The sequence below is a fragment of the Nicotiana attenuata genome, chromosome 5, assembly GCF_001879085.1.
Source record: "Nicotiana attenuata strain UT chromosome 5, NIATTr2, whole genome shotgun sequence".
Lineage (NCBI taxonomy): Eukaryota > Viridiplantae > Streptophyta > Magnoliopsida > Solanales > Solanaceae > Nicotiana > Nicotiana attenuata.
In genome coordinates this window covers 33560046-33632134 of record NC_031993.1, presented here as the reverse complement: position 1 = coordinate 33632134, position 72089 = coordinate 33560046, and the positions used below count along the sequence as shown (strand labels likewise).

General features: G+C 41.0%; 1 protein-coding gene across 1 annotated transcript; it reads right to left on the bottom strand.

The window, feature by feature from the left end:
- Positions 44869 to 51543, bottom strand: LOC109225619 (potassium channel AKT1-like). The gene is made up of 11 exons (XM_019390351.1): positions 51311 to 51543; positions 47743 to 48105; positions 47597 to 47654; positions 47208 to 47525; positions 46876 to 47121; positions 46701 to 46799; positions 46587 to 46619; positions 46325 to 46510; positions 46059 to 46253; positions 45900 to 45975; positions 44869 to 45814 (listed from the first exon to the last, which is right to left on the bottom strand). The coding sequence occupies exons 1-11, from the start codon at positions 51514 to 51516 to the stop codon at positions 44922 to 44924; spliced, it is 2673 nt and encodes an 890-aa protein (XP_019245896.1). The 5' UTR covers positions 51517 to 51543; the 3' UTR covers positions 44869 to 44921.

Genomic DNA, 72089 nt, shown 5'->3' with positions numbered 1-72089 from the left:
AAGACAAGACCAATCTAAGTCAAACAGGGCCAGTGCGGCCGTACACCATTCTGTGCGGTTCGCAAAGATGAAGTTCAGACACTATGCTTTTCAGGCCATCAGGCAATGCGGCCGCAAAGGGTTTTGTGCAGTCTGCATTGGGTTCATTGCGGCCGCACTCGATTTCGTGCGGTCCGCAGAGCCAAAGTTCAGAGAGATGACAATTGGAGGACTATGCCCAATGCGGTCCGCGGTCCATTTTGTGTGGACCGCAGTAGAAGCCACCGCGGCCGCGGTGCATTTTGTGCGGTCCGCGGTGGCCAACTTCAGAGAGCAGAAAAGTCGAGCCAAGAACCTTGATGCGGCCGCACTAGCCCCGCAGGGGTAATTTTTGTCCAGAATTTTTGGCCTAGTATAAATAGTTTCTTTTCCCATTTTTAGGTCATCAGATAGTTTTGGACGTAGAGCTCCGCTCGTGAACTCATTTCTTACCGTTTTTGAGTAATTTTAGCTTAATTTCAACATTGAATCTTCAAGTTTTGTTTAGCAATTAATTATTATGGGTTTTTCTTCATCTATTTCTTTGTTTTCATCTATAATTATGAGTAGCTAGACCCATTAGCTAGGGTTGTGGCTCAACCCTAGTCTGGGTAATTGATGAGTTGTTTTGATGCTTGATTGTCTATGGGTGTTTGATATTTGGGCTAATTTAGGGTTTTAATGTTGAATTAGTGGTTGCAAACACTAGTTTATACCTAGTAGACTTTGGCTCTTCTTGAGAAAGAGAGCCTAAGTCCATGAAATTGGCCAAACAAGGAATTGGGGCGTACTCAAGAGATTGATAGCCCCAATTAAAGGGTTAAACTTAGAGATAGTAATACCCGACTTGAACCTTGATTGCTTGCACAAATTTGCATACCCAATTGGTCTTGAGAAAGTCAATTCGGGCACAATCACTCGAGCTACCGAGAGGTATAGAGTGAGTAGAATCGTGCAATGGTTATATCATACTCCCCAAATGTGACAATCTAGCTTTAGACTGAAGAATCCGTCAATTAGCCACCTAGGAGAAAGTCACTACCGTAGTGCCTTTTATCCATTTGAACAACTTGCAGTAGTTTAACCGTAGCTTTACTTGGTCCAATTTAGCATTGTAGTATTATAAAATTAGAATTAAATTTAAAACCAAAAATATTTAGAAGTGCAATTAGGAAAAAATACACAACTCCACTTTAGATAGAAACTCAACTCCAATATCTAGCTCCCTGTGGAAATCGATCCCGACCTCATCGGGTAAAAGCTGCTTCGACCTCTCTTGCTACTCAATAGTAGTACAGGGTTGACCTTGATCATTTTCTGGCGCCGTTGCCAGGGAGCTAACGGTTTTGGCTATCTATCTAAATAGTTTTGTGTATTGTTCTTCTTTCCTTCTGCGTTACTAATTTGTGAGTGTCACAACTTCAGGTACAAAAATGGCAGCAAACAACAATGGCCCTCTTGGAAATGTGATTGCGGGGGAGGAGGTAGATTATAATGGAGGGGATGAGGTGCCTCTTGTACCTCAAGGACAACGGAGAGGCCGCCAGGCCAATGCTAATGGAAATATTCCAAACCCTCCTCCGCCACCTCCAAGAGTGGCTCCTCGAGTACTCCCAAACCAAGGCTATGCAAGTGCAATTGTCCCACCCCGGATCCGGGCGGGCAACTTCCAAATTACTAATGTGATGCTGACATTGCTGGAGCAGCGTGGGTATTTCACGGGCACCGCCAATCAAAATGCTTACAAACATCTCAAGGGGTTCGTGGATACCTGTTGGGGGAGCAAGCAAACAAATGTGTCCGAGGATGCACTTCGGTTGAGACTCTTCCCATTCTCACTTAGAGGGAAGGCATTGGATTGGCTTGAGCGACTCCCCAACCATTCCATCACTACTTGGGATGAGTAGGCGGACAATTTCATTGCAAAGTTCTTCTCACCGGGGCATATGGAAGCATTGCAGGATGAGATCTTAGCTTTCAAGCAGGAGCCCACCGAACCATTGCATGAGATTTGGGAGAGATATAGAACCGTGGTGAAGGAATGCCCCAACAATGATATGACGGAGAATATGTTGCAACAGACTTTCTACCGAGGCATCAACACAACAAATCAATGCATAGCGAACCAACTCGCTGGGGGTAATTTCATGAAGCTGACTTATGATGAAGCTTATTCCATTCTTGACGAGATGGCTGACACGTCCTCCGCTTGGCAAAGTAGAGCCAATGTGCCTCAGGGTGACCCCACAGTCACTTATTTGCACAAAGAATTACATGATCATGGGCAGGCTATAGCTGAGTTGACAACAACCATGAACCAACTAGCAAAGGCACAGTTGCAACAAGTTCAAAATCCTCGTCAAGTAAATGCCATGGAGGGTGTGAACATGCTAGTGAACAACAGAAGACAAATAGGTCAACAGAACCAAGGGAGTTCAGATCAATTTGACAATGATTGTGGTGGATTCCAAGATGATGGTTATGATGGGCAGAATGAAGAGGTACAATATGTGAACAATTATCAAGGCCAAAGGGGAAATTCTTCCAACCAACAACAATGGAGACCTAAAGGCAATTGGGGAAATCAACAACAACAAGGCAATGGTAATTGGAGGAACAACAACCAAAATTCCAATTGAGGCAATCAAAACAATAATCAAAGCAATCAGGGTAACTGGAATGGAAATAACAACAACTGGGGTGGTAAAAATTATCAAGGAGGATGGAACAATGGAAATCAAGGAAATCGGGGGCAAGGCTTTCAAAGGCCCCCGATGTACCAACAACCGAACAATCCACCCCCATTTCCATCCCAGGGGCCTAGTTCATCCAACAATGACATGGGGAGAATTGAAATGATGTTCGAACAGATGATGGAAAAGAGTGCGGATTCCGATGCTCAGTTGTCTTCCCACAATACTTCCATTAGAAATTTGGAGGTTCAATTAGGCCAAATCTCACAATCCTTGAATACTCGCCCTAAGAGGGCTCTATCAAGTGATACGGTAGTCAACCCGAAGGGTGGGAACAATCATGTTATGGCGGTAACTACAAGGAGTGGACGAGGCGGTGATGTGAATGCCTCCAAACAAAAGCAAATTTTGAGTGATGAAGTTGAGTTGCAAGAAGACGAAAGTCCTTTGGTGGTTGAAAATGTGATTGATGAGAATGTGAAAAATGAAGTGAGGATTGATATTCAAGATGCCGAGGTGGAAACTCAGAACGACGTTAACCCGTCTAGGGAACACGTAATAGACATGCCGGAGCCGGTTGTGCCTAAAGCCAAGGCTCCCTTGCCAAGGCCACCTCCACCTTATCCTCAAAGGCTGGCAAAGCAGAAAAATGAGAATCAGTTTAAAAAGTTCATTGACATGATGAAGATCTTATCCATTAATGTGCCTTTGGTGGAGGCTCTAGAACAAGTGCCGAGCTTGCTAAATTCATGAAGGACTTAGTGACAAAGAAGCGATCCATGTATTGTGAAACGATAAAGATGACCCACCAAGTTAGTGCAATTGTGCACTCAATGGCCCCGAAGCTAGAAGATCCCGGTGCTTTCACCATTCCTTGCACCATTGGGAGTGCAGACTTTGCTAAGGCTCTATGTGATTTAGGGGCAAGTATCAACTTGATGCCCTACTCAGTTTTTAAGACTTCGGGTATTGGGCAACCGAGGCCGACATCCATGAGATTGCAAATGGCGGATAGAACCATGAAGAGACCATTGGGTATTATTGATGATCTTCTTGTCCGGGTGGACAAATTTATCTTGCCAGCTGATTTTGTGATCTTGGATTGTGAGGTAGATTATGAAGTTCCGATCATATTGGGGAGACCTTTCCTTGCTACGAGGAAGGCTTAGTTGATGTGGAAGCAGGGGAACTCACCTTCCGGGTGGGTGATGAGAAAGTGTCTTTCATGTGTGCAAGTCAATGAAGCAGCCCAAAAGTTCTGAGGTGTGCTCTTTTCTGGATCTTTTCACGACAGTGATAGTTGATGATACTAGTGCAGTGATCAATGTGGAGGACCCGCTAGAGGCCGTATTGTTGAATCTTGATGTCAATGATGATGAGGGCCGAGTGGAGTGCGTGAATGATTTACATGGGATGGGCTCTTACTCTTATGAGCCTAGGAAACTATCTTTGGACCTTGAGAATAGGAAGACTCCACCAACAAAACCTTCAATTGAGGAGCCTCCGATGTTGGAGTTGAAGCCGTTGCCTCCACACCTCAGGTATGAATTCTTAGGCCCTAATTCAACTTTGCCAGTTATTCTTTCCTCTTGTCTTACTAACATGCAGGTTGATGCCACATTGGCGGTGCTTCAAAAGCGGAAGAAGGCAATTGGATGGACTTTAGCTGATATTCGAGAGATAAGCCCCACATTTGTATGCACAAGATTATTATGGAAGATGATGCAAAACCCTCCTTGGAACATCAAAGGAGGTTGAATGAAGCAATGCAAGAAGTTGCGAAAAAGGAGGTGATCAAGTGGTTGGATGCCGGGGTTGTGTACCCCATCTCTGATAGCTCTTGGACTTCACCGGTGCAATGTGCACCGAAGAAGGGTGGCATGACCGTGGTTGCAAATTCGCAAAATGAGTTGATTCCTACCAGAACAGTCACTGGTTGGAGGGTATGCATGGACTACCGCAAGTTGAACAAAGTGATCCGCAAGGATCACTTTCCATTGCCTTTCTTTGATCAAATGTTAAACCGACTTGCTGGGCGTGCCTTCTACTATTTCTTGGATGGATATTCTGGATACAACCAAATCTTAATTGCTCCGGAAGATCAGGAGAAGACCACATTCATTTGTCCATATGGCACCTTTGCCTTTTCTAGGATGCCTTTTGGGTTGTGTAATGCACCGGCTACATTTCAACGGTGTATGATGGACCTTTTCACTGATATGGTGGAAGATATTTTGGAGGTGTTCATGGACGACTTTAGTGTTGTGGGTGATTCATTTGATGCATGTTTGAAAAATCTGGATAGAGTGTTGGCCCGTTGTGAAGAAACCAATCTTGTTCTTAGTTGGGAGAAATGCCACTTCATGGTGGAAGAGGGCATAGTTCTTGGGCATAAAATTTCAAATCATGGTATTGAGGTAGACAAAGCAAAAATTGATGTGATTTCAAGGCTTCCTCCCCCTACCTCTATCAAGGGAGTTAGAAGTTTTCTTGGGCATGCGGGGTTCTACCGGCGATTTATCAAAGACTTTTCGAAGGTAGTGAACCCCTTATGCAAGTTATTGGAAAAAGATGCCAATTTTCTGTTCGATGAGAGATGTATGCAAGCCTTTGAACTTCTCAAGCATAAGTTGACCTCCTATCATTACCGCACCTAATTGGAGCTTGCCCTTTGAGCTCATGTGTGATGCGAGCGACGTTGCAGTTATGGCGGTTTTGGGTCAAAGAGTGAATAAAATGTTTCATCCGGTGTACTATGCGAGCAAGACAATGAATGATGCTCAAGTGAACTACACGGTGACTGAGAAAGAACTTTTGGCTATAGTGTTTGCAATGGAAAAATTCCGGCCGTATCTTATGGGTGCCAAGGTCATAGTCCATACCGATCATGCCGCACTCCAGTACTTGATGACGAAGAAGGATTCCAAAGCTAGACTAATGCGATGGGTCTTGTTACTTCAAGAGTTTGATTTGGAGATTTCGGACCGGAAGGGTAGTGAAGACCAAGTGGCGGACCACTTGTCCCGCTTGGAGGAGGAGGGGAGGCCTCGTGATGGCCTAGAGATCAATGAATCATTTCCCGACGAACAACTCCTTTCGGTGTCGGTGAATGGTATGCCATGGTTTGCGGATGTTGCTAATTTCCTCATGACTGGTATAATCCCGTGTGAGCTCTCTTCTAACCAAAGGAAGAAGCTCAAACGGGATAGTTTGGATTTCTATTGGGATGAGCCGTACTTGTTCAAGATTTGCACAGATGGTGTGATCCGAAGGTGTGTCCCGGAGGAAGAGCAATTGAGTATCTTGGAGTCTTGTCATTCCTCTCCCTATGGTGGCCATCATGGCGGGGCGAGGACGGCTTCCAAAGTTCTTAGTTGTGGGTTTTATTGGCCAACTTTGTATAAAGATGCAAGTGAACTTGTGAAGAGGTGTGACGAATGTCAAAGAGCGGGTGGAATTTCGAAGAAAGATGAGATGCCTCTCAATACCATTCTTGAGGTTGATATTTTTTATATATGGGGCATTGATTTTATGGGCCCGTTTGTTAGCTCGTGTGGGAACACATACATTCTTGTGGCGGTTGACTATGTTTCAAAGTGGGTTGAAGCCGTGGCTTTTCCCAACAATGAGGCCTAGAGTGTTGTTGCATTTCTCAAGAAGAGCATTTTTACAAGGTTTGGCACTCCTTGTGCAATCATAAGTGATGGGGGGTCTCATTTTTGTAATAGATCTTTTGACACTTTGCTTGCAAAGTATGGTGTCAACCACAAATTTTCTACTCCTTATCTTCCTAAAGCGAGTGGCCAAGTTGAAGTCTCCAACAGGGAAATCAAGAGTATATTGTCAAAGACGGTCAACGCAAATAGGACCGATTGGTCAAAGAAGTTGGATGATGCTCCATAGGCTTATAGGACTGCTTACAAGACCCCGATTGGTATGTCTCCATATTGGTTGGTGTTTGGGAAAGCTTGCCATCTACCGGTTAAGTTAGAGCACAAGGCCATGCGGGCTTTGAGGAAGCGAAATTTTGAATGGGATGTGGCAGCCAATCTTCGTGTGGAGCAGCTTAATGAACTTGATGAATTTTGAGTCCATGCCTATTCCAGTTTGTCCTTGTACAAGGACAAGATGAAGTACCTCCATGATAAATATGCTCGTGCCAAGGAGTTCAATGTGGGTGATTTGGTTCTCTTGTCAACTCTCGGTTACGTCTGTTTCCGGGAAAGCTTAAGTCAAAATGGAGTGGATCTTTTGAAGTGGTGTTTGTGACCCCGTTTGGTGCACTTGATTTGAAGAACAAAAATGGGGAAGTTTTCAGAGTGAATGGGCACAGGGTCAAGCACTACTTGAGAAAAATTTATGACAGTCACGTGGTGGCACTCCTCCATCTAAAATGATTTGATGGTAACCTCCGTCGTGCCGCGACGTTAAATCAGGCGCTTCTTGGGAGGCAACCCATGTGTTTTTCTTCTTGTTTTTCTTTGATTTTCATTGTAGTGTAGGATTTATTTTTGGACTGACTGGTTGTGAGATGCTGTAGGATTGTGTTGATGCAGTGCAGGAAAAAGTTGGAAAATGACCACTCTCTGAAGTTGTCAATGCGGACCGCACTCATTTTGTGCGGCCGCAAAGACCTTTGTGTGGGGGCAAGAAATCAATGCGGACTGTACTGGTGATTTGACAAAAGTTGGGGTTCTCTGAAGTTTACCACCGCAACCGCATTGCATTTTGTGCGGTCCGCGGAGGTCCACTGCGACCGCATTGCATTTTGTGTGGTCTGCAGTGGTCAATTAGTCAGTGCCCTTTGGTTTCGAGCACCGCGGACCGCGGTGCCATTTTGTGCGGTCCGCGGTGGGTAGGTAAGCTGGGCCCCATGACCTTTTTCTATAAATAGGGCCTGAGGCCCTCCTTTTGAACTTTTCGAACTCTTTACTCTCAGAACACAAAAATTCACTATTCATCTCTCTAATCTGCACGCTTCAAGTTCATTACTCAGCATTTCATCCATTTCTGGTAACATTAACTTCTTCTTAGTGGTTTAATTTATTTATTTTCTTTGATTTTTTATTTTTCTTAGTTCTTCTTCTTTCCCTGTCCGTTTTTCTTTCAATCTTTTAGCATATGTTCGTTAATTCCTCGTTTTAAGTAGGTTTAGGTAGTTAAATCACTGAACAAAACACTTAGGGACTCATCAATAGGCATAAAATTGGACTAAAATTGAACAAATCATGAACCCTTAGGTTGGTGTTACTGTTGGGCATTCAGTGCGGACCGCGGTGCATTTTTGTGCGGTCCGTGATGCCCCTGTGCGGTCCGCAATGGTATTTTGTGCGGACCGCAATGACAAAGTGTTGGAACCTGAACATTGAGGACCGCGGCCGCATTGCATTTTGTGCGGTCCGCGGTGCCTCAATGCGGACCGCATTGGCGGACCGCATTGGCATTTTGTGCGGTCTGCGGTGCATAGATTCAGAGAGTGGGTAGTCTGAACCCCACCTCTGTGCGGACCGCAATGGTATTTTGTGCGGTCCGCATTGGCCTCTGTGCGGCCGTACTCTGCAATAACTGAACTGTCTGCAACATATTTCTTTTACTGCAACTTTGAATTTCATTGTGTATATTGAGACTAACAAAGCATGACTGAATTTGTTTGCAGACAATGGTAAAATCAAGAGGCAACGGTGCTAAACAACCAGGAAGAGGAGAGTCCTCTCGGGGTGGGAAACAAAAGATGATAAGGTTGACCCCACAAGCCCGACAAAATATTAAGAACACAAGGAAACTCATTAAAGCTGCAGACAGAGCACTTGATCAGTCGGGGAGTGAGTACGAGCCCTCCCGAGAGGCATCTTTAGATTCTGTACCAGAATACTATCCTAACTGGCCGGAGAGGAACCAGTTGAGAGATACACCTCCAGCATCCCCCACTGCCCAAGCCTCAGTTCATGTATCTTCTGAGTCGTCTGAGGGCTCAGCTGAAGGCAGTGGGGATGAGTACTCCACCTCTCCCACAACTTCATTATCCGGAGAGGGTGTAGTAGGAGAAGAAGGGGAAGAAGTAGAAGGTGGTGAGCCCCAAGTAGGTAAGGTAGATAGAACTAGTAACCCGGAGGCATGACAGAACCGATTCGTGAGTGAGATTGCCTACCACAAATTCAGAGAGTGGTGGCCCGAGAGGAAACTAATACCCGAGCGAAAATTCATTATTCATGACCTCGAGCCTCACAACCCCAATGTGTTGAGGCAGTTCAGAGTGAGAGCGGGATGGGACTATTTCATAGGCCAGGTGAGAGATGCTAATGAGAACTTGGTGAAGGAGTTCTACAAAAATGTGGCCCACATCAAAAAGGGCACCACAGTCACCAAAGTGCGAAACTTGACGGTCAAATTTGACGGCAAAACGATAAATGACTATTTGGGTTTTCTGGAGGAGGATGAGTCCCTATACTTGGAGAAGATGAACTTGGGTGAAGAAGCCCATCCGTGGTTGGCGGAGTACTTGGCAATCCCAGGTACCACCCCCGAGTGGTTGACTGCGGGGTTGAAGATATTGAGGAGGACATTGAACTTTGAGGCCAAGGGGTGGGAGACATTCGTCTGCAGCAGACTAGACCCTACCACCCACGACAACTTACTCCCTCTTAACCGGGCAATATTGGTGGCATCGATTATGGCAGGGTACCCGATTAACGTCGGGAATGTGATGTCCCGGGTCATTACACGGGTGGTGAATGAAGGTGACAAAAACTATCCTTTCCCCAGCTTCCTGACCATGTACCTGGAGGACTTAGAGGTGGACAAGCGAAGGTTTGACGTGAAGATGAGGCCAAAGGCACCCTTCTCATGGTATAGCCTACAGGGTGATGACAACCCTAAGGGCAAACACTTCAAGGGAAAATCCACTACTTCAGCTAGCCAGTCTGTAGAGCCAGTAGTGGTAGTGACTACTCTACAGCCTCCTTCTACTTCAGCTGACATGGCCCCAGGTCCATCCACCTCCACAGCTCCACACATACCCTCCACATTGACTGCCCACCGTCTGAACCAGGCCCTCACCAGCATCAACAATTGGATGTAGATAGCTACTTCTAAGCTGTCTGTATTATCTACTACCATGGCAGCTTAGTCAGCACCTCTGCCTCCGCAGGTCCCACAGTCCATTGAGGACGCTCTCAAGGATCTTCTGGACAATCAGAAGAAGATCCTAGAGAACCAGAAAGTGCTTACGGACGCTGTTGCTTCACATGGGAGGGCACTAAAGGTACTTGCAAAGGAGTCAAAGAAGTTGAGAAAGACTCGGGCTTCCAAAAAGTCCGTGAAGGAGTTACGGGTCAAAGTTAATAGGCTGAAAGCGGATCACCTGCCTTTGGATTTGCTATTCCAGGACCCAGCACCAGCAGCCCAGCCAGTGCTAGTGCCAGTGCCAGAGCCCGAGAGGCCTCCCAAGAGGAGGAGGGTGATTTCCCGGTCTGACGATGCAGTCATTCAGTTGGCGGACCCACCGGAGGATTCATCCAGCCAGCCCCAGGATGCAGCCCAGGATCCAGTCCAGGTTCAGGCCCAGGTCTCAGCAGCAGAGCCACAGATCACAGGGAGCCAGTCTCAGGTTCCCGAGCATATAGAGGATCCAGGGACCCAAACTCAGGACACCGTGCAGACGGAGGACCCATAGAGAGTTTCTTTTTCCTCTTTTCCTCTATTTTTGGTGCTTATTTTGCTTAGTTGGCATTGAGGACAATGCCAACTTTCATTTGAGGGGGTATGCCCTACTTTGATTTGGATGACTGTATATATATGACAAATTTTATGATTTCTTTCTTTCTTTTTATCTTTGGTATGTATATAATTTCAGCATTTCATTACATTTTTCGTACTTTTTACCTTGGGTCTGTATATAAAAGTTATGTTACATTGTATATATTCATCTCCCTTATTGTATATACGGTTAAACCCCCTCTTGTATATATTCATTTTACTTCCCACAGTTTTTCTTTCCTAGCTTCTTATTGATGTTCGTAGCTTCTTGTTTGAATTTTTGCAATAAGCCTTTGGTTTTCTTAATACCACGGTTCTTTCCAAAGGTGGAATTTGTGTGAACCGAGTGGCTCTTCCCGATGATGGATGGCATGAAAATCTTCTTAAGGGTTTGAGTCTGTTTTTCTTTTCTTTTTTGCTTTTTAGTAGTTAGTGGTAAGGGTGCCTCAAGCAAAGCTTCACTTGGGCCTAGCACATTTGCCTTTGATCTTATGGTCAAAAATAAATCGTTGTGTATAGGATGGTGAAAGTTGTGACCTTGAGACTCTTGTGTTGGCCGATAATCATCAAGTGGTTTTTCGGGACCATTGTGTGCTCAAATCTTATCTAAGGTTGTTGTGGGCACCCGACTCTGTGTCTTAGCGATCCCATAGCTTGTGTGGTGAGAAATTGCATTGTAAGTCCATGTTCTGAGCCATTGGTCTAGAACTTGCCCTGAATGTTTGTCTAGGCGAAATCCTAAGTGGAATTTGACTTGAGACGTGATTATAGGCTCTCCTTGATCCAAATGATAGCTTGAACACTTCCATAGCCTACCAATGATAAAATCCCTAGTCAACCCTTTTGAGCCTTAAACCTTTTTCCTTCAAGAACCACGATACAAGCCTTTACCCATTCTAAAGATACCCTCTCTTGGCACCCGATCTTTCCTTAGCACATGGAAAAAGTATAAGTTTGGGGGGAGAGACGAGGATTGCAACAAAGTGGTAAAAGGGCACAAAATGAAGAAAAGGAAAGGCAATGAAAAAGAAAGAAAAGCAAAAAGACAAAAAGAATGTTTAATGCAGAAATGAATAAAGGGATTCAAGAAAAGCAAAAGAATGAAAGGTGTGGAAAGTTGAGAAAGGAGAAAAGATTTGAAATGAACAAGAAAGAGTGACAGTGTGTCTCTCTAACCCCTTGGAAAGAAGTGAAATGACTTAAAAAGTCAAGTGAATGAGTGCCAAAATGAAGCAAAAGAAGTGCTAAAAGGAAGATGGAACCTACTTAGACCAAACATTTCCTACCCTGAACCAAAAGCCTTCACTATGTCTTCACAAAAGCCCTATATGATCTCTGGTTGAATGAAGCTTACATTAGTGGTGACTCACATAAGGGGCAAGCATATGGTACTTAGAGCCGGACTTGTGACTTTTTCTTGAGAGAGATGAGTGTATTTCCATGAACCTCGTTCTGAGTGGTAATATCTTAAAGGTGAGGTTCGCTTAGGGAGAGTCGAGGATGTGTGAGTTTGGGTTCCCTAATGACCAAAGTAATAGAATGAGTTTCCTTGATGTGTTGAGTCAACTCTTGATGCTCCTGTGTCGCACTAATTCCATGGTGTTTAAAAGAGTGAATGTTGTTAATGATTCATTTGAATTGAGGGCAATTGTTAGTCCCAATTGAGGCTAGATGAGGTCACTTTAGGTCGGCTGAATTTTTCTTGGATTAACTCTTAAAGGGTGGGTCTTATTTTGTTTGCTTCTCTCCACTCCGAAGTTGGACCGCGACAACGTCATACTCCGGCTCGGAAGCCACCATCTCTACGGCTCAAGGATCGGCAAGGTTTATCCCTCCCTTGGGTGTTGTCGAGAAGCTATTTTCCCCCTCACCTTTAACTCGAGGATTTCCCGTTGTTTTCGGATTAAGGCTGCCAGGTCGGCCTTAATTTCTTCCGCCTTAATCTTTATGGATTCCGAAGGTCCGTTAGACGGATCCCTTTGTCTTTTCTTCCCTTCATCGGGTACCAAAGCACCCTCCCCACCAGGCAATTCTCCCTTCATCAAGGGGACTTCCCCTAGACCTACACAAATGCAAAAGGTAAGCACAGGGAACGAGAGCGCTGCCAGTAGCGATTTAGGTCGAAAAGTGTGACTATAGCAGGGATAGAGGCTCACCATGATCCTTAGCTTCCACCGGGCTTGGGACAAATCACGCCACACTCGCTCAGCATACAAGCAAATCGAGTCCAGACGGTCGACCCAACTCGGGAGGTCCGTTACCGCGCTAGGATAAATTGCTGCAGCTGCATTAGCAAGAGAAATTAAGTGCCTGGAAGAACATAGTCAAAGAGAAGCGAGGGAATGACTAGATAACATGTCTACTTACGTTCCATATTCCACCTCTCGGGGAACGACATTCTTTCCGTCGGGATCAGGTCAGAAGTCCATACTCGGACAAAGCAGCATATCCATCCCCTATTCCCAAGCTCCTCGGTACAGGCAAAGAGGGCCCTCGGGGCTCGGCAGCGGAGCTTGATTAGACCCCCGCGAAAGAGATATGGGTTATACATCCTGATCAGATGATCGAGGGTGAAGGTCATCTCCTCAATCAGGTTCACATAGTACCTGATCATATAAACAACACGCTAGAACAAAGGATGAATTTGACCGAGGGTCACTTGATAACGTTGGTAGAAGTCGAGAATCAGGGGATCAATCGGGGGCGAGGATGGCCCCACCGGCCTTAGGGTAAACGGGTAACTATACACACTGAGAAAATCGGCTTTGTATGTCGTTATATCCTCCTCCCAAGTAGGGATCTCCACAAGCATCGTGTCTCCCTGGCGACAGTCAGTTCTCACTCTTCCAACGTATGTTATTGAGCTAATATACTGAGACACGGGCTCACGACGCCCCGGCTTCGAAGAAGGCCTCTCGACCTTGAAATCATAAGCCATCGCGAAAAATCCTAGAACGCATTCCTCTGCACGAGGAGGCATTGCCGCTTCACCTTGAGATAGAAGCGAAGAGGATGAGGCCACATTCTTCTGAGAAGTAGAGGCGGAAGTTTTCGCCATTCCTAAAAAATTCCGGAAGAGAAAGAGAAGTTGCATTCCTAAGAAAGATCAAAAGTAAAGGCAGAAGGAACCTATTTTAGGGTTTGGAAATGCAGTGAGTTGTAAATAACGAGAAGGCGAGTATTTATAAAAGTCCCGCGTGCGCGTTGGAGGAGGCCAAGGGATAGCTAGCTGCCATAATCAATGCGAAGGCCATCAAGGGCTGCGTGTGCGTCGTCTTTTGGCACCTTATGACTGCCGTCGTTACAAAAGTATCAGAGGGGGTAAAAATTCAAGGTCGTTTCTTATCACTTTCACTCTAAGAAACACGGAGACTATCTGTGCACGGTACAATTGGAGGGTCCAATTTACCATCATTATGATGCCCCGTAAACATACTTCACAAGGGGATCCTTGTCACTTTGTAATTAATGTATTTCGTACTATGTTGGGATTTCCCCCATATATAAAGGGGATCCTTGTCACTTTGTAAATATCTGTTGCTCCATACTAAATACACAAGAACGTTCTCTGCTCTCTAACACATTCTCTTGATATTATTGCTTCCATTTATTATCTTCATTATTGTTCATCATTTATTGCTTATCATTGGCCATAAAGAGCCTTCTTTGATTTTATTATAATTGTTAGTCTCTCTTCAACAACCTTCGATAGCTCCCAACCGAACATCGGAATCAACCTCGAAGCCCCCCAATCGACAAGCTCGAGGCCCCGATTGTTAACCTATTGGTTTGGTTATCACATTATAACTAACTCTTATCTCGTTTAGAAGTATTACACATAGCATCAACCGCTCAGCAACTAGCATAAAATAGATCATGTATTATTAGAGTCCCATAATCAAATTTAATTGTTATTACCATTTTCATGGTAAACAAATCATCACTGTCCTCTGAGCCATCTCCGGGACCTTCATTAAAAGCGACTAAGAGCGCCAATTCTTCCTTCGACTCTCGGGCCTCCTCGATCTCAGCTGAGAGATCGGCACCTTTAGCACTGGCCTCCTCTAAGTCTTGCCTCCTCGCCTTGGCACTAGCGTGAGCGACAGTCTGAATCAGCTTTTGTTCGGCCTCCACGATTTATCTCGGCCTATTTGATTCGCAGTGGCAGCGTCTCTCGGATAAGTAGCGGTCTTTTCTTCGGCTTCATACTTGGCCACAGATAGCGTAGCAATCTCTTCTCGAGCACTTTGGAGAAGACCCTGAGTCGATGCTAATTCCGAAGCCACGGCCATGTTTCGCCTCCTCAGTTCGAGGATCTCTACATCCTTTTGCCCGACTTGCAAGAGAAAAGACAAGTCAGTAAGCTTCGAATTATGAGAACGACGAGCGGATTTACGAATGACAAGATACGTGCTCAGCAAGGCCAGCCTTTTCTCGGAGCACTCCCTCCAAATCCGTCCGAAGCTTACTTAACTCCTCCTCCTTCCGGGCAGAAAGGGCCTCCGATTCCTGCAGTCCCGAGGCAAGCTTCTTGAGCTACTTTCCATGGCATGAAAGCTCGTTTTGGAGCCTAGAGAAGGCGTGATCATACATCCTCTTAGCCTACAATGAAACAGAAAGGTTAGAAAAATCAGAAAAATAAGGAGAGGTACTTGAGACTAGAAAGGCGTACACAAAGAGCTATCACCTTCTGCTGGAACCTCTCAGCTTCCTTGATAGCGTTGGGTGCGTCGAGATCGACACCCTCACTAACATCATCAACGTTATCAAAGATGTTGTCAAGCTCATCTCCCCCTTTGAGAGGACCCTCCATGTTGGCAGCCTTTGGGTCCTGAGCGTCCCTGAGTTCCCCGTCCGAGAATCGCAGGCGTAAATCTAGGCTGCCCAGAACGTCGATATCGCTAGGGGGGAAATCTTGCCCCCGAAAAGCTCTTGGCCCAAGCCCTTCGAAACCTACAGCAACAGTCTCCTAGGCGGGGGTTGTGCCCGCGCCCTCTTTAAGGCCCTCCGAAGCATGGGCTCGAGCCGATTCAGCCACCCCCGACTCAGCGCCCTTCGGCACAGACACTTGGGGGGCATCTATGTCCGACCTTCTCTTTTGTACCAAAGGGACACCATCACTATCATCATCCTCGTCCTCGTCATCGGAGCCCACTCCAGAAGCTGAAGACGAGACCTTGGCCTCAGCTCGAGATCTGCGAGACCTGGTTTTCTTCGCCACAGAGGACTCAGTTGCTGCCCTCTTCTTCCTCTTCTTGCCCTTGTCAGGCTTAAGAGCCTCCTCCTCACCATCAGGAGGCGGTCTCATCTGTACCACATCGCCAAGGCCTACGCAAACATAGTGGCCAAAATTTTTCAGCACAAAGGGTATGGGGAAGAAATTTAAAAATATGGTGAAAGAGGCACGAGGAATTTTACCATGATTCTTGGCCACCCACTGCGTTTTGGCCAGGTCAGGCCAAGACCGCCCAAGATACGGGAACGAAGCATCCAATCGCCCGATCCATCCAGGCAGATCCTGAACCTCTTCAGGATACCAAGCGGTAGCTGCAAAAACCAAGGGGAGATCATTTTTCGAAAGAAAAGTAAGAAGACCACAAAGCATGTTAGAAGGATATACTTACGCTGTGTGTTCCATTTCTCCGAGAAGGCATCCTTTCGGTCGGGATGATGTCTGAGGTCCCCATTCGGACAAACCTGCTCATCCACCCTGGATCCTTGTCCTCATCAATGCTCGAGAAAAATGACTATTTGGACCGAGGGTGAAGACTAATCTAACCTCGATAAAATTGAGGGCTATACAATCTTACCAAATGATCGAGGGTAAAAGTCGCACCCTCGACCTCATTGGAGAAGAGGCGGAGCATGTAGACTATCCTCTAGAAAGATGGATAGATCTGACCAAGCGTCACTTGGTACTTGTCGCAGAAATCGAGAATAACCGGATCTATCTCCGGGGAAGAAGGGTTCGAAGAATCGACCGGACCCAAAGTGAACGGGTAAGTATATACATAAAGGAAACCAGTTTTGTGATCCATTATGCTCTCGCTAGAGCGGGGGATCTCAACCAGCACTGCCTTCCCCCATCGGTAGTCCTTCTCCGATTCCCTATATCGCTCAACACGCTAATGTACTGGGACACGTGTTCGCATCGGCCCGGTGTAGATGAAGGTCTGTCGACGGAAAAATCCTTCATCGTGTCGAACCCGATAGGAGTACACCGTTCAACGGTAGGTATCACTTTGGGTTTTCCTTTGGATGTTCGGGATGAAGAGGCAGCCTTGTCTTTCCGAGGAACTGTCTTGGAAGTTCTAGCCATGGTGGTGGTAAAGCTTTTCTGAGAAAGTAGGCAAAGGATCGAGAACGAAAGAAGAAAGAATGCGAAAGGGGATGGATCTGGCCTTGAAAGTTTGAAGATGTTGTGAAAGTATGAATTATCAGACGACTGATGCATTTATAGGTGCCATGTGGGCAGCGGAAAGGACAAACCAATAGCGGTTCGTGGGCTTCTCGATATTCGTGTTTGACGGCAACCTTTGCGCGGCTTTTTTAGTATGGCATTTAATGCTCTGATGGGCTGACATCATGACGATGATGCTTATGGAGTAGGAGTTCAAAATCGTTTCGTATCACTTTGTTCTAGGAAACGCGGGGACTATCTGTATACGGTAGAAATCGACGGTTCGATTTCACGAGCATCAAGGCATCTCGAGGGTTTCTATTGATCGACTCCAAGAATTCTCAGCAATTGACTTCAGATAGTATAAGTAATGATCGGCCTCGAGGCAATGTGAATTAGTGGTCACGGCGGATCAAGGTGAGGTTCTCAAGGCGCGTACATATAGCTGCTCAAGTCTAGTGGACTAGTAAAAAGGCGAATCAAGGCATTAAATAGTTGTACCAGCTCCATATCTTTGTAATTAATGCATTTGTACTATGCTGGGATTCCCCCTCATATATAATGGGGATCCTTGTCATTTTTGTAAACATTTGTTCCTCAATACTAAGAAACACACGAACATTCTCTCTGCTCTCTAACATATTCTCTTGAGTTCATTACTTCATTTATTGCTTATATTTATTGTGTTCTATTTATTGTTCTTCATTTATTGCCTATCATTGATCATAAAAGAGTCATCATCATAGCTCCCGTAACTGTTATTTCCCCCTCGACTACCCCGAATCGTCCATCCAACTCGACCCCGAGGTCCTGTAATCAACAGCTCGAGGCCTCCGATCTGCAACCGTTTGGTTCGATTATCTTGCCATCTCTAAGCCATAATCCTTATTTCTAACCTTTTACTTAGCATCCATTGCTTAACAACTAGCATAAAAATAGATCACTTATTTTTAGGATCTTGTAATCAAATTTAAATATTATTACCATTTTCACGGTAAACAAATGCCAAAGTAGGATTTGCATGATTTACGTTCAAAAGACTTAAGCTAAGAATCTGGTTAAATGTTCTAATGACGTGACACTTTGCCATCTCTTTTATGAGTCATATGGTGGCTTTTATTACCAATTTAAGGGTTGCCACGTTTTGTAGTTCAAGCCTTATCCAAAATCAACCTTAGTTAACCACTAATCTTATGATTAATTTGATAATCTCCCATTATCTAATAATTAACCAATTACCCGCATAATTAAAAATTATCTCAAATTACTTAAAATATCACTCATTTTTAACACACTTTATACACCTTACTATCATGGTCATGTAGTACCTTGCATGGCACTAGTCCATAAATACTGGATATTATAGCTCGGACCGTATTTTTATCCCAAAATGTCAAACTTCACCGAAATTCATTTCTTCGATTTTCTTACCCTCTCACCTTCACAAATTTACTCATTACCTGTTTGAAATAGAATAATATTTGTAACCTCAAAATAATCTCATTCCGGAGCTTGCGTCGATAAACTTACGACGAAACTTTATCATCCGAAAATGCGGGATGTAACATCTCATTTCAGAGCTTTCATCAATTTATTTCTGGCTACTTCCACGTACGAAAACATGGGGTGTAAAAAGGTACTTGAAACTACCTCTCTTGGGGATGACCTGTGATCTAAGCCTCACGTCCCTGCCTACTTCACTCGACTCAGCGCTGAACTTGCACTCCAGGTACTCTGTCTTAGACCTTCTCAACTTAAAACCCTTAGACTCGAGGGTCTGTCTCCAAAACTCCAACCTCTTGTTAACACGTCTCGCATCTCTTCAATTAGAACTATGTCATCAGCAAATAACATATTGTAATTTTTTTCTTTCTTTGTTTTTCTTTTGTGACTTGTCTATATGCAGAAATGCAACATCTCTCTAATTTTGTTTAAGCTATCTATTTATATGTTGTTAAAATTTGTATATTTTTGCTTTTGTCAAAGTATTTATCATTTTAAATTGCATACAACCTCAAAATGATATTTTTCATGGGTATATGGGAATAAAAAAATTTGATTATCCTTATTGTTGACTAGCATCAATGTTCCAGTGCTTGCTTTCTTAGAATAAAGTTCTGGGTCCGCCATTGATCATATCCTCCTATGACATCCGTCTGTTGTTTACGGTAGTTAAACAATCAAAAGATTCATATAAGTCCAATAACTTTTTTTGAAATCTATAAATCTTAAGAGTTACAGAACATTTACTGAAACCATGTCCTCTACAACATCCAAGTTGTGAATATGATTATGCCGTGAGTTTTCGGAGCAAAGGTTTGTAACTAGTGACAAAAGGAGAAAAGTACAAGCATACAAGTAGTAATGGACTGACCCCACGGAACTCTTGACATATCAGTATCAAGTACAGATGAGAAATAAAATCTAACTGCAAGTTGAAAGTACAGGGGAGGGGGGTGAATTATAACTCTTACTTTTCTTTTGCGAGGTAGTTGAATAATTTTCTTTCTAGTCGATTGGATTGTTGATAAGAGATAGATATAAACTAAGTACAAAAAATAAATAGCGGAAAGTAAATGAAACCCGATGTTTTATACTGGTTCGGATTCAATGTGAATCCTACTTCCAGTCCCCGTGGGTTGCAAGAGAGTTCTCTTTCAAGTATTTGAAATCTTTGATACAGGTATGCACACCAAAAACTTTTTCACGATATTACTTCTTTTTTTGCTTCTGATACAATACCTCACCAGTGATTCTTTTCTCTCTTTCTTCTCTCTCTAGTTACATAACAAATATAGAATAGACTACAATCGTTGTTTGGAGTAGAACAAAAGGATTGATAGTGATTCGGTCAAAGTATATTCTTCCATTGCGCCTCTTGTTGTATATATGTGATTTGAATGCCAGTCTTCTAAGTGTGACAGATGCATAGATGGTGGGCAACCCAAGAGACTTGATCCGTAGAATCAATTAAGATTGATTTTTTCCAAGAATAAGAGTAACTTTCTATACTTGGTTCGTTGCTTCCTTGATGGACATAATTGATTATCCTCCGCAAGTCATTACTTCCTTGATAGATTTGATTGATTATCCTCTACAAATCTTCCATGTAGATTAATTTCTATGCCTTCCTTAAATAAATGGAATCAAATATTTGTTCTCCTTGATGCTAGTAATCATGGAATGATTTAATCCTTGCTTCAGGATCTTTAGTAGAATCTTGATTTTTTCTTTATCCGTACTCTTATACTTTGCTTTCTGACTTCCTACTTGGAGTTGTTTTCCAGAAATAGAAGTAAGTTATTTTCCATCGTTAAAACATATATCTAACAATCTCTCCCTTTTTTATGATGACAAAATAACCTAATTCATTTTACTTCCCTATTTATTTTATCTTCAGTCGATCCCTCTCAACTTGCTGTCAAGTCTTTTGAGTCGGCTCCCCCTCAACCTGTTGCCTTTTCATGTGAGTTGATTGGTCAACTCCTATTCAGTTAGTCGGCTTATCGGCCCTTCCCAGCTAGTTGAATCAGATTTACATGTAAGTTAGTTGATTATTTCTCCCCATTTGGCATCACTCAAAAAGAGGGTTAAGCAAGTTTAACTACTAGCATATAAGTTTAATTACAAGCAGATAATAAGTTTAATTATAGTCATCCAGATAATCCAAAAACATGCAAGAATAAAAAAATATCAAGAGCATCCAAAAAAAACATTATCTTGACACAACCAACATTAATTAGGGGCGAAGAAAGTAGGTAAGGGTATTATAGATGGCTTCCATGAGACTGTCAAAGCTTGAGTTCGTTGTGACTGAGATTCCATCAACACGATCATGAACTTCCTTGAAGGCTTTTACTGCCTTTTTTGCAATTTTCTGAACCATGACTCTCAGCTTAGACATATCAGAACCTGTTTCCTTGGCAACTTCGTGTATATCACCAACTGAAGATTGAGTTGCTAGGAGCAGATCTTTGATGGCAGTCAGCTTGTCATCAAGTGCAGCAATATTTGCAAGCAATTTTGGGTTTTTGACAACATCCTGAGAAGTATCAACCTTTGCCTTAGAGCTAGAGGGAATCACTTTGGCTTCAATTTTTTGCTTTTTTATCCAAGCACCATCCACCACGACATAACTCGTGCTAACAAACGCTTTATTGTTATAACACTTAGAGACAAACACATAGCGGTAGTTTGAGAGAAGGATATTGAAGGCTTCGAGGAGGTGAGTGATAACCATCCCATAAGGAAGACTCGATGGTTCTTCAGCACATTGTATCATAAAATTGATTACCCGGGAGGACAACTTCACCTTGTGCTTGGTGAGAAGGCAGTAGACAAAAAAAGTGTCTTTTTGAAATAAAGTGGTGTAGGATCCTGTCCTGAGAAGTATGGTGGTGGAAACAATGTGGGCAAGAATACGGGTTTCAAAGTTGATGTCACTAGGTTCTAGTTGATTTGTCAAGTGATCAGATAGGGAATCAGCAAGACATTGTTTAGATTGTTCAAATGACACTTCAAAATCTTCAGGCCATGAGTTCTTAAACATTTAGAGTAACCAAAACTTTTACACTTAAACAGAGATCAAAGGTAGAACAGTCTAGAATGATACACTAACCTTGCACCAGTGAATCATTTTTATCAGATTTGGGGGAATGAATATTTGCATAGAACATGCGAACAAGATCTTCATAGACTTTTGGAGCGGTTAGAACAAAGAAATTTTCCAATCTCGGAAAACTAAAGAAGTCTTTTACCTTGCAATTTAGGGAATCCATCTCTTCTAGATTCATTATTCTTCTATGAGAAATTGATATTCCCTTGAAAGTGACAAACTTGTGTCTATTGGGTGAATCCCAATAGTTCAATTCTGACCCTGGTAAACTGTCTAAGTCTATATTCACTTTCTTTTGGGTGTAGGCTTCAACTCCTTCTTCCATGGGACGCTTCCCTAGGGCTTTTTCTGTTCGAGCATCATCATAAAGGTCTCCTCTAGAAGATGGGAAGCCATCAGAGTTATCAAATCAAATGGTGACTGGTTCTGACGGTTGAGAAGGGGTTTTCCCTTTGGACCGGGTGCTTTTGCAAGTGGAGGCAGAAGGTTTTTTTGAAGAATTAGCAATTTGAGAGATAGGGTGAAGATTAAAAATTGATGGCTTAAGGAGGAGGAAATTTGATAGGAATAGGAACATGAAAAGGCAAGATTGGATCGACGTGACTGATGGGTGCAGAGAAAGGGAACATGCACGATTTATTGATTCAGTTTCCATCTCGGTTTACTAAAAAGGTGGAAAGAAAGACTAAAAACGGAGGCGACTCATTAATGCTACTGGCAGTAATGATGAGATACGATGGTACAAAAAGATTTCCTACTAAAATACACAATCTTTGAAAAGTACAGAATTTCAAATGCCTAATTAGAGAAAGTAATAATGCCACGTAGGTCCCTAAGGTTTTGAAATCTGTTTTCTAAAAGAGGCTTAGTGAAAATATCAGCTAATTGATTTTCAGTACTAACAAACGATAATTCAATGCCACCCTTATGAACATGATCTCTAATAAAATGATGCTTGATATCTATATGCTTTTGTCCTAGAATGATGCACCGGATTTTTTGATAAGCAAATAGCACTAGAATTGTCACAGAAAGTTTTAACAAGCTTAAAGGAAAGATCATAGTCACTTAGTTGGTGAGTCATCCAGAGTAGTTGAGCATAACATTGTCCGATAGTAATGTATTCAGCTCAGTTGTAGATAGTGCAACAGATCCCTGTTTCTTACTGTTCTAGGAGATGAGTGATTTTCTAAGTAATTGACATGTTCTATTTGTGCTTTTCCTATCATCTTTATCTCCTGCAAGATTTGCATCTGAAAAATCTTCAAGCTTAAAATTGTTAAGACGTTGATACCATAAACCATGTGATGTAGACACAATGAGATATAATAATTCGTTTCACTGCAGTTAAGTGAGATTCATTAGGAGCTGATTGGAACTTGGCACATCTACACACACTATACATTATGTCAGGTCGACTGGCAGTTAAGCAAAGTAGACATCCAATCATTCCACGACATTTTTATTCGTTCACTAGTTTTCATTCCTCATCTTTTTCAAGAGATATGGCTGGACTTATCGGAGTTCCAAGCGCATTTGCGTTGCTCATTTCAAATTTTTATATCAGTTCCTTCGTGTACTTCGTCTGATTGATGAAATTGAATTCCAAGGAAAAAAATTCAGTTCTCCCATCATGCTAATTTCGACTCGTTTTTGCATGATATGTGAGAATTCCTTGCATAGAACAGGGTTGGCACATCCAAATATAATGCCGCATGAGATGTGAGAATTCCTTGCATAGGACAGGGTTGGCACATCCAAATATAATTTCATCAACATAGATTTGAATAATGAGATTGCTTCATGATGACCTTTTGATAAAGAGGGTAGTGTAGCCGATTAGGCAATGTAAGAGAATTATCGCTTATTATGCTAAGCCAAACACTTAAAAGGATTTTAAGAAAATATTATAACTAATTGAGGAAATGTAACCTAACCTAGAAAGCAAGTAAAATGATGCTTTAAGCATGGATACAAGGAGAATTACACTCAAGTAATAATTCAATATATTTCATGATTTTACAAATATGAGCGATCTTATGTTAATTAGCCTCAGATATTAATTCTATATTATCTCTCTTCGAAGACAAACAAGAGTTACTAATTGAATTATCCTTAAAATAATTAAGAGATTAAGCGCACCCGATGTAGCTACAAGTTGTTCAATCTTATCCCTCAGTAGAATCTAGAAAGTGAGAGTTAACACCTCAAGTTCTTGTTAGTTAATCTTTTCCAACCCCAAATTACCCTTTCCAAGATTAATTCGAAGTTAAAGGGCGAGTCCTAGGGCTAGCTAATCCATTTGAAAATATTAAACTCACTTCATAATTAATTAAAATTATTCAGTACATAAGCACAACAAGATATTAAATCCACACTTTAAATATGAATATTCTCATAAACAAGATTCAAGTGTTGCAGAAAATACTACACACTTGGATATTCAATACAAACCAAGAAAATGAAGAAATGAAGAAATGAGTAAAAATGGGCAAGAAATTCTCAACTGAAAGTTTCATGATATTATTCAAAGGCATAATGGTCTTATGACACTCCAAGAGATTTTATTGAAGTACCTCTCATGCATTGCATTCATGTACATTGACCCATGACCAGATGGCATTATATACGCACCACCACCTGATCAGTTGGTATATGTTAATGATTTTGCCCACAGTGGCCGAGATGATATGATGGGATGTCCTCAGAGGATTTATGATGTTATGAACATATGTACCTATGCACGACATGACATTCATATGTATATGCATGACACGAAAAGTATTTCATGATTTACAGAGTTATCCAGACTTACATGTTGAGTCATTTACTCTATATTTCTTCCATGTCTTTTACGTACTTATTTATGTGCCTTAAATACTCGGTACATTATTCGTACTTACGTCCCTTTTGCCTGGGGACGCTGCGTTCATGCCTGCAGGTCTCGATAGACAGGTCGAGAGTCCTCCAAGTAGGCGATCAGCTCAGCGGAAGATGTTGGTGCACTCCATTTGCTCCGGAGTTGCTTGTTTGGTCATTATGATTTAGATGTGTATTGTTTGGTATGGAGGGGCTCTATCCCGACCTTTATGACAATTATTGTCCTTAGAGGCTTGTAGATAGATGTCATATACGTAAAAGATTATATGGCCTTGTCGGCCTATGTTCAGTATATGAGTGGTTGTTTTGGTCTTAGAGGTCCATATATCTTATGTATGAGTTGGTATTACATGTTGTATTCTACCTATTTCACGGCAGCCTCTCCAGCTCAGTTATCTATGATATTATGATAAAAACAGATACATTATGTTGGTACTCGGTTGATTAAGGTACCGGGTGCCCGTCGTAGCCCATCAGTTTGGGTCGTGACAAAGGTGGTATCAGAGCAGGTTTGTCCTAGGGAGTCTACAAGACGTGTCTAGTAGAGTCTTATTTATGGGTGTGTTGTGTGCCACACTTATAAGAAGGAGGCTACAGGGCATACTGTCACTCTTTCTTCTTACTCTAGGTCGTGTGGTAGAGCTCACTTATAAGAATTCAAATTCCGAACTTTTATTTTATTCGTGATAAGACGATTCCAACATTCAGAAAGACGATCGATAAGAGATATAGCTGTGGAAGTGTTGAGATAAAGGAACTCAATTTTGCATCTTGCTTATAATGAGTAAACATGAGGTCTTCAGCAGATCATGCGTGTACTAAAAGGTGTACGGTTTTTGATAAGGAGCTTTTAGGAAAGAATACTTATCCACTCTCACGGTAAAAAGGGAATAACGGAACCGGAAGTTAGACACAAGTTGCAGCAAGTAAAAGAAGCAAGTCGAAGAAGGGTACGAGGTACCCAGTTAATAAAGATTATCATTATTTACCATTCAGGAAGGGAGATATAAGCATTTTGAATTACCTTCAACAGTAACAGAGGTATGTATAACTGGCCACACCGATCTTAGTTATGCCCTATGGGAGCTAACATATATAGTTTAAGAGAAGGACGGGTTATCAGGACCCGACTGGGGTTAGAGTAACCCAAAATAATGGATGGATTGGTAGAGTTAGTTGACATTTCCGAAGGATAGTGCAAACGTGGAAATGGATCTCCTTGTGAGGCACCTAGATGGTACACTTTAAAATAGTACTGCTAGATATGAGTGCTACAAAGATAGGCACTGGAAGCCTAGAATGGATAAATTTTACCTTAGTATGGCTCCTGTCCTTAGTAGAGAAAGAATGTTAGGCAACCCGAAGAGCAACTCGATGGAGCAAAGGGGAGTTAAAAGTAAAAGAATGTCTTGTTCGAGTTTGCAGAATAAAATGATAGACATAAATGTTAGCGGGAAATAAAAAAATAGTTAATGAAGCATTATGAGTAAGATATGATACATGGATGACAACGGTAGATCAAAAGATGACAGTATTACAGAATCTATAGTCAAGTGAAGGAAGAGACGAGAGGTGACATCCCTTAGGACAACAAAAGAGTATAGGCCATACAGTCATGTCCTCATTTCGGGAAATAAGTTCGCAACTCCAATACGACTACTAGAAGGGAAAGTTAGACCCCAGAGTAATAGAAATCAGTATGGGCTGGTGAACAAGATAAACTAATCATGAATTAGGGACTGAATGATTGATAATAGTCGGCATCGTGAGAAATTCAGAGATTGCATTCCGACAATGATAGAATGAATGCCAGAAGAATAACCTTTCAAGATCATTCAGGAAGACGTTTCCCTAAAGCAAGCAATGTGAGCAAAGTTAAGCTTAAGGGACTGTATGTGCCAGTTATACTAAGTGTTTCCCTCGTGAGTAATGAATTTTGATATCCTTGGTACACAAGGATTACCGCGAGCCGAGTAAGGGTCATCAATGATGTGAAAGGATGCCAAAGATGAAGAAGTAAAATATCTATAGGTAGGTCATCATAGCTCCAACTCTTAGTATTCCCCTAAAGGGGAGAATATGGAATGAAGTGGAATTAAGCCAGAATTAAGTGGTACTAGTAATATGGAATGGTAAAGGAAGAAAGCAAAAAAAAAATGAAAAAAGGGATGAGATTGCAATTATCCAAAGCCTACATATATGCTACGATTCCAGAACATTATGCAAACACGACGTCAAGGAGAGGAAGTAAGGGTTCTCGCCCAGATGTTATTAATAAATAAATGCGAATGAAATCTTGATATATAAGGAGGCGGTGCAAGAGGTACGTTAAGACAAAGGAAATAACCCAAGAAATGTTACGCGGAATATCGATATGAGAATGGGCCAACGAGTAATTAGTAGCTGATTTAGGAAGAGCCTAGTTATGTCTAGACAAGGGGATACAGACAAATCAACAGATTGTGCAAGATAAACATAGTGAACACTAACATGGGAATTGAGTCTCGCAGATATGACATCGTGATCCTTGAGAAATATTCAGATAGGAGTTGGGATAGTAAAAGGTACCATATGAGTATTACGGAAATAAAAGAGAATGTCACTGGGAAGACAGTAGAATATTAGTTCAGAAGCAGCCCTACAAGCACAAGGGCGTGAAGCTAAGTAACTATGGATAATTAGAGGCGAGGAAGAACGTTAGAAATTCCACCGGGTATATGATGTAATAAGCTCACAACTTTACAAGAATCAGGGGGTCCTCCCTAAGTACTACAATGGGAGACTAGCCAAGGAAATAATGAAGAAGGCTTCAACCTAAATATAGTAACTCGAAGGAGAAATGGTCGTGAAAAGCAGTCTCACAACAAATCGAAGGTAATATTCGAGACCATATGAGTTGCACAAAAATTCTAGCATGCGTGGCAACTAGGATATGGTAAGTATGCATGCAGCAAGGGGGCGGAAAGACCAGAAAAAGTAATTGCATACGTTTAAAGAAAGCTGAGATAGAACGAAAAGACTTATTCGACCAATGATCCAGAGTTAGTACGTTATGGATACACTCAAGATTTTGGAGTATTATCCATGCAACATATATGTTGACAATTATATGGACATAGAAGACTTCGGTATAAGTTAAAAGAACGAATTGAGCCCAGGGCATAGCCAAAGGATTGCATTGTTAGAAGATTGTATCATGGATATTCCATAATGCCCATGAAAGGCTAAAGTAATAACTAATACTAGGAACCGCAGATTGAAAGATAGCTTAAGCTTACATGAAGGCTGACCAGAAGGAAGAAGAAATTAAAGAGTTATATCAACCAATTAAATCAGGAATCTGATTATTGGACCAAGAAAATTATAGAAATCGTGATTAAGAACATTGCAGGATTGCCCTTAATATCAGAGGTACAAAAGAGACAGTAAAATAGCTATATTCTACAACGGCTCTACGATAAAGCCAGTGAGAAGAATACCAGCCTCATAAGAAGTCAGTATGAAGCTCCCACTAGATTGTGTATGCACCAGAGGTGCAAGTATTGGTATAAAACTTCAATTTATGGACGTGAATTACACCTAAGTGGAAGGGAGGTCATGAAAGAAGTAGAAGACATGATGCGATATTGTAAAGTAAGTAAAGTAAAGGTGAACAACATACAAGATACTCAAAGGCAGAAGATCGTGAATAGTCCATACTTTGGGAAAAAAAGCTAGAAGCGCGGGGATTCAGTATCAAGGAATAATAGCGGCATTGTCAGTAGCATATCTTCCAAACTATGGTATAGGTATCAAAAAGCCTGACTAAGAGTGTGAAGAAGAGTTAGAGACGATGTGATGTCTCGCTTGATATTCCAAAATGACATAAGGAAATCTATGATGCAAGCAAGTTGAAAGGTTACAAGTAATGTAAATAAAAATATGTGTAGGTCGCAACCTATAGTATAGTAAAGCGACAAAGCTTTATGACACGAATAAGGATGAGAAATGGCGAATGAGAAGGTAAAAAAATAGATAAGTCCTCACGATTAAGCCCATGAAAACAAGAGAGCTACTGATTTCTCTAAGTTGTAGAAAGCTCAGTATAGCCGAATGAACTCAAAAGAGTCTAAGACTAGTAGAATTTAGAAGAGATGGAATGCTACCCAGGTAGTAGAATGAGGGTGTAGTTGTGGTAAATAAAGGATGGTGTTTGCGCCTTCGATTGAGTAATGGTCTGACGAAGAAAAGAAAGGGATCTCATGAATTGGACGGGATTAAAATACCCATGTAAGGTGAATCAAATTGGGATGCTGTGAGATACGCTTATGAAAGCATGGTATTACCCCAGGTGGATCAATCTAATCATTTCAGATGTTCCCCCATGAAACATGGACCCTAGCAGCAGTGTAACATAAAAGGTTAAGTTATCAGGGGTAGATTATAGATCGATATTGAGGTGAATCAACAATGGATGGATAAAAATTATAAAGTATGAGATGAGATTAGGCGGTCATTCTTAAGATGAATAGTAATGTGGAAGCATTAAAGGACATAGATTTATACAAATTGGATAAGCAATGAGACTTGAAATTTGGTAGCAGACCTCAGTAACGAGAAATTGAGGTAAGAGTTATGGTATAGTATGACCTACTTAGATGCAGTAAAGTCATACGGATAGATAACCGGGTCTATAAAATAAGATATAGAAATATTTGTAAGTTCGACAAAATACCGAGCAAAAAACTTCAGTAATAGCTAAAAAATCGGAACAAAAAGGAAAGAAGAGACACATAAGCGTAGTTACAAGGTCAACGTCGTACAGGCTGCACGATGGAAGGTAGCAATAGTTACGAGACTAGAACGATTCCGACCATAAGTCGTGGTGTGAGAAAGAGGCCTAAAGGGAGGAATGCCCTGACTTTGGATTTATTCACAAAACAATTGCCTAGATGGCAAGGAGAGTAATAAAATATTCGGAATACATAGGATATAAAAATGATAAGTGCACCAGTCAACATTCGAGGACGAATGTTCCAAAGGGGGGAATGATGTTACACCCCATATTTTCGTACGTGAAGTACGCCACAAATAAATTGATGAAAGCTCTGAAATGAGATGTTACATCCCGCATTTTCGGACGATAAATTTTCGTCGTAAGTTTATCGATGCAAGCTCGGGAATGAGATTATTTTGAGGTTACAAATATTATGCTATTTCAAACAATTAATGAGTAAATTTGTGAAGGTGAGAGGGTAAGCAAATAGAAGAAATGAATTTCGCTGAAGTTTGTCCTTTTGGGATAAAAATACGGTCTGAGCTATAATATCCGGTATTTATGGACTAGTGCCATGCAAGGTATCACATGACCATGATAGTAAGGTGTATAAGGTGTGTTAAAAGTGAATGATATTTTAAGTAATTTAAGATAATTTTTAATTACGTGGGTAATTAATTAATTATTGGATAGTGGGAGATTATCAAATCAATCATAAGATTAGTCGTTAATTAAGGTTGATTTTGGATAAGTCTTGAACTACAAAACGTGGAAGCCCTTAAATTGGTAATTAAAGCCACTATATGACTCATAAAAGAGATGGCAAGGTGTCACCTCATTAGAACATTTGACAAGATTCTTAGCTTAAGCCTTTTGAACGTAAATCATGCAAATCCTACTTTGGCATTCTTTAACCCTTCTTCAACGTGATTTTCACAAATAATGTTGTGAAGATAATACATCACATTTAAGAGAGATTTCATACGTGATTTTCAATGGTCGGAGCTGTAACGTGAGATTTTGCGATTCTAAGGAGGTACGGTGCAATCTTTCTGAAGAATATCATACGAATTTTTCCCTACTCCGACCCTGCCGTCACGTGATTTATCAGAATTGACATATATTAGAGGGATTGTCAAGAGAATCGACTCAGGTATGTTAAGGCTATCCCTTCTTTCTTTTGGCATGATCCATACGATGCAAACGAAACGTGCAAATGCACAACTTCCATTAATGACTCTATTCATAGAAATGCTAGAGATGCTTATGTTCATGATTCTCCATGTGTCATATTATTCTATTGTCTGTTCATGGGTCTCAAAAAAATACGTAAGTTGAAAAAGTTTACTTCATGATATTATTCAAAGGCATAATGGTCTTATGACACTCCAAGAGATTTTATTGACGTACTTCTCATGCATTGCATTCATGTACATTGACCCATGACCAGATGGCGTTATATACGCGTATATATGTAGATTATATGTATATGGGATATGGAAAGGTTATGGCATTATATATGCACCACCACCTGATCAGCTAGTATACGTTAATGATTTTGCCCACAGTGGCCGAGATGATATGATGGGATGCCCTCAGAGACTTTATGATGTTATGAACACATGTACCTATGCACGACATGAAATTCATACGTATATGCATGACACTAAAAGCATTTCATGATTTACAGAGTTATCCAGACTTATAGGTTGAGTCATTTACTCTATATTTCTTCCATGTCTTTTATGTACTTATTTATGTATCTTACATACTCGGTACATTATTTGTACTGACGTCCCCTTTGCTTGGGGACACTGCGTTCATGCCCGCAGTCTTGATAGACAGGTCGAGAGTCCTCCAAGTAGGCGATCAGCTCAGCGGAAGATGTTGGTGCACTCCATTTGCTCCGGAGTTGCTTGTTTGGTCAGTATGATTTAGATGTGTATTGTTTGGTATGGCAGGGCTTTGTCCCGACCCTTTTGACAATTATGTGTCCTTAGAGGCTTGTAGACAGATGGCGTGTACGTATATGATTGTATGGCCTTGTCGGCCTATGTTCAGTATACGAGTGGTTATTTTAGTCTTAGAGGCCCATATGTCTTATGTATAAGTTGGTATTACATGTTGTATTCTACCTATTTCACGGCAGCCTCTCCGGCTCAGTTATCTATGACAGTATGATACAAACAGATATGTTATGTTGGTACTCGGTTGAGTAAGGTACCGGGTGACCGTCACAGCCAATCCGTTTGGGTCGTGACATACCTTGGTTCGATTATTCAGGGGACGGAGAGATCAACGAGGACGTCACTCACCACATAGGGGTGGGCTGGATGAAATTGAGGCTAGCATCTGGATTTTTGTGTCATAAGAAAGTGCCACTACTACTCAAAGGTAAGTTTTATAGAGTCGTGGTTAGACCGGCCATGTTGTATGTGGCAGAGTGTTGGCCGGTTAAGAACTCTCATATCCAGAAGATGAAGGTAGCAGAGATGAGGATGTTGAGGTGGATGTGCGGGCACACTAGGATGGATAAGATTAGGAATGAAGATATTCAGGAGAAGGTAGGCATGACCCCTGTGCATGAGAAGATGTGGGAAGAGAGGCTCAAATGGTTCGGGCACGTGCGGAGGAGAAGCCTTGATGCTCCGGTGAGGAGGTGTGAGCGGTTCGCCGTCGTGGGTACGAGAAGAGGTAGAGGGCGACCTAAGAAGTATTAGGGAGAGGTGATTAGGAAGGCATGGCACGAATGCAGATTTTCGAGGACATGGCCCTTGATAGGAAGGTCTGGAGGTGAAGCATTAGGGTTGTAGTGTTACGCCCCGCAATATTACGTTAATATTACGTCCTGCAGTATTATATTACGATGATGTTCTCCTTGCAGCATTACATTACGATGATGTTACGCTTCGCAGTATTATATTACGATGATGTTACGCCTTGTAGTATTATACGTGAAATTGTTGTAAGATAATTGACCTCAGTTTAAGGACAAGATTATTTGGAGATTATAAGCATTATGCTATATCAAGCACGTGATGAGTAAATTCGTGGAGGTGAGAGGGGAATCAAGGCAAAGAAAATGAATTTTCGTCCAAGTTTGACATGTTGGGATAAAATACGGCCCGAGCTAAAATACTCGATATTTGTGGACTAGTGTCATACAAGGTACCACATGACCATGATAGTAAGGTGTATAAGGTGTGCTAAAGGTGAGTAGTATTTTAAGTAATTTGAGATAATTCTTCATTAAGTGGATAATCGGGTAATCATTGATTTTAGTTGGAGATTAATAATTAACTAATGAATTAGTTATTAATTAAATCAAAATCTTAGATAAGGTTTAAGGCAAAACGTGCAGCCCCCTCCTACTCGTATAAATTACTCATTAATCATTCAAGATAGGTGTCACATTAAGAAATTTTTGGCCAAATTATTCCTAAAGTGGGGCACATCTTGAGGCATCATAAGACTTAAAGAAGTGATTCATCAGAACGTTAGTCTTCAATAATACAATTCAAACATAAGACCTCTCTAACTCGGTAACAAGGGGAAGTTTAGCATTTTCAACAAATTCAACATGATTTCGTGGAATCTTAAGCAACGTGAGATTTTGCAATTATGAGGGAGTACGATGCAATCTTTCTCAAGAATATCATACAAATATTTCCTACTTCGATCTTGCCGTCACATGTTTCGTCGCAATTAATGTGTGTTAGAGGGATTGTCATGAGAATCAACCCAAGTATGTTAAGGCTATCCCTTCTTTCTTTTTGGCATGATCTATACGACACGAACGAAACGAGCAAATGACTCTATTCATACAAGTATTAGAAATGTCTACGTTCTTGAATTCCCATATGTCTTATTATTCTATCGTCTGTTTCATGGGTCTCAGAAAATACGTAAGTTAATAAAGTTTGTTTCATGATATTAATCAGAGGTATAATGGTCTTATGACGTTCCGAAAGATTTTATTGACGTACTTTTCATGCATCGCATTCATTTATACATGTACATTGACCCATGATCAGACGACGTTATATACGCGTATATATATATATATATATATATATATATATATCGGTTTTGCCTTTGTAGGTGCCGGGCGGTTCCCTGAGATGGTGCGGCGCTCTTCCGAAGAGGGGAAGGAGTTGTCGACCTCCGAGCTGAGGGATGATGGCGATAAACGGGATTTGCACCCGTAGTATGGTGGAGATTTTCACGGGGCTCAATGGGTCTGTGTCTTCTAGGAGAGGGCATTGTCCGAGCCTGCTGTTCCTGGAGTGTTAGATTTCCGGACGGCAGCTCCTCCGGGTGAAAATGCCTTCGCCGAGGTTGGTTCTCCTGGGGCTGAAAAGGCAGGATTAGCATGAGTGTGTTCTGACTTCGAAGAAGTCCGCCGCCTTCTCTTCGTGGTGAGTTCAGGTGTAGTTCTTCTGTGTTTTGCGCCCTCCTTTCTTTATCGGGCTTTCCTTTTGCAGGCTTGTGATAGACTTAGGTCTTAGTTGCTTCGTCAAGGAGCGAGGCTTCGGAAAGTTTTGGACGGGGCTAAGTCCCTTAGGCTTCTTAGCAAGGAGAAGGAGGTTGGGTTGCTGCACTGGTGATTCGAGGCGTATCGAAGCTCGAATTATGAGAGCTATTTGATGGAGCAGGTAGCCTTTCGTAGTACGCGCTTCACTCTTTTTGGCCTTTAAGGTTAACCCCTTTCTCTGATATTAGCTGCAGAAAAAGACGGAGGCCTTGGAGTACCTCAAGGGTGATATCGACCGTGTCAGGAATGCTTGTGGCGAACTCAGGGCTCAGGTACAAGATCAATCATTGGAGGAGAGAGGCACCTCGGCCAAAGTTTCCGCCCTAGAGGTTCAACTCCGTCTGGCTCGAGACAATGCTATGGTTCAAGCGGACATGATCAAGAAACTCGAATCTGATCTCTCGAAGATCAGGGCCGAGATAATTGATGCCCGGGCCGAAGCGGCATTAAGCTGAATCAATGCTGACCAGGAGTTTGACGATTCGTATGTAGGACGCTGCTGATGCCTAAGCCGAGCTAAAGCGGACCCTCGACCGGAAGAAGAGGATCGAGGAATATGTTCGTTGCAGATCCCGAAGAGAGGTGCTCGAGGATATCGGCACAAGAGGCTTCTTTCTCTCGAAGGAATTGGCTCGAGCTAAGGCGGATGAGCGTGACGCTCAGTCACTTCTTGCTGATGTTGCGGAGAGCGAACCCGGCATGCTGTAGCCCTTTGGGGCGGAGTGTAGATTTTGCTATTTTTCCCGCTTTGTATTTAATACTTGTATGGTATGTTGGTAGATGGGGAGTGCGCCCCATGTGTATGTAAGATAAGAGAAAACTTGAAGTTTTACCTCCTTCGTACCTTTTCCCGTATTGCCTTTGACCAGGCGGGCTAGTTTCGATGTTCGGCGGGATCCCTGTAGGTCCGGAGCTAATCATGCAGGCCTGGAGGCTTTCAAGTGCGATCTCCGACGTGAGCAGGCTCTGAGGCCATCGCCTTTTGCCCAGTTGTTTTAGGCTTAGATTCTGAGTCAGGCCTTGGCTTCGAGCTTGCCTGACCTTTACTCTTTTCGTGCCTGCGTGGGCGGATGATGATTACTTTTATCGCCCGCCCTTGGGCGCTTGCATTCCAACTTTTTTGAGTCCAGTCTTCGAGTCGTGTTGCGACTCGAGCTTTAATTGACCCTTGAATTCTTTCATGGGCGGACGACGATGTCTTCCCGCCCTTGGTCGTTTGTTGCTTCAACTATTTTGGGTTCAGTCTCCGAGTCGCATCACGACTCGAGCTTTAACTAACTCTCAAGTTATTCAATTTTCAAGTTGGCGACAGTGGTTCTTACGATGTTTGGTCATCGAGACCTTGCGATATGTGGCTCGGAGGCTTGCATAGTTAACTATATAGGATCCGATCTCCGAATCGTGTTACGATTCGAGCTTATTTTAATCTCAAGCTGTCAATTTTTAAGCTGGCAACAACAGCTCTTACGCTATCTGGTCGTTGAGACCTTTTAGTGTGTGGCCTGGAGGCTTGTTTAGCTGGCAACGATGGCTCTTACGCTTTTGCCCGTGGGCTTTATGTAGGCTTTGTTTTCCGCTCGTTAAGGTCTTTTGAAATAATTTTTCCTGGCCCGTCGTTGGTTCCGAAGGAACCTCGATTTCAAGTCGTTGTCGGTGATGTTTTGAGCACCTCAGAAGGTTCATAGCTCGTAGGCTGAGTAGGTCAAAGCCTTATGATTTGGAGCGTCGAAGCTCATTTTTGCCTGTTGACAGAAGCCTGTTTTAACCGGTTCTTTCCGAAGTATATTCGAAGTAATGGCCTGTGATTTTGTTTAGCGACGGTCGGGCATCCCCGAGTCGCGTTAATTTGGCTGTATCAGCCGTTTTAACCGTAGTCATATGTGTTTGGCCGGAGCCATTTTTGATCCCGAGTGATAGTTTAGGCGTTTACATCGAGGGTATGCCCTTTAGGGATTCTTACAAATGCGACGTATAACCTAAACTTCGGGATTTTGAATTTCATGCCTGCTGAGGTCTTACAGTTTTATCATGCATGTTGAGGTCTTACAGTTTTATCATGCTTGTTGAGGTCTTAAAGTTTGTCATGCCTATTGAGGTCTTACATTTTGTCATGTCTATTGAGGTCTTACAGTTTGTCACGCCTATTGAGGTTTTACAGTTTGTGTTGCTATGTAGAATAGATCTGGCTATGCCGAGTCTGCCCGCTCGGGGTCTTACAGATTAGGGTTTTCCAGTACATGGGGATTGGCGACAGTCTCCGATTCATCGAGTTAGGCTCGAAGGCCATTATTCGTGAGCTCGGAGCTACCTTATCGAGGCCTTATGAGCCCGAAGTTCCGACCCTGGGGTCATGCGGGTGCCGATTGTCGACGCTAAGTCTCCGAGTATCTCAGGATGCATTTGGTGGAGGGGCCCTTGCTCTGAGCATGTTGAAATCACCTTTTCTGGAGTACGAGATGCTGAAAAATATTCTTTATTGCTTGGCGTAAACATACATATTGCTTCATCATTACGAGCTCGGCCTGTGCGGGCGCAGCTCCTCGGACCATTTGGTCCGGTACATGATTCTCTATTGAAACTCAATCTGCCGTTCCCCGGTCCTTCTGAGGGGATGACACTCTTAAAAGAAGACCATCGCTCGTCGTTTGACTATAGAAGAAGGCCTGTGATCTTGTCGGATTCTCCTTCGGGGGTGCATTGCTCCGCTAATAACCTTGCTGGCGAGACCCTCCTTTGGGGTGGAGATCCGACCGAGGGGAAAGAGTGCAACGGGTTCCATCGAGGCCTTGTGATCTCCAGGTGGAGTTAGAACTTCTAAATGACTCAGCCGATTGTCTGCATACAGTTTAGTGAAAAAATAATAAGGGAATGAGGCAGTTCTTTCTTATCGCGGGATGCGTAGGCGATGTTCCGAGATTTGATATGGCCCTACTGTTTCGGGATGTGGGCCCCAGCACAGCCCTCCGCTGTGTTTTAGTCAGGCTTGGCCGGAGATGTGGTCTGCCTACCCTTTGATCCTTTCGAGGCTGGAGGTACTGATGCAGGCGATGCGTTATATGGTGAGGAATTTCCCTTTGTCGCGTACCGCTCCCTGTCGACCGTCCTAATTCCGCCCCTTACGTGGGACTTCCTTCTTTTGGCGAAGTGGGGTTGACGCTGTCTCTGGGCGGTGTGCCCGCGGCCGTCTGCACAAGACATCCTTACCTTACGCCTCCTTTGACAGTATATGACTCGACGTTCCAGTCCGAGCTTAGACGGGCCATATCCTGAGAATGGTCTTTCTGCTTGTTGAAATGACCGCCGTTTGGGATCCGTTAATGATTCAAGAGGTGGTCGTGTTTTGGCCCGGCTGTCCGGGCCGCACTATTAACCTCGGCCCGACAATGTTGATGTGTTGATCGAACCACCTGAATTCACGAACACATGTCTTATTTGAAATAGATTAAATGAGGGAGAGGGTTACCAATGCATCAGTGTGAGGCGAAGTCTCAATGCTTTTTTGCTGGATGTATGGACGTTTTTACTTTCCATTTCTATGATTCCTTGGAGGGTGTTGTCGCTTCTCCACTATTTTGGCAATACGTCGCGGTTCACTTGCTTCGCTCTTCCTGGTTGCCCTCCTCCCTTGGGGCGGAATTCGGGCCTGATCGCTGCGGCGATTTTTATTGAGTAGCGCGGCTATTCTCCTCCTGAGCTGGTGGCCACTCTGACCCCGTGGTCGTGCGCGCCATGCGGTTCCCGCACCAGGTTGTTGTTTCCTCGAAGTGGATTCCGTCGGGTAGGTCTGAATCATTTGGTTTCCCTGGTTTCGCTTATGGTGATCACGATGTTCGGTATAGAAATGCTGAAGTCGTACTCTGATGGGCAAGGTGCCCCTACCGGCCATGCCTCGTCGAATTTGGCTCCGTTGAAGATTCCTCGAGGATATCGTCCTCGAGCCATTTCCCGCTTGTTGCGTGGTGGATTATGTCTCGGGGCGTTCCTCCTGTCCGTGGCGTACGGGTGGTATCTCCTTCTGCTTGGCATTAGTTCCTTTGTCGGGAGCCCGCTTGGGTATACTAAGCCCGAGGAGGCTCCTGGATGGCCATCCACGGCCCTGATTTATGGCTGGTGCCGGGTATGGACATCCGACCCAATCTCGATCGGGCATCTGATCAAGCTCCGTTTGAAATGCCCCGTAGCCGTTGGGCTCGATTCGCTCAATCGTCTCAAAACCGGGGGCGATCTCGTTCATTCTATCAGGGAGTGAGGCGCGACTTCCCGTGGTGTTTCATTCTCTCTTTGCTCGGCCTCGGATGTGTCGGGCTCTCCTGTTGCTGCTTCGGTGGCATCGGCGTATGCCTCTTCGGAAGAATCCACTGGTATGATAAGCGCGTTTGTGAACCCAGGTGCCAGGCTACGACGCCACGTCCTAGTTCCCTTCGAGAGTGTTTCCCCCAATCTCTTCACCGAGACGAGCTCGAACTCGTCATCTTGGAGGTCATCACCCTTTCCCGCGCACATGTAGGCGGTGATGCGCTCGTTGGGATCCGAGGTCCTGTTATACTTAGGGAGTTATGGCATTCCGGACATCTATGCAACGGGTTCCAGGACTGCCTCTTCGGGGAATGACTGTCGCGTGAACTTCCACGAACCTGACTCGATCCCTTTGGAGAGGTCCTCGAGCATCTTTTCTATGGCAGGGTTGGTTACCAATCCGTTGTTGCTTGATCTCTCGGGTACTTGTTTGGCAGGAGGAGCTGTTTCCGGCGTTGTTGTGCTGGGAGTCTCCGGGTGGCTTTGCAACAGAGCAATAGCCAACTGTCGTGCCTGCAACATTTCAAAAATATCATGAAGACTCACTTCCTGTGCTTCTTGAGTCGGGGTCTTTTGAGCTTCCTGTCGGTCGATGTGTCGTATGCTTCTATCGGTGTGAGAGGTATCGTCGACATGCTGTGCGTCCTGCGAATCCGCATCTGCTAGAATCGGTCCGGGCGCGTTATCGGGATTTTGCGGTGGTGCTCCAGCGGCCGGGACAGGCACGCCGTTTTCCCCGTGGTCTTCGAGGTTACCGTTTTCGACTCTGTTTACCGAGCCAGACAGTTTGACCTGAAATCAAAGGATCTTGGACAAGAAAAAGTATGAAAGATAACGTGCGTTTTTGCAATAGAACCAGCAAGAAAATAATCACTATTATTTTTAGCACCACAGTGGGCGCCAAACTGTTTACCGTGAAAATGGTAACAACAATTAAATTTGTAAATGGGATTCTAAAAATACGTGATCTATTCCCGAGCTAGTTGTTTAGAGCAGTTGATGCTAAAAATAAGGAATGTAATGATGAAATGCGAGCTAAAACGGGGTAGTGGTCAAATCGAGGGGCTTGCTGCCCTAGCTTCGGACTGGTCGATGGAGGACCTCGAGTCCAGTGTCTGGGCTCGATCTCGAGCTATCGGGGCAGTCGGGATGGGACAACAATTAAAATATAATCAAACAAGGCTCTTTATGGCCAATACTAAGTAATAAATGAAGAACAAGTGAAAAATAAATATAGAACTGCTAATGTTAAGGGTAGCCTCGAGCTAGTAAGGGCGAACAAGTTTAGAGAGAAAAGAGAGAGAGAGATATTATTGATCTTGCGGAGAATAGTGGGAGCAACATCAGATCCTTACAAAGTGGTGCGGGCTCCCTTTATATAGGAGGGGAAACCGGCTATAGTACAACATGCATTAATTGTAAAGTGTGGAGATGGGACTGCTAGACGCGACGCATTGGTGTAGGCTTTAGGTAGGCCAGCTCTGTCAAAATTAGCCGCGTACCTTGGGAATTTTCCCTTCTGCTCTAGCCTCGGCCTTCGTCTTCTTCGAATCGGGCTTCGACGAGCCCCGAGGGAGGGGAATAAGTCGTGGCTCCGTGTCCTCGGGGTCTCGAGGCATTCTTCCGAAATGGCTTGATGGCGAGAAATCAAGTCCTCTGATTTTGCCGCGTACAGTTCCGAAAGGTCTAATTAGAGAGTAAAAAAAGAGTTAGAGACGATGTGATGTCTCGATGTTCCAGAAAAGCATAAGGAAATCGGTCGCAAGCTAAAGTATGATAAAATGACAAGGTTTTAGAAAGACAAGAGTAAGGATAAGAAAAGGGCAAGTGAGAAGATGACAAAAATGGATAAGTCCTCGGGATTAAGCCCGTGAAAACAAGGGAGCTGATGGGTTCTCTAAATTATATAAAGCTTAGTATGGCATGAATTATCTCAAATGAGTCTATGACTAGTAGCATTTAGAAGAAATGGAATGCTGACCTGGTAATAAAATGAGGTTATAATTGTGACAGATAAAAGATGACGTTTGCGCCATTGATTGAATAATGATTTGAAGAAAAAAAAGGGAGGAGGAGAAAAGATTTTGCGGACAGCACGAGATTAGAATACCCCATAAGGTAAATCACATTGAGATACTATGAAATACGATTATGGAAATCACTTCAAGTATTTGTCGATGCAACGTAAGCGCTAGTGGCAAAATATTATGTAAGAGGTTTTAGTTATCAGTGGTGGATTGTAGATCGATATTGAGGTGAATCAACAATGGATGGATAAAAGTTACAAAGTATGAAATGAGATTAGGTCGTCACTCTTAAGATGAACAGTAATGAGGAAGCATTAAAGGACTTAGACTTATACATATAGGATAAGCAACGAGAGTAAGATGGAATTTGCTAGCAGACCTCAGTAACGATAAATCAAAGTAAGAGTTACAGTATAGTATGACCTATTTTGATGCAGTAAAATCATACAGATGGATAAACGGATCCATGGAATAAGGCATAGCAATATTCGTAAGTTCAACAAAGTACCGAGCGAAGAACTTCAGTATACCTATAGATGCCCAGAGGGACATCTTATCAAGCTCTGTATATGTTCACAAAGTAAGGCCTATAGATTGGCTAAACGTTGGAGGAAAAAGGAGAGAAGAGTCGCATAGGCGCACTTACAAGGTCAGAATCGTACATGCTGCATAAAAGAAGGTAGCAACAGTTACGAGATTGGAAGAATTCCGGCAACAAGTCGTGGCGTGAGAAAGAGGCCTAAAAGGAGGAATGCCCTGGCCTTTGGATTTATTCACAGAACAATTGCTTAAATGGCAAGGAGAGTATTAAGGTATTCACAAGAGCTATAAGTTATGAAAATATAAGAGCATCAGTCAACATTCGAGGACGAATGTTCCAAAGGGGGGAATGATGTTACGCCCCGCAATATTACGTCAATATTACGTCCTGCAGTATTATATTATAATGATGTTACGCCTTGCAGTATTACATTACGATGATGTTACGCTTCGCAGTATTATATTATGACGATGTTACACCCTATAGTATTATACGTGAAATTGTTGTAAGATAATTGACCTCAGTTCAAGGACAAGATTATTTGGAGATTATAAGCATTATGCTATTTCAAGCAAGTGATGAGTAAATTCGTGAAGGTGAGAGGTGAAGCAAGTCAAAGAAAATGAATTTTCGTCCAAGTTTGACATGTTGGGATAAAATACGGCCCGAGCTAAAATACTCGGTATCTATGGACTAGTGCCATACAAGGTACCACATGGCCATGATAGTAAGGTGTATAAGGTGTGTTAAATGTGAGTAGTATTTCAAGTAATTTGAGATAATTTTTTATTATGTGGATAACCGGGTAATCATTGATTTTAGTGGGAGATTAACAACTAATTAATGAATTAATGATTAATTAAATCAAAATCTTGGATAAGGTTTAAGCCAAAACGTGGCAGCCCCCTCCTACTCTTATAAATTACTCCTTAGTCATTCAAGATAGGTGTCATATTAAGAAATATTTTGGCCAAATTATTCCTAAAGTGGGGCACATCTTAAGGCATCATAAGACTTAAAAGAAGTCATTAATCAGAACGTTAGTCTTCAACAATTCAATTCAAACATAAGACCTCTCTAACTTGGTAACATGGGGAAGTTTAGCATTTTCAACAAATTCAACATGATTTCATGGAATCTTTTAAGTAACATGAGATTTTGCAATTATAAGGGAGTACGGTGTATTCTTTCTTAAGAATATCATACGGGTTGTCCCTACTCCGATCTTGCCGTCACGTGTTTCGACGCAATTAACGTGTGTTAGAGAGATTGTCACGAGAATCAACCCAGGTATGTTAAGGCTATCCCTTCTTTCTTTTTGGCATGATCTATATGACACGAATGAAACGAGCAAATGACTATATTTATAGAAGTATTAGAAATGTCTATGTTCTTGAATTCCCATGTGTCTTATTATTCTATCGTTTGTTACATGGGTCTTAGAAAATACGTAAGTTAATAAGGTTTGTTTTATGATATTAATCAGAGATATATGGTCTTATGACGTTCCGAGAGATTTTATTGACGTACTTCTCATGCATCACATTCATTTATACATGTACATTGACCAATGACTAGACGGCGTTATATATATATATATATATATATATATATATATATATATATATATATATTGGGATATGTGAAAAGGTTACGGCGTTATATACGCACCACCACCTGATCAGCTGGTATACGTTGATGATTTGCCCATAGTGGTCGAGATGATATGATGGGATGCCCTCAGAGGCTTGATGATGTTATGAACGCAAATACTCATGCATGGTATGACATTTATACGCATATACACGACATTATAATGTTAAATGATTCACTGAGTTATTCAGATATACATGTTGAGTCTTTTACTCCATGTTTCTCTCATGTCTACTAGTTACTGATTTTTATTCCTTACATACTCGGTACATTATTTGTACTGACATCCCTTTTGCTTGGGGATGCTACATTTCATGCCTGCAGGTCCTGATAGACAGGTCGAGAGTCTTCCAAGTACTCTATCAGCTCAGCTGAAGGTATTGGTGCGCTCTATTTGCTCCGGAGTTGCTTCTTTGGTCAGTATGATTAGTACATGTATTAATTGGTATGGCGGGACCCTGTCCCGACCTTTATGATATTATGTATTCCTAGAGACTTGTAGACAGATGTCATGTATATGGATACTTGTATGGCCTTGTCGGCCTATGTTTCGAGTATATAAAGAATTATGTCAGCCTTATAGGCCCGTACTTCATATGTATAAGTTTGTATTTTCTCATGCTTTACTTCGATTCATTTACCTATGATAGAATGATATGAAAGATACGTTATGTTGGTACTCGGTTGTGTAAGGTACCGTGTGCCTGTCGCGGCCCATCAGTTTGGATCGTAACATGTAGGCTAGGGGGGTAGTCGAGCTTTTCATACTTCATACCGGGGGTGAGGCAGGGTTGGATTGGGTTGATATTGGACGGCTTGTGGTTAATGCTGAGTCCACACTATCCTTTCTGTTTTTCATAGCCCCGTGCCTTAATTACTGGTTACTGTTATTGCATGTCATCTATTTTTGATTTTTATGCTTCTGTAACTATTTCTACGGTTTCTGCTGACGTAACTGATGAATTGTCTCTTCTTGTTTTATTTCCGTCTTCCTGAGCCGAGGGTCTATCAGAAACAACATCTCTGCCCCATTGGGTAGGGGTAAGGTCTGCGTACACACTACCCTCCCCAGACTCCACTTTTGGAAATTTTACTGGGTTATTGTTGTTGCTGTTTTATTCTTATAATTACCTAAGAACAATGTTGCAATTTTGAAACACCATAAATAAAATATAAAGAAAACAAAAACGAACAATTTTTAACTAAAACAATAAATAAGTAAATAAAAATAAGTTAATCTAACCCTCATGTACAAAGTACAAGAAAAGAGATACACATACTTTATAAATTACAAAAGAATTTAAACTATGTAAAATAAGAAGTACTCTATATATATTATAACAATTCCATTGTAATTCTCAATAGGAATATTTGCAACCAAAAAAAAACTCAATAGGAATATATTCACCGGGATTCTAGAACTAAACTCGTCTTTATTAATGTTTGGACCCACACTTCGTGGCCTAAATGTAGACAATAAATTTGCGTCGAGAAAATAAAATCAAGACCGAAAAATATTCTAACAATTGTGGTATTTTATTTTTAATATTTGTGTGTACAATCTCTATGAATCCTCTGATTCTTCTTTCCAATAGTAAATAAATTCAAGGGCCTTTGAGCTTGATCTTGAATCTATGTTTGTTGCCACGAACGATGATCTTGAATTCAGCTAGTACGAACTTTGATTTGAACTCGCACTCCTTGAACCTTGATTTGTTCTTCGTTCTTGAGCTTGAACTTGATTTGTTCTTCGTTCTTGAGCTTGAACTTGATTGCTTGAAGCTTGAAACTTGTAGAGAAATTTGCGATGTTTGATCCACGAGCTCTCTCTTGCTTCTTGTTATAACTTCTGGTGTCTTTTCTGAGTTATGAAGACGCCTATTTATAGTTGTGGAAGGGAGGAGTTGTGATAAGAACAAACTCTTGACCAATCAAACTGAAGTGTGACATGGCCGTATTTGATTGGCTAGAACATGTCACTTGCACACATGGCACGATTTCATTGGCATTTTAATGTGACTTGACATGCCTTGTCATTTTGACACGTGGCACGATCCTATTGGCTCTTCCGTTTGACTTGGCGCGCCATATCATCTGACACGTGGCACCAAACTGGGCCTCTAGGAAGATGGCATATTGGGCTTAATGTAGTGGGCTCACCACTTTAGCCAAATGGATTAAGACTCATTTATTTAATCCATATATATTGGACTTATAGAATTAATCCAATTATATTAGCCTAAGAAATTTATTTAAACTAATATATCTTGAATTTAAAAATATAATCTTAATAATTTTATGGATTTAAATCCAATAAAATTTAGATGGCTACACTAAAATAACTAAAGTGGAAAAAGATGCGTCGGCGCCAAATTATTCCACAAAAATTAACCCATTTTACCGCTAAGGTATGTCTCATCAATATAATATGAGGGTTCATTTTTTTAATATAACCAATCTCATTATGAATTTATATATGTAAATAGTAAACAATTTCGTCATTGCGGATTCGGTTGAACCCCTTAATCCTGATTAAAGGTCCGTCCCCAGATAAGATTTCTCCATAGATGTCCCAGTTTCGAGCTCTATAAATGGAGAAATCATCTTATATGCTTCCCCGAAGTTGAATTAGTCAGTGTAATAGTATCCAGATACTAGATGATCATACAAAAAAAAAAGTTAGAAATTCAGCACCAAACATGAATTTGATTATGGGAAATGGAAAGTTCGCATTTGCATTTTCTATATCCATATCAAGAATCACCACCGCTACGGTAACAATGTTCATTGGCTCCTCCATCACTAGCAAAGATTAATAAATCACCATCTCTAATTAATTCTATGCCATCAATTTCAGCTCCATCTTTGTTTAGAACTCTGGCCTGCAAGATTCCGTACTTTGTGGCACCAATTTCAAGTAGCTCTTGGAAGGTCTGTGGAAGTAAGACAAGCTTCCCTGCAAAATCTCCCTTCTCAGGGCAACTCACTGTTACTCTGGCACTATAAGACTTGGTTGTCACTGCCGTTGCAGCCTGGTTTTTGGATAAGCACAAATCACGCCCATTGGTCTGCACAGCTGACATTAGCCCGAATAATGAGTTATGAAAGTTATTAGTCCTTCGTCTAGGACGTGATCGGCCCCATGATCCATCTCCTGCTAGAAATGAGCCTCCTTGGAACATAGGAGGCATTATCATTGGCTCGCTTTTGAATCTTCCAAGAAACTGAACTCCGGACGGAGGATGTTCCTCGGGGATAGTTTGAGTTGTTGTCAGTTTCTTGGATTCAAAGAGTAATTTGATATCTTCATGTCCCTGCTGCACTGCTAGGTCCCTCGGGGTCCAACCATGTTGGTCTACTTGGTCAATATTAGCCCCCTGATCCAAGAGGTATTTTACTATTTCAACGTTTCCTTCACAAACCGCAACATGCAGGGCTGATGATCCATTGATATTGGGACTTGTGATATCCCCACCATAATGGACAATTTTCTTGAGCAAATTCAAGTTGTTTTGTTCAGCAGCAATGCAGGCAAATTGACACACATCACCAGCTGAAAGTTTAGCACCATTGTTGACGAGTAGCTTCATCACTGAATCATGCTTCCCTAAAATGGCCTCCCATAATGGTACATTCCCTTCTGAATCTGTTTGCATGACAGACAGTAACTTTTGTGATTATTTTGGATAAAAACACATATGGTTGTTTGGCTAGAACGAGAGTGTACCTACCTCTATTGTTTGGATTGGCCCCAAAATCCAATAGCAAAAGCACACAATTATCAAGTCCTTTAGATGCTGCTATATGCTGACGAGAAAGAAAAGATGAGGAATTAATTAATTCTTGAAGAATTTAAACATGGATAAAACAGAGCTCTATAGTGTACAAACCAAAGCTGATCTCCCATTTTTGTCCGATTCATTTGGATCTAGACCCCGCTTCAACAAGTGATGCAATAACAAGTTGTCACCTCTAAGTGTGGCAAAGCAGAGTGTGAGAGGAAGGTCCATTCTACCGCGAGCTAACATTTTTTCTGTCTCCTGCAGAACTCCTTCCATAATTGGATCCTTCATCTCCTTCAGATGCTGTTCAGTGGATTGGAGTCATATTGAAAATTTACCAAAAATGGAAAAGAATTTGAACCATTTATATATACCTGCAGGAGATTATTCATGATTATGGTCCCATCTCCAACATTGGCCTGGACAATGTTCAAAAATGTTGTGCGGTTCATTCTGAGTAGCTGAGTTAGGCTCTTTGTTCGTACTGTAAATAGCTGAGGCCTGTAACAAAGAACGCCAATCTCACCACAAAGATCACCAGCCTTGACCTCCCCTATGACCTGAAATTTCATGCCATTAACTGTGTTCCATTAATAAAGGAAGATAAAATTGTGTATGTTCAAAATTGCAACTTACCTGTTCAGCTCCATTTTTAAGTATCAATAGATCCTGTCAAATCAGATGAATTTAATGTCCCAAAAAAGCATCATGTCAAATCCAGAATACATAAAGGAGATACAGTAAAGTTACCACATCTCCTGTTACTAAAATATAGAAGTCAGTTGGTGCTTCATTCTGCAAAATGACATCCTCTTTGGGAGGAAAATACTCTGCCTTCATCTCTGAGACCTTGAATTATGGAGCTAGTATCAAACATCAAAAGATATGCATGCTTGTAGTTATAAAAACAATGACAAGTAGTTACCAGCTGGAAGAGTAGATCATTTGACACGCCATGGAACAAGTAAACCCCATCTACTAGAGAGTAGAAAAGATAATGTGAAATGCTTGAGCGGATTGCTTTAGGAAGAGAATCAAGTGTCTCTTGCTGTTGCACTCCCTCTGAATCTGTTCTGTATTTCAAGCACAAGTGTGCTACCATCTGATCTTGGAGCCGAGCAGGCAATTGGTTCCTCTGTGCAAAATTCGAAGCAGCTTGAATTGTGTCTCTCTGTAGCACAACAAACATTCACATAAGCTAGTGAATTCCATTGTCTAAATCAAATAGTTAAATGCAAAATAATATAATTTACTCACAAACTGTCTAGTCCTGCTTGTCTCGTGGACAATCAAGAGTGTCATATTTCCTATTAGATAAGCTGTGAGGCCCAAGTTAAAAAACATGTAAAAAATATCAAAGATCATCTCCCGTGTATTCTCCGGATGCAGATCACCATAACCTACTGTAGTAAGAGTAGTTATTGACCAATAAATAGAAGTGATATAACGATTCCATAGACTCTGATTAAGGAAGTCATCCATAGATGCCCCAATCCATGTCTTGTTTGGGTCTGGATAATGAGCTGCAATAAGATAATAAAAGCATCCAGCACAGTGAACAGCAAATAGAGTGACCTACAGACCAAATAGGAAACATTGATCAGAAACACCAATCTCCTACCACAACAACAGTCAAATGTACTTACACATATAAGCTTTGCACATCGGACACAATAGTAATTGATATTCCTATCTTTCTCCAATCTGTTTCAAAGAAAAAAACGATCAGGTTGAGCTTTGAGGGGAAAGGAGATATAAAACACATTTATCATTTTCAAGCCCAAGCAATTACCTGGAAAACAAGGCACTAACTCTTCGTAAACGCCAGAGACGAAACATATAGAATAAATCATATTCACCAAAAAGTTTCGGGATTTTCCTGGCAAGTTCTGAAGGAACTGTTGATATGACATCACAAATCATCCAAGTTCTTGCATACTTCATAGCAATCCTTTTGTGGTTATCAACTAATACATATGTGGTTTTATCCCGGTAAGCTACAAAGAAGTTGAGAACGATATCAATTGCAAAGAATGCATTAACAATATCATCAGCGATGGCCAGTGGTCTTTCTGGTTTCTCAAGGAAGCCAAACTCAAATGGACACACCCAAGCTGTATAGATGACCAGTGCAGCCAGAAAACTCTGCCATGCCCTGCAAACATTATTTTAACATAAGCTGATGTTAAGTAAAAGCCAACTTGTTTTCCATGATCATATACCTTTCCATCTAATAGACTACTAATTAGTATTTCCCTGCGAATGGCTGAGAGGTGTACTAAGAACGAAATGCATAATTTTGGTTTCCAGTTTCCAATATGCTTGTCTGCTTTCCAGACCCGCAAAAAGAAAAGGAAAATGAGAAACAGATAATCTGGTGCATGATAACAAAAATGACTACTATTACTTCTTAATCTCAAGCTAGTGGGGATTGACCGTGTGAATCCTCGCTAAATTTTTCATTGACAGACAAATTTCTAAAGAGACTAAAAATTCCTAACAAATGCTAGACGTAAGGTAAGCATACTAGCATGAAGCCTAAATTTCCAACTAGTTAGTATTCTCTATATGGCTTATTTGCTTCTATTGCATTCTATTTTTCTTAAGATTCATAGACATCAAGGGTTTGTAGGTCTTTTAACACAACTTCCTTTCATATGATATTAGGTTTATCTCATCCTCTTTCTAACACTTCGCTTCATCATATCTGCAGATCGGTGTATTTGCAGGTTTATGCATGGCATGACAAAAACCATCTCTAATGACATCCTCTCATTTCATCCTCTATGTGTGCTCCTTACACCTTCTGTTGATATATTTATTTCTACATTTTCATTTACCTTCGGTCTCATTCAAGACCTAATCAAGGGATTTTCACTTTTGGTATATAGGGGGTTTCCTCTTAATAAGTGAAGGGAAGAGGAAGTGACACTTATCGAGCTTTATAAGGCTGACACTATATAAGCCTCTAGAGGAGAAAGCTCAAACAGCTCCCCTTCATTCATTACTACGCAGGTTGCTCTATTGATTGTCACTCTACCACTTTGTGTTTTCCTTCGAAATTCTCGGACCAGTCTATAACCAATAAAAACATGATTTTGTAACTCTTTTTCACATGCAGTATGGTCGAAGGTTTAGTTCATTAGATAGCAGGGGTATTCATTTTGACTCCCAACCAAGAATGTAAATAGGCAATGCACCATCCTTACAGCTATAGTTCTAGCACTTCTTTTTGTGCACTCACTTCGGTGCCCAATTTGTGCCTTTTTTCTGGCCTTCGCCCTACTAGAAACATCATTGATCGTGTGTTCATCTTAATATATGCATTTCTGCAACACTTATTTTGTGGGTATGTTGTGCCTTAGCGACCCAACAAACTCCCATATAACATTAATCGTGTTATGACATTTCATAGAACATTCCTTTCACTTTGCTAATATCCTCTTATCACAAAACACTCTCGTAGACACAAACTCCAATATAACATTAGCCTATTATGACCTTCCAACATAAATTTTCTTCCACTTTGCTAGTATCCTTCTGTCACATTACACTCTCGTAGAGTACTACATCTTAACCATCCTACTTTAATTATGTGTTATTCCCTCTATCTCAATTTATGTGACGCATTTTCTTACTTTTTTGTTTGCACAAAAAAAAAATGATAGATTTCTATACATAGAAATAATTAAACTTCAAAATTTTCATTTTATCTTTAATGAAGTGATTTTATAGCCAGATAAATGTCATGTCATGATTTAGACCACATATTCCAAAAAATCGTTCTTTCTTAAACTCTGTACCCAATCAACCATTTCACATAAAATGGGCGGAGAGAATACATCTTTATCTGTCTTACCATTTTCTTGGCACATAGAAATGAGTATGCTCAAGCGATAGATTGACAGTTACACTGGAGAGGATTTCACAACTTAATTTAATGCAAGTGCCTTGATGCAATTTTGAGCTGGACTTTTCTGTATTTAAGTGCCTCAATGCACCTCAGGATTTTGAGGTTACCCTATGGTTATTGAAGATCTGTTCATGCATTATGTTAGATATCAAAGAGAACCAATTTCCTTTTTCAGTCACCACAACAGATTTACTAGTCTAAGGCAGGATAGATATGTATAGCAGATATTTTAGGGAGCAGTATCGTATATTTATGTTATTTCATACACAAGGAAACGCCAAATTATTGGAAGTAGCACAACATAAAACATATATGAAGATACTTTGCTGATCCCATACAGCCATGGTAATTATAGGGTAAGGAACCAACCGTTGATGTAATTCGCTATTGGAAAAAGATCGCTTTCATATCTTTTTCGGGAAAAGGTTTAAGTTCTTCCTTTATTATGTATGGTTCAAGAGCAAGATCGTTTATTTTTGAGCTCTTCGAACTACTTCTCATGGAAAGGATAGACATTATACTAAAGAATAAGCAGCCAAACGTCATGTTGTCCCCCGTCCACGCGAAAATATTAGTTCCATAGGCAGCCTAGAAAAAAGGTACATGCTACAGCTAGTTAAATTACAACGATAGTGTATATCTTTGTATACATAACTCAAATCTGACCAAGATAATTATAGTTAATTATCTATAATTACTACAGAATAATGGTAAAAGGGTAAGTAAACCTGCTGTAGCTAGTTAAATCTCGATATATATAACTTAAGTCCTACAATAAAGTTAACATTCTGCAAAAAGAGTGAAAATCTTCCGAACGAAAATGGCTGCCCGGAAGAAACATACTCAGAAACTAAGCATCGAAAACATATGGGATGACATGATACTTATCCACTGAAAAGTTCCAGAAAACTGATGGGGGCTAAATCCTTAGGGGTTGTTGCCTTGTTGGTTATCAAGATTAGGTTTATAATCCCAGAATAGAATTTGGGGTTGTATTTATCCCGTGTTTGGTCATGGGTTGGTGGTATTAAGTAACTCATATTAAAGGTGAGATAACAATCCCAGGATATAGTAATTCCTGAATAACAACCAAATGAGTCATTAGAGTTACAAATACACTTCAAATCGCAGGAAAAGCAAGTCTTTTAAAGATTTAAATAATGTCTATGCCGTTCAAGAAAAAACAAATTCGGTCGAGTCGATTAAAAGTGATGAATGAGCAAGGATGTCAAACAAACTTAGCCGTGCAAGAATTTGCCTTCATCAGAATGACATTATGTACAGCAATGTGGCAAAGATTAGAATGAATGGAATAACTTATAAAAAAAATCAGAACAGAGAAGACTAAAGCCATTTTTTGGATGACAAACGATATTCTCTAGAAAGAAGATAAACGTAGTTCTTTACTCTCTTTTTTTCTTCATTTACATAGGACAGAAAAGTTTACCTATAATGGTGATCACTGGGATGAATGATGAATCTGCGTAGCTTGACTGTGCGGTTGGTTGTTCTAGCACCGAGAGAAGGCAGAATTCCAGTAGAGAGACTGTAATGGCTGCCGTCTCTAGACAACTGTTCAATTTCTTTGGCCGTAGCACCACAAATAGACACTCCTCCAAATCCCCATAGCCTATTTCCTCGCTCATCACCCATGCCTTTGAGAGAGTATTTTTTCCTCAAAAATTGGCAAATAATCTTATGTGCAGCTGCAACTAAAAAGAGAATATTTAGGAGGTGATTTCGACAGTTCCTACAGCTCATGAAAACTTCCTTCTTAGACACGTACAGCATTGTGAACCTAAGCATGAGGCATTGGACCGACGTACTTCATGAAACCACTTTGAAAGTTTATTCTCGCTTTTGCCCATACATTATAAGTTTCATTTAACCCCTTAGTCTTTTGGGTTTGGAAAATAATACCTTTTAAATGGATGGTAAACCTCCTAGATCTTATTTCAATAGCAAAAAATGAGTTGGATCACCATATCTATTTTCAAATACCATGTTTGTTTTAATTATTACTTAAATTTTAATATAGTATTATTAAATTCATCGTTACGTAGCAAGGAAAAGATCCATTTTATGTATTGATTGATCACGCCCAACTATGCCTTATAAAAAGGACAATGCGGTCGTTGCAAATATAATCCGGTTTACAAGTCCGGAGTCGAATCCCACAGAGAACTAAGGTTTAGCTACAGCTGTTCACTATCACCAAGAAGACAAGCTTGAACAATTCCTAACCTATAGATATTAGATTCTTGTGTTTAACTACTTAACTAACAAATTAAAATAGTAAATTAACAACTAAAGATACTGAGGGTTAGAGAAAAGATTAAGGAGGTCTAGAGTTATGATTTCCCCTATTGTCGGAATCCTTCCCGCTATGTCTTCTATAATTTCGCCTAAGTATTCTCTACCGATCATGAGCACTCTTATTACCGTAAATCTCTCCCGAGTAATTACGACAATTTACTAGACGCACTCTTCCGAGCTACGCTAGCTGGCTTTTAATACATCTCACTTCAGATTGCACCCAAGGCTTCGTTATCCCTAATCCCGCCTTTAAACCCTCGGTTATTGATCCCTCATATACTCTGGGAGTGGTGTTGTTCAACAATTACCTAAATATGCACTCTCTCCTGAGTTATGCATACTAAATAGGCACAGCTAATTGAGCGCTCTTCAATCAACCACAATATAAACGTAGTTGAACAAATAGAGAAAAGCTATGGCTCAATTATATAAAAACATAACAAGAATTTATCCTACAAAAGGTTCTATCAAAACTCTAGATAACAAATTAGCTATTCATAATAGTATGTAAAACTACAATACTAAAAGTCATAACCAATAATGAGAAATAGGAAGAGGAAGGAAAAACTTGTAGAAGAATTCTCCGCCTTGCTCCCAATGTGTTCTTGCCTCCAAGGGTGTTGTCTAACCCTAAAGTAGTGTCTCCTCGCCTCCTTAGGTCTAATTTGTGTCCAAAATATGTCCTCTCTTGTTCTAGGCCGGCCTCCCTTATTTTATATAGGGTTTAGGACTTAAAATCCCATGTTTTACACTTTAGCCCCTGAAATTTACGCTTCCCACCGCGGTTTCACCGCGATCGCGGTGGAACCGCGGCCAAACGCCCTCGCGGATTCTTCATTCTTCAGAAACTGCCTTCCACCGCGGTTCTGCCGCGGTTCTGCCGCGATCGCGGCAAAACCGCGGTTTTTCACCCTGTTCCGTTTAGAATTTGGGAAAATGTAAAACATGAAAGTTGTAGCCCTTTGAGTTAGCTTTCCAACCATATATTGTGGAGACCAAATGGAGTTCTGAGCAAAAAGTTATGTCTATTTTACTAGACAGTGCGCAATATGCCTCCTCAAATCTTCGTTCGTACTTAATTATCAAATTTGACCCCCGAACACGATCCCGGCTTAATTCCTTGAGCTTTTACTCAGACTTCAAAGCTTCAAATCACTTAAATTCATTCCATAACATCTATATAGCTCGGAATCACACCTACAAGGCATAAAACACACAATTAGTGCAAAACACTAGCGATTAAAGCGCAAACTCAATTAAAGTGCAGTAAATTCGAGTGTAATAAGCGACTAAAATATGCAATTATAGCCTATCATCATTGATCGACTTTTTGTGATGCCTTGTTACTTTATTTTTCTTTTCTATTGTGCCCTTATTATTTAATAATGTAACTCTACTTTCTTTTTTTACCCTATTTTCTGTTTAGCTCCACTCTCTATCCTATTTATCTTCGTCATATTATAACTTTTTCCTTCTAGTTTACGGTGGCATCTCTACCTTATATATTTTTTGTTTGTGCGCTCACTCTTATGTCCTAGAATTACATATGTATTGGTAAAATACAGCCATAACACGTTGCCAGCGCAATAATCAATACGTGACAAATGTTTCTTACTTAGCTCCAAGTCAGGATCAATCTATTTTGATTCAAGAATCGGAGGGTCGATTGAGGAAGTACATCCCGAATTGTCTACGATGGACCAGATAGTGTCACCCCGGCCCGGAGGAGAGCATCTGGATAATCACCACTGTCCGGATATAGATGATATTCAAATAAGCAGATTCTAGAATATTTGGGATTTTACATTAACTCTTTGGCAGTTATAAATCCACCAGGCATAACATACGAAATGAGCAAATAATGCTCATAACAGACATGTGTGATCTTAGGGGACGATTATATTAGGTTTACACTATAAATGCTCCCCTTCCGTAACAATTGTTCTGATTTTGCTCCATATTCTACACAGTTAGCGCACTATTGCTATGCAGAAATTACTTATTCTTCAACACTGTTCAACAAATTCCTTTCCGTCAAGGATCATCAAAAAGAATTTTCTCTTCTCGACTTTCACTTAATCTGGTTAATGTGCTTTTATCATTTACTTGTTTATTTTTTATACAATTACATCTTTTCTAGACATAAGACTCACACAATCGGTTTAATATAGTTTGAGGCCCTAATTTAATAAATTTACTTGATTCATCAAAAATCTAAATTTTTGGTTAAATAATTTGGTGCACACCGTGGGGCCCAAGCAATTGTCTAATCATTTCAAAACGTAATTGATCTTTCTACAACTTCTTTAATTTTCCTTTGTTTCTCACTTATTGGTTGTTATTAGAAGGAATACAATTTCTAGAATCAATGACCAACCAAATGATCTACCTCAACAAGTTGACCAAAGCTTACTAACAGGAGGAATTCTGGATGACCAGTGCCGGAGTTCACCACGCTCATCTAGGGAGAATTCCCCTGAGAGATCTCCTAGCAGGGACAGAGAGCAACCTAAATTAAAAAAGACAATAAAGAGTTCTATATAGCCCAGTAGCATGCGTGGAACAATCAGATTGGAAAAGTGTGCACGGCTTTAGCTAGTAGTGTAAATGCCGGAACACCATTAACTCCCCATCGAGAATAAAACTAATTGTTGGTGCTCCAAATTTTGTGCCCAGAAACTCTCGTACATGTGGATTACCTGGTGATTCAGGGACTGGATATTTAGGTAAACCTGGTACTTCAGGAATGCAAAATTCTATATTAACTTTGCAGGAAAATTTGTTGAAACAGAACAAGAAATAGAATGAATGTATTGACAAGATTTCAGGAGTTCCTGATATAACACATGACCATGCGATCTGCTTGTCGATAATAGACTCCCCCACTTGGCTGGCTCGAAGCCACGAAACACATCATCTGCTAATCCACCATACTCTTTCTTCATAATTGCCATAATCTCACACTGCCATCCAACTGAATCTCCTCGTAGGCTCATGCTGCACTACTCATCATGCCTTCCAAATCATCCGCCAAGTGCATACTCATCCTTGCGACAGTCGTACGAACCTCCTCAAGTGACCCAAACTCTAATCATAGCACATAAATCCCACTAGATAGAAGGAATACTCTTCATAGAAACCTTATAAGGATCACTCAACCTCTCACCTTCACGCAAGAGATAATCCACCTGGAGATTTAGGCTTCAAGCCGAATCAAAGTGGCACGATAAGGAAAGAAATATGGGAAGCTGCCTAGATGTCCTGTAGCATCTGAAAGATAAGTATGTGCCGATCCAAAAGACTCTACTAGTCCTTTGCTCATGACTCATGGAACCTATAAACCTAGAGCTCTGATACCAACTTGTCACAACCAAAAATCCCACCAAGTTATGATGGCACCTAACCCAACCCTCTAAGTAAGCCAAACAGTACAAATTCCAACTATAATGAAAAATCATCAATATCAATAATAAAGACTTCAAACGAATTCAATACAACTATCCCAAGGACTAGCAGTACAAGTTATGAGCCACTTCGATTTAGAATTACAAAGCTGATGGAAAAAATAAATACAACATCTGTTTGAAGTTTACATTAACAAAAATAAAGTCCTAAACTATCATGAACAAATTGTAGCTTGAATCTGGAACACAACTACAACTTTAGTGCTAGCCTTCGTCATCCACAGTAACTCAGCTCCAAGAATCTGCACACAAGAAGTAAAAGAGTAGTATGAGTACAACCGACCCCGTGTACTCAGTAAGTATCTTGACTAACCTCGATGAATTAGTGCCGAGGTTTTTAAGTCAAAGACAGTGACTTTACATAACCTGTAGCTCAATAACATGTACGATACAGAGAAATATCAAGAGAGACGGTCATGGATCAACGAATATCAGAATTTAAGTACACAATAAAAGAAGAGATTTTAAGAATGCTTTTTCGATAAACAAATCAAAACCAATACAGTTGCACAAAAGCAATACAGTTGCACAAGCTCTGCATGTAAAGGAGACATGCACCAAGTCATTTGTACTCAAATACTTCTACTTTGATGTAAGGGTTTATACTAGACAGTAAACCAATTTCATATAAATTTCCAAATGACAAGTTTATTATGAGTTCAACATGACAACGTATGATACCCTTATACTGCCACATGCGCATTAACGATGAAATGCCCCCTTATTCGACCACATGTGCATAATCAATCACATCAACGTGGTACCATAATACGTATGTACTCAATCAAGAGAGAAATATGAGTAGGAGACCTTAAAGGAATATATCCATATCCATATGATGCATGCCAACAACCTCGTGCATAACAATAGGGGCACCACAAAGACATCGTGCCCTAACAATAATAACATCACAATTTCATGGAAAAAACCTCGTGCCTAATCAATATCACATAACAATCCACACGACAAAGACCTCATGCTATATTATCATCACAATCGCACAACAAAGACCACGTGCCAAACCTCAGTCCATATTCGAAAACCATATGCAGTGATGCATGCATATGAATGGGAAAATAATCATGTGCGATTCACATAGACTAAGAAATAACCATGCATGGATGTGCACATGTATAAAAGGGAAGATCCCTAAGTAGGATGTATCCCTATATGTTCGTGTGACCATTGACCCAACATGTAATACGTCACCCAAATGATCATCATGTCCCAAATTAGCATCTAAATCCATCTCATAGTCTTTAACATGGGTAAGCAACTCAAGTAGTCATACTTTAATTAAAGGCATAACATAATAATAGAAAGTACGAGTGTGTGTTCACAATATACGTTTAACTACATCTAAGGAAGTGTTAAAATAACCCAAAGAATAGTTCATCATCCTCAAAATAAAGTACTATTACCCTTACATTAGCTCTAGCATGGTTTATCGTGCTAACATGGTCAATCAATTGAATAACACATAGAATCAAGTAGGTCACACAACCAAATAGGCATAGAGTAATCTAGAATCTACCCCACGCATGAATACCGTGTTACTTGTATATCACTAGTCACCATATATCTATATCACCCCCGCATGTAGTAAACAACATTCAATTAGTAGGAAAAATTCTTCCACCAAAGCTAGGCAAGACACTTACCTTAGTAAGCCCAAATCAATCCTCTACAATAGTCTCTCCTCTAAAAATCACCTCTATTTGGCTCAGATCTAGCCAAAAATAACTCAATAATATCAAACAATGCTATATGAAGCAATTCCAAATAACAAAGTTCTAATCTTTACCCAATTCCCAAAAAGTCAACAAAAGTCAATCACGGGCCCACATGATCAAAACATGAGTCAAGGGGTAGATCCTGACTACCCAAACACGAGTCTAAATATATGATTAGATTCCAAAACTGAGTCCATATCGACTCTAAAATTCCAATTTTTATTTTCCAAAACATAGTCAAAATTCACCAAAATTCTCCTCCAAATTCCATAATCTTGGTGTCATAATCCATGTGGAAACAAGATATAATATCAAAATCAAGTAGAAATCGCTTACCCTCTTGCCTTGTGTGAAAATTCTCTTTAAAAATTGCCCCTCTCCAAGTCTAGTGCTCAAAATATGAGAAATGAGCTCAAAATCCCGAAATACACAACTTAAATCTAGCTGCAGATGTCGCATTTGTGACCAAAGGCTCGCAAATGAAAACCCCGACTGACCCAGCAAGTGTCGCATATGCAACCAAAAACTTTGCAAAAGCGAAGTCCCCCAAGCCGCAAGTCACAACAGCGGTGCCATACCTCGCAAAAGCATAGAATCCCACAGTAGCAAATTCCACTCATATCCTAGCAAATGCGAGTCCCCCACCTCAAATAGGTTGCAAAAAAAAAAACAATACCCTCGCAAATGCGGTGTTCGCATTTGTGACCCACATTCGCAAATGCAAAGAACGAGAACTGCACTACAAAACCATCAGAAATGATCTGAAACCACCCAAATAATACCCAGGGCCACCAGGGCTGCGTTCAAATATACCAAAAAGTTGAAATACATTAAACAAACTTATCTAAAGGCTCGGATAAATAACATCAAAACCAAGAATCAAAGATCAAAATTATTCTCTTAACTTTCAAACCTTCAAACTTTGCCAAATACGTCCGAATCACACGACATTCCGGATTACAACCAAATTTTTCACACAAGTTCCAATCAACAAAAAAAACCTACACAAGGTCCCAAATCCACAATAGTAGTCCGATAACACCGGAGTCAACTCTCGATCAAACCTACAAACTTTTTATTTCTTGAAATTGCCAACTTTCGACAAATAAAGCCAAAACCCTCTAGGAACATCCAAATTCAAATATGAATATATTCCCAAGTCCAAAATCACCATAAACCCTATTAAAACCATTAAATCGCGATTTTGAGATCGTTTACTCAAAAGTCAAAGCTTGATTAACTTTTCCAACTTAAAGCATACAATTGAGAATCATTCGATCAAATCAATCCCGAACCTTGCTAACATCAAAATAAACCATGCACAAAAGTCATAATACATCATATAAATCCACTCGAAGTCTCAAATCGCAGAACAAAATGCTAGAACTGAAAACAACCGATCTAGTTTTTATAGATTATTTTGAGATTAGCATTATATTCAGTGGTGTGAGACTTTGAATAGCTTTATATGATGCGTTAGGATTTTTGAGCATTGTTGGTTTCGATGTTTGAGAGGTGTGAGATTGATTTTGAAGAATGATTCTCAAATTGGAATCTTTAAGTTGGAAGAGTTGACAATGGTTTAACTTTTGAGTAAATAACATCGGAACAAGGATATAAAGGTTCCTATAGGTTTGTAAGGTGATTTCAGAGTTGGGCGTATGTTATGGTTGAGTTTTGTGTGGTCTGGGAGCGATTCAACGCTTATTATTGAAAGTTTACACTTTGAAAGTTTTTGAATTTGCTAAGTTTGACTTGGAGTTGACTTTGGTGTTACCGGACTTCCATTGTGTTTTTGAGACCTCAGACAGGTTCATTTAGTTTATTGGAACTTGTGTATGAAGTTTGGTCATAATTCAGAATGTCTAAGTGTTACGCGGACGTGTTCGACGAAGTTTGAAGATTTGAAAGTTAAGAGAAGGATTTTGATCGTCAATTCTTGATTTTGATGTTATTATTGCCATTTTGAGCCCTTGGATAAGTTTGAATAAAGTATATATTACACCCTACACCTAAATGAATCTTGGTAAGTGTGGTCTCTAGCGCGTCCAATCAACCAAGGACATGTGCGAAGGGAAAGGGGTTTACACGTTTCAACAAGCTTGCGCCAGCTGTCCCATCCGATGTCGTAAACGGGGCGAGGTGGCCCATTTTGCATGAGGACCATACGGAGATTTCTATGATTGGTACCAGTGCGACACTAAGGCTCATTCTCTCTGATTCTAAAAGCATCACCAATATTTGTTCTCCCAAAATACTCTTAACACCCCTATAGAATTTCCAAACAAAAAAAGGCAAAGTCCAAGGTAAGTTTGAATCTAGCAGGATTTAGCGCGAAGGAGCCTGGAATCATCGTTGTAATAGTTATTATCTAGTTGCATCAGTTTGGGATTCATTGAAGGCGGGGTTGATCATCCAAGAAGTGTAGCTAGTTCTGATCATCCTAAAAGTGTAGTTAGTTCTTCAACAAGGTATGTGGTGACTTTCTTTATTAGCATGAATTATTAAGTTCCTCCTTCCTTCTAAATCATTCATGCATTGAAAGATTTGGTGGTTCTAAGCCCCTCTCAATGATGTTGTTATGTCCTTGTGTATTCTTGCTATTAGCGCTCCTGTTAAAGTCTAATTTGTTTTTAGTTGGCATCCTATGGTTGGGAAGTATGATTCATTCTGAGTTTAAACTTAATATCTCTTGAAGTTGATACTGCATATCACTTTTCTATATAATGTATCTATTTTTTCTTATCGATCCGCATAATAGATGGCCGGGTACGACACCTATTGTGCAACCACTGATCAATTGGGCATGATGTGAAATGCTACCGATCCCTTATATGGCAAGGTATGACCGAGCTCTCTGTGAGGATGGGTACGGAACAATGAGATATAAGATATTACTGAACCCTTGATGGCCAGGTACGACTGAGCCCTTATGTGACCAGTCCAACCGAGACCTCTTGAGGCCGAGTATGATCTAATAAAATGAATGAATCCTACCGAGTCCTCTCCGAGGACGGATACGATATAGAGTAAGATGCCCCAACGCAGGGCTAAGTAATCCTATATTGTATTTAATGAAAATATACAATAAGTGACCTACTCCTTTGTAAAGTTGCATCTTTATAAGTTATGGCTTCTATAGTTCATGCCCCCGGTGGCTGTCTTCGGTACCCATGTTGAGATCATGCAACCATGTTTTTTATACTATGACTCTGATTTATATGCATTCATAGCTTTACATACTTAGTAAATTTTCCGTACTAACGCCCCTTTCTTTTGGACGTTGTGTTCATGCACACAGGTGCAGATAGACCCGGTGACGTCCCTCCCAGTAGGGTGTTGTTCCTATTGATAGGTTGTTGCTTTTCACTCCTTTGGAGTAGCGGTTCATAAGTCAATAGGTACTGAAGCAGATGTCATAAACATTTTGGGTACGGTGGGGCCCTTTACCGACTAAGTTGTGTAATATATATATATATATATATATATATATATATATATATATATATCTTTTGGTACTCTTAGGGGCTTGCAAAATAGTGTTGGTATTTGATTACATGTAATGGTCGGGTACGGCTATGCTAGTGACAGTGATGATCATGTATAAAATGCCAATGTTTCTTTTTCTAATAGGTTATTCACATGTTAATTCTGGTTCTAATACTTGGAGGCCTTAATAGCATGATTTTGTGGATAAAAAGAAGGTAAGAACAAATATTGGTTTGAACGGGCCTTAAGGCATCGTGCGGTCGCACCTCCCAAAGTTGCGATATGATGGTATTAGAGCAGGTCTTGTCCTAGGAAGTCTGGAAACCCTATTTAGTAGAGTCTGGCTTATGGGTATGTTGTGCAGCATACTTATAAATAGGAGGCTGCATGATATTTAGGATGAATACGCTTCTTTCTGATCTAGATCGTGCGGTAGAGCTGAGTCATAAGTATTTGTTTCTGATCCCCCATCTTGTTTACGTTTATAGTCATGCCTACCACGAGACATCAAGAACTTTCCCAAGGATTAAATGGAGAAGCAAGAGAGGTACCAGTCAGGTGCCACCTGCCCCTATGGGTCAACATGGGCTTCGCGATGATGTCGGAACTCAGGCTTTGGGGACAACACAAGCACCACAACCCCCGGCACAACATAGAGAAGTTAATGCACCTCCTAACCCTCCCCGGGTTGAGCCCGAGTAGGACCTAGATATGAGAAGTGTAGTGTAGTTGTTAACTTGGGTAGTGGCCTATCAGGCTCAACGTCAAGTCCCTGCCATCTCAGACAAAGCAGTCAGTACGAGGGTTCAAGATTTCATAAATTTGGACCCCCCGGTATTCACAGGAATAGATCCAAAAGAAGATCCTTAGAATTTTTTTGAACAAGTGCAGTGGACCATATGAGTTATGCATGCCACTGAGGAAATTTTCTGAGGCATTCTTGTAGCAGTACATGCCCATTGAACTCCGATGAGCTAGACAAGACAAATTCTTGCGGCTGCAGCAAGATAATATGAGTGTCCGGGAGTACAACATGCAATTTAACTCCTTGGCTAGGTATGCTCCATCGGTGGTAGCCGAGATGAGTGACCGGGTTTGTTGCCGGTTTGAGGCCTCATATGATAAATGAGTGCACCACAGCTTCCTTGAACCCAATTATGGATATTGCTTGTATTCAGGCCTATGCACAGAACTCGAAAGATCGCAAGAGGCTGCAGCAAGCTGCCTGAGAACACGACCAGGGTCAATCCAAGAGGGCCCGGTCCACAGGAAATACATGAGATTTTCGAGGCGAGTTTAGGTCCCCATTTCTTCGGTAGTCACCCAACTCGGTGGCTAGAGTGCCATCACAGTCCTAGGGCCGATTTTGAGAATGAACCACTTATTATAGTTAAGGCCGAAATTTCGATGGGCAGTGTTCGCAGAATAGTGTAATGGAAGGATGAGACCCTCATTCCACGTTGTGGTCGGCCACCAGGGTTCAGATTTGTGTTATTACTCTGGGCATCCCAGTAAGAAATATGGGTGGAGTGATATCGCCTACGGGGTCGGTAGCAGCCTCTTCGTTAACAGCATATCCTCGTGAGTAGGGTATACGAGCGCCACTGGGAAGAGGTAGAGGTGGAATGTCTATGTCCAGCCCAGGTGGGCAACAACAAAATCGCAACTATGCATTGTCAGGTTGTCTGGATTTAGCATCTTAACCAGACGTGGTCAAGAGTATATTATCTGTGTATTCCATTAGTCTATATGCATTGATAGATCCAAGTTCAACCCTGTCGTGTATTACTCCATTTGTCGTCAGTAATTGTGGCCAAGTACTTAAATTGCTACGATGACTGTTTGACGTGTCCATGCTGGCGGGTGATTCTGTGATAGTTAGATGAGTGTATCGAGGTTGCGATATGATTATCTATGATCACTGTACCTTGGCTGATTTAAATGAATTATAAATGGTAGAATTTGATGTTATTATGGGAATGGATTTGCTGGACTCTTCTAATGACACAATGGATTGTTGGAGGATCTTGTTCGCTTTAAATTTCTAGGAGAGCCCATTATCGAATGGAAGGGCAATGTTCCAGCGCCAAAATGGAAGTTTATTTCTTATCTTAGAGCCCGAAAGATGATCATGAAAGGATGTTTCTATCATTTGGTGCGAGTGCAAGATGTGGAGGCGAAGCCTCCCACCTTTCAGTCGGTTCTGGTCGTTAGTGAATTTCCCAATGTGTTCCCGGATGAGTTCTCAGGTATTCCACCTGAGAAGGAGATTCAATTTGCTATCGATGTGCCACCCGACATGCAACTGATATCTATTTTCCATAAAGAATGGCTCATGCAGAGTTGAAGGAATTAAAGAACCAGTTGAAGGATCTTCTTGATAAGGGCTTCATTTGACCCCAACACTTCTTCTTGGGGAGCCCCAGTGCTATTTGTTCAAAACAAAGATGGTTTATTAAGGATGTGTATTGATTATCAACAATTGAATAAGGTAACCATCAAGAACAAGTATCCGCTTCCAAAGATCGATGACTTTAATTGCAAGGTGCTAAGTATTTCTCGAAGATTGTTCTCAAATGTGGATATCATCAGCTAAGGATCAAGGAAGAAGATGTTCCGAAGACAGCCTTTCGGACCAAATATGGCCATTACGAATTTGTCATTATGTCCTTTGGCCTAACCAATGCACCAACGGCCTTCATGGATATAATGAATCGAGTGTTCAAGATTTGATATTTTTGTGATCGTGTTCATAGACGATTTTCTAGTGTATTCTCGATTAGAGGCGTAGTATGCAGAGCATTTGCAAATGGTTATGCACACACTCCGGGATCACGAATTTGTACGCCAAGCTTTCCAGGTGCGAGTTCTAGTTGAACTCTATGGCCTTTCTTGGGCATGTAGTGTTCGGTAAGGTATCAAAGTTGATAGCCAAAAGGTTGAAGCAGTTAAGAATTGGCCAAGGCCCACTAGCCCTACCAAGTAACGTAGCTCCCTGGGTTTGGCTGGTTACTACTGAAGGTTTGTGGAGAATTTCTCATCCATAGCTACCCTATTGATGAAATTGACGCATAAGGCAACGAAATTTTGGTAGACTGATGGTTGTTAGAAGAGCTTCCAGAGTTAAAGGACAGGCTAACCTCAACACCAGTGGACCCGAGGGGTACGTCATATACTATGATGCCTCCAGAGTGGGCTTAGGCAATGTACTAATGCAACACGGGAAAGTGATTGCATATGCTTCAAGGAAGCTAAGGAAACATGAGAAAAATAATATGACCCATGATTTGGAGCTAGCAGCTTTCATTTTCGCTCTAAAGATATGGCGTCACTATCTGTACGAAGTTCATGTCAATATATTCATCGATCACAAGAGCTTTCAGTACATATTCAAGCATAACAGTTGCATTTGAGGCAACGAAGGTGGCTCGATTTGTTAATGGAATATGACATTGATATTCTATACCATCCCAGGAAGGCAAACGTTGTGGCTGATGCATTAAGTCAGAAGTCTATGCACAGCCTGCGGCATATGGAGGAGCACAAATTGGAGATGACTAAGGACTTGTACCGGTTGGCAAAATTAAGTGTACAATTGCTTGACGCTGGTAATGGAGGAACCATAGTTAGGAATACTGTTGAGTCCTCGTTAGTAGCCGAAGTAAAGGCGTGACAATTTGTAGATCCAGCCTTGGTGAAAATAAGAGAAAGCATCCCCCTTCAAAAGAACCATGTTTTGGGCTATCCGAGGATGGGGTCCTCAGATACAAGGACAATCTATGTGTACCTGACGTCGGAGGGCTCCGAGAGTAGATCATGGCAAAGATTCACCAATATCAGTATTCCATTAATACGGGGTAAACCACGATGTACCACAATCTTCGATAGCTATACTGGTGGGACATTATGAAGAGGGTCATTGCTGGATACGTTGCTCGATGTCCAAATTTCCAAAAAGTTAAGGATGAACATCAAAAACCAAGAGGTTTGCTCCAAAACATGGAAATTCCGACCTGGAAATAGGAAGTGAAAAACATGGATTTTGTTACCGGATTACCACGATCACGTCGAGGGTTTGACTCCATCCGGGTTATCATTGATCGACTCCCTAAATCAGCTCACTTTTTATCAGTCAAAACTATTTTCTCGGCTGAAGAGTACGCTAAGTTGTATATTAAGGAAATAGTTCGACTCCATGGGTTACAAATTCTATCATATCTGACAGAGGTGTCCAGTTCACAGCTAATTTCTGGAGATCATTCCAAAAAGGATTAGGCACAAGGATCAACATTAGCATAGCTTTCAATACACAAACAGACGACCAAGCCGAGCGCATTATCAAACGCTCGAGGACATGTTACGGGCCTATGTTCCGAACTTTAAGGGAAATTGGGAGGATCATTTACCACTCATCGATGTTTCTTAAAATAACAGGTACTATGCCAGCGTTCAGATGGCGTTGTATGAGGCCTTATACAATGAAAGTGCATATCTCCTATAAGATGGTTCGAAGTTGGTGAAATAAAGTTATTAGGCCCTGAGTTGGTGCAACAAGCGGTAGAAAAGGTGAAGGCAATTTGAGATTGATTATTGACCACTCATAGCTGGAAAAATCTTACTCAGATAGCCAGTAGCAAGATTTGGAGTTCGATGTTAGACACTGGGTGTTCTTGAAGCTATCACCTATGAAAGACGTGATAAGGTTTGGTAAAAGAGGCAAACTCAGCCCCCGATATATCGGACCATATCGAATCATACAAAAGTTCGGTCAAGTGGCTTATAAGCTTGTGTTGCCCCCGAAATTAGAGGTTGTGCATCCGGTATTTCATGTATCTATGATCCGCAAGAATTTAACTAACCCATAATTATCACCCCTGTTGAAGATATTCAGGCCACAGAAAATATATCCTACAAAGAAGTTCCAGTAGCTATTCTATATCGTCAAGTCCGAAAGCTACACACTAAAGAAGTTGGTTCAGTTAAAGTGCTTTGGAGGAACAAAAGTAAGGAAGAAATGATGTGGGAAATAGAAGAAGGCTTCAATTTTAATTACCCACATTTATTCCACGCTACGGGAGGCAACAATGAGGCCATCATGATGGACTCTGATCCAACATTCGATGATGAATGTTCCAAGGGGGAGAAGATGTTACACCCTACACCTAAATAAAGCTTGGTAAGTTTGTTCCCTAGCGCAACCAGTCAGACGGCGACACGTGTGAAGGGTAATGGGTTTACACATTTTAGCAAGTTTGCGCCAGGTGTCTCGCCCGGTACTGTAATGGGGCAGGGCGGACCATTTTGCAAGAGGACCCGATGGAGATTTCTATGATTGGTACCTATATAAAAATGACAGCAAGGCTCATTCTCTCTGATGCTAGAAGTATCACCAACTCTTATTCTCCCAAAATACTCTTAAGGCCCCTTTAGAATTTCCAAAAAAATAAAGGCAAAGTCGAAGGTGAGTCTGAATCTAGAAGGATTTAGCATGAAAGAGCTTGGAATCATCACTATAGTAGTTATTATCTAGTTGCATCAATTTTTGGGATTCATTTATGGCGAGGTTGATCATCCTTGGAGTGTAGCTAGTTCTTCAATAAGGTATGTAGGTTGACTTTCTTTAGTGTAAGTTTCTCCTTCCTTCTTAATGATTTCTGCACTGAAAGGTTTGGTGGTTCTAAGCCCCCCTAAATGATTCATTCTGAGTTTAAATTTAATATCTCTTGAAGTTGATTCTGCATATCACTTATATGTATATGTATCTATTTTTCCTTACGGTACCGCACTATAGACGGCCGTGTATGGCGCCTATTATGCAACCACCGATTAGTTGGGTACGAGGTGAAATGCTACCGAGCCCTTGCGTGGCCAGGTGTAACCGAGCCATTGTGTGGCCGGATACGACTGAGCTCTCTATAAGGCCGGGTACAGAACTATGTGAAATAAGATATTACTGAGCCTTTGCGTGGCCGGGTATGACTAAGCCCTTACGTGGCCGAATACGATCAAGACCTCTTAAGGTTGGGTATGATGTGATAAAAGGAACGAATCTTACCGAGTCATCTGTGAGGCCGGGTACGATATAAAGTAAGATTCCCCAACACAGGGCTAGGTAATCCTATATTGTATTTAGTGCAAAGATCCAATAGTGGCCTACTCCTTTGTAAAGTTGCATCTTTATAAGTTATGATTTCTATAGTTTATGCACTCGGTGGCTCTCTTCGATACCCAGGTTGAGATCATGCGACCATGTTTCTTATACTATGACTCTGATTTATATGCTTTCATAGCTTTACATACTGTAAAACCCCATAGAATTTTCTAATAATTTATGACCTTATAGTGCACCAACGATGATTGAGAATAATGTTTTTGACTACTAAAGGGTACCTACAGGATAGAACCACATTATTTTGACATGAAAATACATATGGAAAGTGTTTCAGAAATTGATGCAACTTTATTCAATAATATACATGACCTTTGGCGATTAGGAAACTGCTAGGAGAAGACTGCTCTCGAAGGATCGCGAAGCCTTTAATGGCTGCTCCAGCCACTGGCCAGCCTCTTCTTTAGGCTAGTCAGTCCTCCCTACCATCCCCACAGCCCCTCCAAACATCTACAACCCAAACACAATCCAAAACTACATGCAATTGGTGAAACCTAATGCATTAAATGCTGCCATGCAAACTTTGCCCTACGTAACCCTAAAACTAGTAGAGTATCTCCATGGCGAACCTATTATAACTTGCTGTTCTTAGCAAGTTTTCATATGGAATACCTGTTATTCAGGAATTGTGCAAAGTTATTCCTATTCAATGTGAACTAAAAGGTCCTTGCTCGGTTGGATTAATTGAAGATTCTCATGTTCTTATTAAGTTATCGCTAATGGAGATTATATTCATCTTTTATCGAAGCCAACATTCTATTTGAAGGCTCAAGGTGATATGTGGCAGATGAGGTTCACTAAATGGATCCCATGGTGGAAGCTTGAAGAATAGATTCCAATGGCTATAGCTTGGATATCATTCCTGGACTTGCCTCCTAACTAAGGAGTTCGTATTTTCATTAGCTAGGGGAGTTGGTAGACCATTTCATGTAGATATGGCAACTCAAAATAGTACAAGGCCAAGTTATGCTAAAGTTAAAGTAAAGGTGAATTTACTTGCTAATTTTTCTTAAAGAATTAAGATTGTTGAGGAAGAGGATGAATCTGGCCTAGAAGAATCGAAGTGGATAAAAATAAAGTATGATTATGTGCCTAAATATAACAAAACTTGCAAGAAGCAAGTCCATAATGAGCAGGAGTGTTGGACCATTCATGCAGAACTGCACAAGAAATTTGAGGAAGTTGTTGAGGATCAAGGCAAAGGAAAGGAGGTAGCAGGAACAACAGCTAACTCTACAAAGGTGTTATCAAGTGGAAAGGCGCTTGGGAAGACAATTTCTAACCCTACAAGGCGGGAATGGATGCAGTGGAGGCAAAATAAGTATCAAAGAAACAAGCAAGGTTATATCATTAATAATGCTAAGGGTAAGGAAGATGACAAGTTGAAGGGGAAGATCAATGAGGAGGCAGTAGCTACTAAAAACTCTTTTGATGTCTTGGAAGTTGATGAAGCTGGCCAACCTATTTTGAGGATTACTGATGGAAAGGAGGAGTATAATGAAACTACCAAGAGCAAGAAGAAATAGCTGGAGCCTCAAGTTAAAAGTCAAGTGCAAAATAGTAAAAATGTTTCAATGGTGAAGCAAGGGTAAATTGAAGAGAACAAACGAGTAAAAAGGGAGGATGTATTGAATGTGGAAAATAATGAGAATGCTAAGGCTAATAATTTGAACAATGTGAATCCTAGACCTACAGGGAGTTCTAGTCCAAAGGGTAATGGATATCATAATGCAGCTAAGGAGAATCCTCCTAATCCTGTTGATGATAGGATTGAGGAAGGAAATAAAAAGGAGTCAACTTTGGATTGGGTACATAGGCATTTTGGTACGAGAAAAGAAGACATAAAGCAGCTTAATGTCACCATTAGCGACTCATGTCATGAGATTCCATCTCAAACTTTGGGAGATTCAGGCAAGAATGGGGAAAATTATGAAGTTAATTCTGGGAGTTCTTTATGGAGGATGAAGTGGAGACTATGGAAGATCAAACAGGTGCAAAAATTACCTCAAGCAACAAGGAAAATAGAGGCAACAGTCAGGTGCAATCTGCAAGCACAATGATCCCTAGTGCTACAGTAAACCGTAGTTTACTAGAAACTAGGGTTGATGGTAGTCAAAGCCCTAACAAGCAGTAACCGAATTTGTCAACTGGAGGTGATACAAGAGCACTAATTGAAGCTAGAACAACTGGAGTAACAACTATGGAAGTTGCAGCTAAGAAGAATATTAATGCAACAGTAAACCCTAGTGAAGCTGTTGAGGTTTTGGCTAATGTTGAAGGTGATCCGGTGGAGCTTTCAGGTGGTGATCAGATTGAGAATGTCCATGATAAGGTATTAAATGATACAGTGAGGTCAGAACATGAAACAACTTATACAAAGCCTAAGGAATCCAATGGAATAGTAATTCCAGTGTCTACTGCTACAGTAAACCCTAATATGGGTTCAGTCTATGAATTGTAATTCAAGGTGATGCAAGAGGCTTTAGGAGTAATAGAACAACATAAATAGGGGCTGAAGGAGGCAACTAGGGTGTCACATGAGCAGGCCATTGTTCCTAAGGCTTTAGGTGTAATTGAGGCATTACCAGTGGCTTGTGCCTTAGGAACTAGGCAGCCTATGCAGCTTCAAATCAATGCCCCATTGAAGTAACCTAATCAAATACTACATAACATTATCACTCACAATGTGGAACCTGTGGATATTCAGAATGTAGAGGTAGAATAAGGTGAGATTGAGGAAGAGGGAGAAGATGAATCTATTGTAGGCAAATTCAAGGCAGTTGCTAGAGATGCAGACTTATCTCTAAGAGTTGCTGGCAGAAGTGGTAAGAAGGGCAAGAAGCAAGGTCAAGTTAAAAAAGTACCTCAACCTATAAGAATTATGCCCAAGAGGGCAGTCTCAGTTACTAAATGATGATCAAGGCCTTGATATGGAACATAAGGTCTGTTAAAACTCAACAGGACTTTCAAAGAGTGATCCATATGCATAGGGAACATGGATTCTTTGTGGTTGTTTGATGGAACCTTTTGAGAACTCAAGACATATTCAAAGATACAGAAAAGGACTTAATATGGATGCCGCTATGTCTAACATCAATGGGAAAATCTGGCTTTTCTTTGATGTTGTTGTAGTGTGGGAATTAGTGATGGAGACTGAACAGCAGGTCACTATCAAACTTTATCATCAGGATATTGGCCAATACATCATGTTTACTTTTGTATATGATAAATGTTCTGCACATGAGAGGATGGAATTGTGGGATAATATGTATTATCTTGCAAGTGATATGGAGTTGCCTTGGGTCGTTGGTGGTGATTTCAATATTGTGCTATATGAAGATGAGGAGATTGAGGGACTGCCAGTTCACCCTCCTGAATATGAAGACTTTGCTTTTTGTGTGAACTCTTGTGGGATGTTTGATTTAGGATACAAAGGAAGTCCATTCACCTGGTGGAATGATAGACCAAATGCTGAGTGTATCTTTAAAAGGTTGGATAAAGTTTTTGTGAATTTACCATTCCAGAATCTATTCCCTACCATTGATGTTGAACATCTTATTAGGACTGGATAAGATGATGCTCCTCTATTCATGAGCTATGGTAAAGAAGCTACTAACTTCAGCAAGCCTTTTAAAACATGAAACATTGAAGGAGGTGGTGAGACAGAACTTGATTGCTGGCTTTATTGGAGATCCATATCTCATGTTCAAGCAAAAGCTAAAGAGGGGTAAGATTGCTCTATCTAAATGGAGCAAGGAGACATACTCAAACACCTTGCTATTAGGAAAGACATTGTGAAGGCGAAGGAGATGCTTTTGAAGAAGAACCTATAGTTCAGAATAGAATAGTGCTTCAAAAAGAACAAGATGAATTAAAGAGGCACTTAAGCATTAAAGAGCAATACTGGTAGCAGAAGGCTGGGATGACATGGTTTACTGAAGGAGATAAGAATACAAGATTCTTTCACAATCATGTTAATGGCAAGAGACAGAAGTTGCAATTGAAAAGAAAAAAAAAGTGTATGGAGTTTGGGTTGAAAGCCAAGATGATATGGCTGCTGCTGCTGTTGAATTATACCAGAGGCAATTCACTAAAGAAGTTTATCCTAATGACTTTACTCTACTACACAATGTGCCTGCTATGGTAACTATGGAGCAGAATCTTGAATTATGTAGGTATCCTACTCTTGAAGAAGTCAAGGCTGCTGTGTTTGAACTAAGTGGGAGAGGGCTAGTGGTCCTGATGGATTCACTAGTATTTTCTATCAAGTATGTTAGGACATCATTGGTATTGATATTCATAACATGGCGTTGCACTTCTTTGGGGGAGCACCACTGCCTAAATCTATTACACAAACTAATCTTGTGTTACTTCCAAAAAAGCCAAGGGTTCAGACTTTCTTAGATTTGAGGCCCATAAGCATGAATATTTTCATCAACAAGGTGATGTCTAAAGTTCTACATGATAGACTGGAGAAGTTCTTTCCTTCTTTGATCCTCCAACCAGTCTGGTTTTGTGAAGGGAAGAAGTATTTTTGAAAACATACTCCTCACTCAGGAAAGTGTTACTAACATCAGGCTCAGGGACAAACCTGCCAATGTAATGATTAAATTGGACATGGATAAAGAATATGATAGGGTGTCTTGGAAGTACTTGCTTTATGTGTTAAGGAAGATGGGATTTGCTGAACATTTTATCATGATATGGAATTTGTTGTCAAATAACTGGTACTCAGTCGTGGTGAATGGACAATATTCAGGTTTCATTTAGTCTACTAGAGGGGTGAAGAAAGGAGATCCATTATCTCTTGCATTATTCATACTGTCAGTAGAAGTGTTATCTAGATCATTGAACAAATAGTTTGATGACAAATATTTTAGGGGTTTTGGAATGACAAAGTGGACTGATCTATTGAACCATCTTGCATATGTTGATGATACAATTACATTTGCCTCAGCTCATCCAGATTCATTGAAGAAGATCATGGAAGTGTTATATAGATATGAGAAGATTTCAGGCCAGCTTATCAAAAAGGCAAAGAGTTCTTATTATATG

Bases quoted from the DNA above. Each gene is read 5' to 3' on its own strand.
- LOC109225619 (XM_019390351.1), bottom strand. From the start codon at position 51,516: ATGGGTGATGAGCGAGGAAATAGGCTATGGGGATTTGGAGGAGTGTCT. The intron at 46,620-46,700 runs GTAACTTTACTG...CTGATTTGACAG, and splicing joins TTTTAGTAACAGGAGATGTG to GATCTATTGATACTTAAAAA. The intron at 46,254-46,324 runs GTATATATAAAT...TCCACTGAACAG, and splicing joins TCATGAATAATCTCCTGCAG to CATCTGAAGGAGATGAAGGA.